Genomic DNA, 70,596 nt, shown 5'->3' with positions numbered 1-70,596 from the left:
ACACCAAACGGCACCGATTTAAGGTCTGGATTGCAAAAGGTAAAGTTTTTCACCAGATTGTAAAGATAATCGCATGAAAAGCTTTAATATGTTGAAATAATCCATTGGCATTTACAGATAGTTATTATAACAAAAAAATAAAGCATTATAACGCTCCGATTTATTTATTTAAGCGTATAAATCTAATATTTCAAGGGGAATACTATTTAAATTATATAAATGCATTAATAACCAAGATAACCACTCCCAATTACATTACAAATAAATAAGATAATTTTGCTTTGAAAATCACTTTGGATATATTTGGAACTGAAAAAAACTGACAAACTTTGAAGCAGGCGGAACTCTTATTTTGATCCAAATGTGCCGGGATTTTGATTCTTTGAATGCTTTTTATTTTGGTTTTGTTATGTTGTGTAAATTTGTGTTTGTTTTTGAAAAGTGAAGATAAACTCTGGTGTCATCCGTGTACTCAAATTTAAAAGCGGGCTGCAATCTCTGCATGTGTCACGTCTCTTTTGATCGCTTCTAAACAACCACCCCTGTAGTTTTGAAATCAATTTTATATTTAGTCCCAGTTTAGTCCTCACTTTCCAGCATGTTGTCACAGGCGTAATTTCCTGACACTATTCCAGGTGCTGGGCTTTTACCGTTGCGCTGCTGACTAAACGAGAGCCTCTTCTCACAAGGTAATTTCCCTTGACATTTGCACAGAGTTGTAAATGGCTTGTGTGCAACATGCGGCGCAGGTCACACACTACTCACTAGAGAGCAGAGTCGTTCAGCTCAAACTCGTAACCTCTGGCTGCAGCAGACCGGACTCCATGGTCAGACCAAAGGGCATAGAAGGCATGGGCCACAAAGGGGAGCAGCTGCTGGTCCTCGCCCAAACACTGGCTGCACGACAGGATCGACCGAGCATGCGCCTGAGAGAGTGCAACGAGAACTCAAGTCAAGTACAACGGGATATTTTAGTATATGAGCAATAAGATTAATGGCTATGATAATATGAGCAAAGATGAAACACAATTTTAACTATTGCAATTATTTTGGATGGTGTGGCTTTATTTATACATTGTATTTTCTGGACTATAAGTCGCACCAGCGAAAAAAAGGAATAAGAGAGAAGAAAAAAACATATATAAGTTGCACTGGAGTATGAAATGCGGTTGCAAGTGTGAAAATAGTAAATGATATCAAATATAAGTCGCTCTGTATAAGTATAACCGGTCAAAACTATGAAAAAAGGTGTGACTTGTAGTCGGGAAAATACGGTAGATGTCCAACTCATAATCAGAAAGGTTTTATTGCCATTGAAAGTGAATAAAAGTCACAGACAAGGGACTTGCTCCGGCAGTAGGTGCAACAGAAAACAATGAATACTAATAATAGTTTGTAATTGTGCACATAGTAAGCCTATTTTTATTCTATTTGTTCATTGTTTTAAGTTGCACCGAATCACCAAAGCCAGTTCCTATGTTTGTTAATTCTGTTCATTGGCAATGGCAATAAAACTTTGTCTGATTCAGTTATGATGCATGCAAAAATATATGCAAGAATAAAACTGGCATTGGCGCGCGCGCGCATATATATATATATATATATATACATATATACACACACACACACGTACGTACGTATGTATATATATATACATACTAACCTATATAAAGAAATAGAGAAGAAAAAAAAACAAAACGTTCATATATCCACATAATTTATATCCACATATTACCTCAGCTCCATGTGTGTGTGTGTATGTATGTGTATACACACACACACACACACACACACACACACACACACACACACACACACACACACACACACACACACACACACACACACACACACACACACACACACACACACACACACACACACACACACACACACACACACACACACACACACACACACACACACACACACACACACACACACACACACACACACACACACACACACACACACACACACACACACACACACACACACACACACACACACACACACACACACACACACACACACACACACACACACACACACACACACACACACACACACACACAAATTATGTGGATATATGAACTTTTTTTTTCTTTTCTTCTCCATTTCTTTATATAGGTTAGTTTGTGTTATGCAAGTTTTGGTGCAGTGTTTAAAAAAAATAATATAGGGGGAAAGAATAAAATTGTCTTAAATACAAAATATATATAGTGAGATCAGAAATATAGTGAAAACTAAGTACAAAGAGTGATAATAATGGTCCGGCAACAAACAAAAATCTGTAGTTTTAACTGGGTAAATTAAATGAACTTTTTACTTCTGATAAACGACATTCCATGTGTCACCACGCTGCAAACAGTGCGTATACTGCCATCTAGTGTGTCAATAAGGAATAGCAACATGACTGAATCTACTACAGAATATTCAGTTTCACCTCGTGTCTTTTATGGGCTAGATTAATCCTCAGCATCCCCATGCCCCGCAGGACACACTTCATTGAGGTGAGGAGGTTGTCAAATACTGCAGGCTGTAAAGGAAGAAGAAGAAAGTGTTTGTGATTCATTTTGGTGCTCAATGTGTTGTAAATATTCACAAATTCAAAAAAGTGTAATTTTTTTTTATATTTGCTCAATGTGCTGTAAATATTCACAAATGCATTTACCTTAAAGCTGAGGAGTTCCTGTTCAGAAAAACCATGACTATGTATAAGCTTTATTTGTTTGATCAACGTGCTCTTGCCACTCTCAGCCGTTCCTAAGAGATCAACAGCCATAGGTCAAACTCGGAAATCATTAGACATAATAACATTTCCGTAGTACCAAGAAGAAGAATTTTCACGACATTTGCTTCGATTTTCGCTTGTTTGGAGAGTTCGAGCTCTATTTGTGAGCTTTTCAATTTCGCCTTTTTCCTCTCATCAGTGACGTGCTGTTTGAGGCACATTCCCATGCACATCTACACAACAGTAAGTGACACATGATTATATATACTTCCAATAAAAACCGTCATATTCGTCCACACTGCAAAGAATCGGGTTGGTGTCATTTGAAAGCATGTACCTGCAGTGCGGCTGGAAGTAAATTAAAACAACAATGCATGGTCAGTTTTGAGGCTGAGCACGCTGTTGACCACGTCGTTCCTGGAGATGAGGAGAAGGGGCGTGGTCATCGTTAATTAGAGGCATTTGCAGCTGCTGAGCGACAGTGACGTCATGATGCTCCAAATGTATTTTATGAATCATATGTATCCAGTTTTACTTTGGGCTATTCTAAGATCGTCCAAAACAAGAAAAGAACATACCGTATTTTCCGGACTATAAGTTGCACCTTTTTTCATAGTTTTAGGGTGCGACTTATACTTATAATCCGGAGCGACTTTTAATTATTTGTTTTTTTCACACTTGCAACTGCATTTCATACTCCAATACAACTTATGTATGTTTTTTTTTCTTCTCTATTATGCATTCTTTGGCTAGTGCGATTTATACTCCAATGCGACTTATAGTCCGGAAAATACGGTAATGAAAATGGTTGCTTTTACTTTTCTTGAGATCATTGTAAATTAAAAATCAATCAAATTATTCCTGATACTGTAATGTTTAATATGTTATGCATTTCTTTCTTTGGTATTATTTATGGATGGCATTCTCCTGTAACACACATTACATGACACTTACGAGTATGGTCTGTGGAGTGGCAAGCCTAATGACAGTTTGGATCCATGTTTCAAAATGTTGCAATAAAAATACCCACAATAAAATAAATCATTTTATTTCTGTTTAGTTTTTGGCAGAAATCTTATGCTGTGGGGCTTTAATTAATCTTTAAAACATACTTTCCATTCCTCCAAAGAAAATGTGAGAAAAATATAATCTACAAAAAATATACTTCGAATCCAGTTTCATATGATACATATTCATGTGAAGGAAATTTGTACAGTTCAAAATATTTGGATAATAATATGATATAATATAATATAAGGTATGCAATACAAATTAAAAGCTAACCACATAATAATAATAATAATGATCTGTGCTGCTCGTGATAAATCTATTATATAGGATTAGAATACACTCCAATAATATGAGTGAATAGTGTGTTTTTGTTGAACCTCCTCTGATTGGACAGATAAACCAGAACAATAGTCTGAGTTAGTGCTTGGACTGTCAGTAGCAAATATATACACACAAGGTTTCATAAATGTTTATAAATTAGATTCTCACTTTCTTTTGCATATCCAACACACAGAGTTGTAGCCTATGTCCAACCTTGCAAAACCCCAGTGGTTCAAGCATTCCCATTCATTTTAGTTGTTTTATATTACATAAATACATATAAGTACAGTATACACAGTAAAATGACAGTGTTGAAAAGGCAACAAAAGTCCTGTATAAATTGTAATGCCTCCAGCTCCAGCTTACCACCTGCGTCTTAACAGTAAGTGAACTTAAACAGAGCGGAAAAAATAACTTACATAAGTATATATATATATATATATATATATATATATATATATATATATATATATATATATATATATATAATATAGCTGTAATCCAATAGCATTTGTGGCCTGTCTGATTTATTCAAGTGCATGTGTGCATCTGTAATACTGCTACAGGAGAGACATGGCCTTGCATATATATATATAGTAAAAGACTCACTTCACTTCCACTTCCAGCAGAGATGTTGTGTATCTGCCGGTGCGATAATAGACTGCACAGCACTGGTATAAAAGGTAAAGACTGCTATCAGTAGTGTCTCATAACACACATTTGATCGGTGTGAGTTCAAATAGAAGCGTTTGTAAGAGATGGGCTGACACTTATTTTGACTTGACAGTCTGGGCTCTGCTTTTACTCTTTTCCTCTTGTCGTTTCATGGCCTGAATGACTGCAATCTCTTTGGCTTCTTTCTTCTGGTTTCTAGCCTCAAACAGCAACCTGAAGAATACAAATACATTTATAAATTCCTTCCTTTTCCACATCACAAACAGGGTAATTGTCAAGTGGATAAGATACACCTCTTAATATGAATTTATTTGACCTATTTTTGATTATTCTCTGTACAATTGCATCTGTAGTGAGGTTGTTCCCACTGTCGACTGTTCGTAGGATTCCTATTCTTCTAGGCTCCTGGATAATACAATGGACACAATACAAACCATTACTCACAATTTATTATTATTATTTCTTTTTTTTTGCAAAATGAATGGACAACATGAGTCTTACAGCATAAGGATCAGAGCCATCCTTGGCAGGATATATTTGCGTTTTTCCGTGACAAACTAGATCAACCTGTAAAAGTAATACATGATTCAGTGTTCTCCTTTAAAGTAAAATTGTTCATATGAAAATACGAATGTAAGCTATTTACCTTAAAATGTTCAAGTAAGTCCTTTGTGACAGCAAATGGGGCACCAATCACAACTTCTGATACATACTGTAAGATGTACAATTGTGTATATAGTCAAAGTTGTCAATTGTATTATTTTGTTTCAGAAAATCACTTACTCGACATGCCAGGACGCTCAGCGTTCTCTCGTGGATATTCATGATGGGATAATTTTTGCCTTTGTACCGATTAACCTCCTAAAAATTACAGCGACAAGTCAAAATGCTGCTACAGTGTCACAGTATTTGTATATGAACAAATAGAAGATGGACTCTTACTTGATCAAAGTGCAATCCCACTATAATGTATGGCTTGTCTGAGAGCTTATGCACTGCTTCCAGAAAGTCAACATGCCCGATGTCTGGTATAATACGAGATAAGGATATATATATATATATATATATATACTGTATACATATTTTCAAATACTGGTACTGTACTGTGTCCTTTCTCTTCATTTGGTATTTTCATGTCAATACAGTACAATAGCACCTGTGCCCTGCTAAGACAAACTTTTGTTTTTTAAAGTAAGAGGTCACAAAGGTTAGTACTGCTTAGTGATAAAAGGATACGGAAAAGGTCAAAGGCTCCAGCTACATAGATTATAGTGTCTCCAGGCTGTGGCTCTTGTCCTGATGCAAACTGGATGATCTTCTGAGAGGTTTGGAGGAACTGTGACACCCCCGTCCAAGGACTGTGGCCCTTATGGGCATGGGAACCCTGAATAAAAGGGTTAGATATTAAATACTAAATAATTAAATGATGTGTTGACTTAAAAGAAGGCAAACACAAAACATTGTAAAACGTTGAATGAGAAGAACCTTGAGTAAAAAGTGTTTAGCCAATTTGGAACAATATATACAGTATGGATTTATCATTTGTTTTTTACTCTATAGAGTGAGCAGTTACTTTCTAACAGAGGAACAGTGGCCTTCAGTTTGAAGAGGAGGCAATGCAGCATGATTATCAAGTGGCCCACAGTAAAGCTCTTTGTTTTTCATTGGTTGACATCTGGCCAACATGGCTTTGACTACTTCAGTGACTCCTCTGACACATTGTTGGTTGGACTGGGAATCACAAAGCTATAAAACGATCCATGTGGTGCATATTATATTGAATCATGAATTCAACATAATATTTGCCAAATGGATCATTTTATAGCTTTATGATTACTCATTCCACAATCTTCTACACATTATTCTACTATCACTGTTTCTAAAGAAACTAATATATGTTTATGAAACCACCACCTCCACAAACAAAACACTTATTATGATGAACACACAAGTTTTTGGTAACCATCTATCATATTCTATTATTTATTATTATTATTTTACTAAGTGAAAATAAATACATCTAAATAAGTTCCTTTTCTCTAAGTAAGAACAGTATTGTAGTGCTGCCACTACGTAGTTTTGTGAAATATAGGCTTCCCCGCAAAATATTCAGGTACATAAATACAGCGTCCCACAATATCAATACAGAGTCCCCAAAAACAGAATTACAAATTACAATATTTTGATATTTTGGTAGACCCCTAATTTTTGTTGCATAAATCAATGTATAGAAACTAAAATATATACTTACTTTCCCAAAATTGTCTGTGTGCTGTTGATAATTTGAGCTATCCAAGACAAGAAAAAACAAAATAAGGCATTTGAGAGAATCTAAGTGGACAAGCGATAACCAGAGGTGCACCCACTATGTTGCTGTGATGTGCTTTGGTCATAAGCAGCATTCTGCCCACCAAATCTGTGGTGGAAACTCCCTGTGTTCGCTTACATTCCCTGTAAACAAACAAACAAACAAACAAACAAAACAATAACTGACCCCAACTTTCTTTTCTTTAATAATGATATGGGCATGAGAAAATAGGCCTCACCTGTACCGGCCAGACTTCTTCACCTCTTCATACGTGTCTTTTCCATCTACAGTTAGTGTAATATCATCTAAAATATATAACTTTTTACAGTAAACATTGATATTTTGCGCATTCAGTGAAGTTAAAAAGTAAAGTGTGAGATACCTCCATGTACACAGAAGTCGCAGGTGAATTTGTCAAGCGTCTCCAACGTTGTGACATAAGGCGCGCCCTCGACCACCTCGTCCACCCATTTTATCGCCCGCACCATCTTGTAGCGTTCTTCCTGAGTGAACACCGGTGGGCCTTTGTGCTTTGCAATCTCACCTACAGGACAATAAAAGGTGTTGTGTACAGTTTCCCGCAGAATCATCTCATAAAAGAGTGCTACAGTGATACTCACAAGACAACTACCGGTATAGATATTTGTATTAATATAGTAGCATAAATGAAGAAAATGAAACATCGTACTGTCAGTGTGCACTCCAACAATGAGGTAATCTCCCATAGCTTTGGCTTGTCGCAGCTGGTTGGAGTGGCCATAGTGGACCATATCGTAGCTGAAAAAAAAATGATTACATTAAATTGTTATGGACCTTAAAAGGTTTTTTCTGCTTCTGCCACAACAAAGATTTCTATAGACCCAAATACGATGAACACCAAGTTAGTTTGTAACTTGAATAAATGTGTCAGACAATACAAATAAAATGCTTGAAATCTAAACGTAAGAGCAATAGTATAAAGTAAATAAAACAGCTCAACTAAAGATATAGTCAAAATACCAAATAATAACCGGAATACCCGGTGCCACAGTGGAGCGGAAGTCGTTTTGTCACTAGGGCTGGCGATGGATTAGATTTGAGACTTTCATTCAAAGTTCACATTTTAAATGCGACAAAAGACTGAAACAGACATGGCAAAAATGGCAAAAATAAATAATAATAATAATAATCACTTCTTTCCTTCATGTTGATTGATCTTGATTTTCGATTCAATTCCATTTTTTCCTTTACAAAAACAAAATAATATGGCTTTCAGTATTGATTTCACTGACATAAACAAGACAAACTTTCAATCAGTTGCCATTTAAGTCTGAACTCACAAAACTCACTGAAAACACAACTATATCAGTGACAATTTGACATGATTGAATCTCAATTGTCCTAAATAGACCTATAAACTGAAAAATGTATACATGTATTTTAGAACATGTTTGTACAGATCTAAACTACAGGGTGAGTGATTTTTATGCGGAAAAAGACAAAATAGTTTGGAGGGAATTGTAGTTGGCAACTATTAAAAAAATTGCCGCCTCTGCAAATTGCATCTATTCAAACTTTGCCTAGTATGATCGAGTAACTTGATTTTCCTTTTGAATATTGTTTATGAAAATGCTATCTGAGAGTGTCAAAACATCATATTTTAGAATCTGAAACTGAATCATTATCACTATCAATGTAGTAGGTGTTTGCTTCTAAAGACATACTTGATTTCTTGGTGACCCTCTAGTGACTGTTTTCCTCTTGTATTTTTTAGAGAGGGTGGATAATGACAGTGTCACGCTGCAGGAATTAAATATTAATAGGTAGAAACTGTTAGCGGACACCCAAAGTGCACCTAAGCATTCAAGGGACAAAGCTTGAGGACAATTTAGTTTACTGAATGTGCATGGCAAGTTGAAAAAACGTCTTGGAGTTTGTGTCTTGGTGTTTTATAGATTCACATAGTCAGCAGATAGATAGTGGAAGTGAACTTTGACACCTTGGATCTTAGAACTCAAGTGAAGCTAACCAAAAAGTCTGAATAAGTATATTGTGCTAATTAGTGTCCGATGTTCTCTAATATGGCATTGGCTTCACAGCAGGTGTGGGCAGCAGGGGTTGTGTCATGAGCTTTGTTGACATAGGCGCTCTTTGCATGCTCATCCCACCGGTTAATATAGTGGCATCCCAAATATTCTGTAACATTCCACCAAACCATAGACTGGACACCACACCTAAAGGCCAGGAATTTTACTAAAGAAAGGCACAATAATCCTGGTCATACACAAACATTCAAACTCTTTCTAAAGCCCTGCATGGCAGAGTCATCCACATGGAGCAGACAGCACATTATGCAACAAATTACTACAAATGTAATACACACATCTGATTGTAGTTTGCCATTATTATTATTGTTGGTGTTGTTGGTGTTGTTGTTGTTGTTGTTGGTGTTGTTGTTGTTGTTAACAACAACAACAACAGTTGCATGATAATCATCAATAAGTTAGACCAGTCCACTCGTCCAATTTAGCCAAATGAGTTCCCTCAGGGGTTTGGCTATTTTGCAAAGATTGCTTGGATACAACTGTGTATTATAGTCAGAAAAATGTGCTGGTACTAAAACAGTGTTAATGGACTGAAATAGAAAAGTTGCAGTCATTGCAGAAAAAAAGTTAATTATGAGAATGCACTGATACCCAATAGCCTTAAACGTGATGGTCCACAGGCCTGTCCCACGGACAGAAGGAGCTTTCCATTCACTATCCTACAATGAGCCTCGCAGTGATGTAGCATCATCTGATTACCATGTCAGATCAGTTGTAGGCGACTCACCAGCCATCACACCACACTCGGATCTTTCGTCTCCTCTTCTCGGGGCTGCATGCTGCTGCTGCGGGGGTCGTGCCTGCGTCTTTCCCCGTGGCCGCGCTGGTTGGATGCTGGTGATGGCCGTTTTTAATCATATTGACGGAACTAGCTTGTTTTCTTCAACTCAGAGGCACAGAGAGAATCTGACAGATATGTTCTAAATATTACAGGATAGTCGGTTGCTTGTGTGTCAGAATCGTAGCGACTTAACACCCATCAGGACGCGCAGATGCGCCAACGCCTCCTCGACGCATTACGCACGACGCTCTGCGTCAAGCCTGCCGATGGTACACAGTGGTTATTATGTGTGATCTCCTCTAGTCCAGTAACATGAATCACACAACACGCCTTATGCTGCTGAGATGTTCAAGGAACCAGTTCTGCGTTCACACTTGATTCTTCTGTTGAGTCCATTTAGTCATGATGTCATGATGTATAGGCCTGCTTTGGTCCTGGTCCCAGTTTAGTCCCAATTATGACGCGGTGGTGTCTGTGTGGAAGTGTGTCACAATATCAGCCTTTAATAAGTTAATTGTCACATGACACACTGCAGCCTGTCCAAAGTTTCTGTAGTAATTTGAGATTTGTGCGCTAATGAAAAGGGAGATATCATGCAGTATTATTATTATATCCTCAGATGGTGGTCTAAATGTTATGAAATAAAAATCGGAAATTGCTTTGTAAAATAATAATAATAATAATAATAATAATAATAATAATAATAATAATAATAATAATAATAATATAATAATAATAATAATGATAAGTTAATACCCTACTCAGCGTCATCAAAATGAAATGGTCACGGTCAGCGGGTAAATGTTTTCATTTGGCGTGTGGATATCCTAAGGAAAACTGCAAAGTCTAACCTACAGAAAAAAACTAGTACTAGGCCTATCATGATTTCACCCACATAACAAAGATTGGAGCGTAGGATTTATCATGTATTTGAGGAAAATGTCAACTGGCAAATTGAGACATTGCCCAATTGCAAATAGGCCTTTGTTGCAGCAGGGGGAGCTATAGAGCTAAATATCTCAAAGACATTCATTGAACTGTCTGATACGTTTGTCCTACACTTTTAACATAACTTTAATTGAAAACATCAATAAGACATTCAGATCACAGTATTCACATCAGGACAGCCTCATTGTATTAATTTCGTATGAATGCAGGAAGTTATAGACAGGCTAACAGGTGAGGATGGTCACATACTGTAACAGCCTTCTCATTGGGCCATCTGTTAACACTATGTATTTATTTGCCATGGTGTGGTTTCTTCCAGGTTTTTGTCAATGCTCGCAGTGCATTAACACTTGCTGATGAGGAGGATGGAAACATTAATTGTGCTGAAGCTGTTGTCTCAGAATTGGGGCAGGCACCTGCTGCAGAAGTGGGTGAAGATGAAGAATGTTGTCCTAGATTGCCCACCAGCTCACCTTAACCCAGCCCACCAAATTAATCATGTCTTCAGAGGCCGTCCGCTTGTCTGGAGCAGACACTTGAGGAGAGCTCTGTGAGGCACAGGTCACCCAGGCCTGTAGGAGTGGCCCATTAGAAATAGGTGCTTCTGGAACGGGCGGTGGGGTTTGGACCTGCCCTGCAGGATGGAGTGTAAGTTGTGCGTCTCCAGCCATCTGTCTCTTTGTCTGTGGCTGTTCTCTAGAGATGTATTTTGAATGTGTGGAGCTGAGGCGCTGCTGAGGAAGCTGATGTTTGATGAGGTGTGCTGAGACAGAGGGGGTTTCAGAGGCCCGCAGGGAGCAAAGATGACTAACTCACTACTCCTTATAATCTAGGACAAGCACACCTAGACATCCTTCATGACTCTAATGTTTTACTCGTGTCGGGCCAAAAATATGTCCATTGAGGTTAGCCAAAGTGGGTCGCCCACAGCTTTTTTTGGATCACAGAAAAAGAAATTGTGCCATCTAAATGATCGCTGTCTTCAAACCCACCCTGAACGGCAAAAGCCTTCCCCGCCAGAATATTTTTACAAGTATCGAAATGGGTCAATGACACCACAAAAAGACAAACCCCAATTTGAACAATGTTAAGAAGTGTTCAGACACAACAATGAAGCCTTTTTCAAAACATTTTATTAATCTTATAGAAAATAATGTAAGCTGTATCAACAAACATACAATATGTACATCAATAACTTAGACACCTCAGAGAATCACATTTAAATCCACAGTTTTGACTGTATAGGAATACAGGGTACTTATCTACATTGCAAAAGTACAATAATTTAATTTATAAATAGTTACAATTAACTATTGTTTTTTTCATACAAAGTACTGCAATATTTATTACAACCCATACAGAAAAATAACAAACCGAACTTTGTATTACTTACTTTCATCAGATTTTTATAGCTTCAGAACACAGACCCACTCCATGAATACAAACAGCACAGTCAACTGTTACAAAGCATTATTTCATGGACAAAGCCAATGTCAAGAGCTAAATGCTTTTATCTATCCTTCTGAACATGTAACAGCAAAAACAATAAGAGATAGGCATGAACTAGTTTGAACTAAATCTGATAAAATGACATACAGTGCTAGGATCTAAATGCGGTGTCAATGATGCTACAGCAAACGACAAGCATAAGCAGAAAAAACTAACTCATAAACTAATGTGCCACTTGTACAAAATAAAAAAAATATTGCAAATGGCCCTTGTGACAACACAACTGTAGAATCATTGACTTTAGTCAGTGCACAATCTCCAGCACAACTACTCGATCCACGCCTGATGTATGGATAAGTAAATCAGCTATTTTAAGATTAAAATGTGTGAGTAAGGCTTGAGTGCAACCACCAGAACTGCTCTCACATACACAATGTGACACAACATTATGAGGAAGGGCCAACTGCTCTTGAATTGGAGCATACAATGGAAGAAATAGAATACAATAAAACTAGAAACGAGTACAAAACTTTTAAATAACAGACCATAAGCACTATGACAATATTGATTACTCTTACGACTATCTTTCACACCGTTTCCACTGAGTTGCATATTAAGGGTCACTTTTTTCACAATGGTCAGTAATACCTACTTGTAGCTACATACTATACACCTGTGTGAGAGACAGTCATCTTTAGCGCAGACTGAGAGATTGGTCGAACGGTGCCACTTTGGAACACCTTAAAAAGACACTTGACACAGAAAAAAGATTCACTCCACGAGACAGCCACAGCAATACGGACGTCAACACCAATACTGGGCTATGTAGAGATTTCAGATACACATTTCCCCAACAGTTACCAGTCAATGTGAGTTTGCTAAGCATGTTGTGAGGAGAGGGTATGGCCACTAACCAATGGAGCATAGAGCCGCGAGAAGTGGTACTTATTAGCTCAACATGCTAATAGACGTTTGACCAGCAGGTAAGTGAGAACTGGATGAAGAGCATTCTGTCATTACCCAACAACTACTTTCACCTTGAGTTGTAAAGCATCTTCACGGGTAAATTCCTTTTTAGAGGACTGTACTTGGCACAGAAGGAAGGGGAGAAGTACCAGTGGCAGCTGCTGTTGATTGTAATTTTAAATGGTCGTGCCGTGTGTCTCTTTCCGAGTCTTGATTGAAAAAGCCCTTTATGAAATGCGTATTTAAAAACAATAGATAGAGGGAGATAAACAGAAAAAAGAGCTGCCATTCCTGCTTTTTGTCTAAAAAGCCTTTTCATTTTTAGAGTGACCTGTTTTGTCCTGAGCAAAACAAGCAGGAGCTTAGTGCATAAGAGACCCTCAATCGACGTCTACCACTTGTACAGTATACAAAAGTTCAGTGGGTAAACCTTTTATTTGCAATGCTGCGCTGTTTAAGTTAATTGATATATTTCTGTGATTTTATCGTGACAAAAAATAGTGAGTTAATCTTTAGTGAAGGCATTAAAGACAAAGCCATCGGAAAATGAAAATCCTATTTTTTTCAAAGGGACAAAAAATCGTGAATTTGAACTTTTTTCCAAATACCCAGATTTCTGCCTTACCTGGCTCAAAATGGTGAACTTGAGTAATGAGTTTATGTTTGTAACAAACACCAAGGAAGCAAAGGGAAATCACAGATGCCATTATGCACAAGACATTTGACCTTGTTTACACCACCAAGTTTAGCTCTACAGATTTGTTTTATAATAGCACAGCTTTTTGACATCTATACAGTGAACGACACTGCCAACTTGTCACTTACACATCACATCACGCGCTACCCCACAGTACGCGCCTAGTCACTAGAAAAGCTATCAGACTTCAATAGTAAGCCACTTTCGGTACAATTGCAAAAAGAGATTTCACAGGATTTTTTTTTTCTTTTTTGTGTATTTATATAAACAATGGAAGTAATCTATGTTGTAATAAAAACATGAACTAAACATTAGACAAAGTTTCCTTAACACCTTAACAGTTCAAACAGTAAAGCTTGAGTAAAGTTTTCTTTTGGAAATGTTTGATGGTAATTACAAAAAAAGCAATACATATCTTGAAATGATATATATGAACATATACGTTCAGTATGAGCAAAAATGGGTTTGTGGGTGACAATGTACCCACAGATATGAAGGTATTGTAATGTAATAACATTCAGGTTTTGCAGATATTGTTGAGGAAGCTTGTCACACTGGAATGGAACTCCGCTCTGCAACGATATCCTTTAGAACCACTGATCGTTTTTGCCATAAATATAATAGACCTCTTTGTACTTTCAGTGCATACATAATATATTATTGCATCTACCAGTCATATTGACAATGACAAGTTCATTAACGTCTGTCACAAAGGCGTAAACAGAAGCAAATACTGAATTCGGATGCATCGCTTCACGCTTATGCTCGGACAGATCAAACCAACAATTTGACAATTTGAGTAGATTTGGGTTTTGTCAAGCTGATTTAAAGACACGTAATGTTTATACCGACAATTTGCTTGAATTTATCACTCCGAGTCAGTGGATATGTAACAGGCCAAAGAGTTTGCTAAAGCCTATGCTTTCTTCCGTATTTATGTAAAAAGATTATTATTTTACACCAATTTATTAAACTATTTTTTATGTTCAGAATAATGTCCCAATATGAATTATTAAAAAAAAAACTATAGTATTGGGAGTATACAAGTTCTCCTTTTGTAGGCATCAACCAAAAATCTTATTTTTTGATTAATACTGTATAAACCATAGCTAACCCAATGCCATGTTACAAATCACACACGACTCTCCATCCAACCCATTCTGCTACTACGATCTAGCTTCAGTTTTAGACTTGACAATGGTGATGACGCTGGTGGCACCCACTTTACCAGGGATGAGCGGCCCAATGACGGAGGCCATTGGAGCCCTGGTGGTGACGGGGTTACGAGCCACAGTCCTGGCAAAGCTCTGGAGGGCCTCATACTTTGAGCGCAGCGCGTCCAACTCCACCTTCATACTGGCGTTTTCTGAAGCCAGTTTGTCCACCTCCTGCTGCAGCAGAGCCTTCTGCTTTTCCAGTTCTTCTTTTTGGGTGACACGCTTCACTCGGCAGCTGGCAGCATACCCCCGGTTCTTTAAAGTACGTCTCCGCTGCTTTAACTGGAGAATTTCCTCTTTGGTAAGGCCACGGAGATGCTGGTTCAACTCCCGTACTGACATGGTCACCAGCTCGTCGTCTGTCAAGCTGGTGCCATTCTCTCCCGGCTCCCGCTTCACCTGGGACAGTTATGAACGTTAGACCCACAGTTTTTCATACCGTCAACATCAGCAAAATCAAAGTGGAGCAATGTTGGGTAAGCAACAGAACAACAAGAAAAACAAGACCTAATAATCAAGGCAAAAAGTCAACGTGAACTGTATGTAAATGTCACTTATGTCATTCACATACTTCAATGCTATAACAATATTAATACAAAGTGTGTTTCGTGTTTACCTTCAAGGCCTTGTTTCCTTTGTTTGTGGTAGTCATGCCACGAGAGCCGGATCCACCTGCACAACGGACTATTCTGCAGAGATAAAAGAAAAGGAAGAGAAAAAAGAAGATGGTTAAAAGGTAAATTAAATAATGAATTTTACTGCAAGGAAATAAGTGCATGTCTAGCCCGGCAAATATAACCCCTGCAAACTGGGTCAAGGACAAACAAGTTCCATATAAAGGGCGGCCAAGTCCATTCCATGAATCGCACCTTGACTATTAGTGCCCTGTCACAGAAAACAAATAGCTTGAAATATCAATTTTCTTTTCTGTACAAGCACGGATACAGCTGGGTTTCAGAGTGCTGAAACATTAGCACAGTTGCCATAGCAATTTGCGATTCAAAACAAAAAAAATATGATATCTTCCATCACTCTCTACTATAAACAGGAAACTGAAACCCATAAATATTGTAATATTGTATTACAAAAAAATGAGGTGTGACAAAATAAAATCATTCCATTACATCACAATGCTTTAGTTGGTGATTTCAGCACAATTATCACACACTGCTGACAAATAATACACTTTTCTTTCATAGGATAATTGTTTAAGGCCATTTCTAAGAAGTTTCTTGATCATTAGAATAAAGATACATCAGACATTAAGTAAACATAATATGCTTATAATCAGAGGAGGCTTAACATTTGTCTGGACAGCTGCACATGCTACATCTGTTGAGTGTCTCTAATCCCCTGAATCAATACAAAGATATGGGTTCTGCAGCAACTCCGCTACCATCCAGGACATTGCAGTGCAGTACATCCAGCCATGTCCACTGGGTTGAGGGAGAATGAGGGCAGATGTGAAACCTATCCCGCTGGTGTTGGGACAGTCAGAAAGTGGGGAGTGTGCACCCAAGTGAGCTGTGATAAGAACGTGATCTCATACACACACAGGATGGCTTTGTGGCCCTGGGTGCTTACACGACACAAATGCTGCGTCAGCGAAACAGGCACCCATCACGGAGAGCCCAGCCAGCACAATGCTTCAGTAAGCTCCTTTACACAGCCCAGCAGCATGTTTGGATTGAGCATATAAACAAATACATGTGGAAGCACACTAGGGTTTACCATGAAAAAAGAATGCACAGTGGCTTCTGGTGATTAGCAGGAAAAGGTAAGGCAGCAATGGGGTCATTTATAAGCACCGGGTTATTCTAATGTATAGTGTACAGGGTGGATAGACACTGTTGAATCAATATTGAGATTTTATAATTAGGAAATGTGTTTTTTCTTTCAGACTAAATAATGAAAGCTCCCAACTGCAACTATAAAATTAGGGAGAACACACACATGCGTTTGTATTTTGGAATTAAATTGGATTTGCATGTGTTTTGTTTCTGTGATTTGTTTTGTCTCATATAATCAAACTGAAATAATTGTTGGATCACATAAAGATCAGAGAGACCGAGGGAAGGAGAATGCAAGAAAACTTTCCCCTTGTGTATGTGAAGTGCATTTTTATATTGAAGCCTAATATCATTCTCATCCCCTGCAGCGGCCCCAGGGCTGCACTTTAAACATGTTTGACTTATCTGAGAGAGAACTTGAACATCACAATATCTACATGGTAACAAAGCAATGCTACAGGTGAAATGGTCAAATGGGAGTCAAAAAGGAATCGAAAATGCTTCACAAAATATTACACCATAAGGTGAGATGGTGCAGTTGCTTTAAAGGGCCCTTCTCATAAATGTACAATGTTCATCTGTGCCATTGGCTTCCATAAAGACAGCTTTAGCAGAGGACATTTTAAACATGATACTTTCATCCCTGTTGGGCTGCTATGAATAGCCCACTGATAGTAACACCTTTAACCGGCCTTTGTGGTGACTCATTTCCAGTCAGCATTTGGACCACAGATGCAAAACATAATGGGATAATGGTCTGCCTGATGAGGCACAGATAATGGACAAATAGACAGGAAAGTACTCCACTAATAGCTGCAGGGATGAGAGGGAAGTGGTTGCTCCTCCGAAATTTCATAAAACCCAAATTCTCCCATAAGCACCATGGTCTCAAAACCAAGTACCAACCTGTACTAAAATATACAAAAAATATAGCATAGAGCCCAGGTTCTGGAGGTGGATCCTGTCATGCAGCTGTGTAGGATACACAGTAGGCATGGCTTGGCACATTGAAAGCTCACCATATGACAGTTTGCAGGAGAGCGCCCAGACTGCAGCCCTCCAGCTCAGGCTGCTGCCAACAGACGGCTCCCAATGACAGGGCATGGCAGCACAACACAGACAAGGTCCAATGCACAGCTGCTCCTTCCTCGAGCCGGCATGTCACACCTCAGAGACAAAGAGGCATGCCCACACATCCAGACAGGAAGGAAGAAATGTACCTCAAAGACCTTTCAATATGAAAAACGCAATAAAGAATATGGAAAACATAAATAATCAAACTAAGGCCTGCATGTGTTAATTTTGTTCTAGTTCTCTTTCTACTAATATGAATCAATTGGACAAAAATATTTTATTGAAGAAACGGACAAAAATGATTTAGAAATACATAGGAAGATGACTTAGTGATCAGGTTGTTGAGCATGTTGATTTCAGAAGACTGCTCAAATATAATGAAATTCAAGGTCAGTCATTGGGACAACACTTCTTTTATCATTGCCAGATAAGGTCAATGCCTTGCTGGAAGCTGTAATGCAATTGCTTAAACTTGGAAAAATCTTTGTGTGCCATGTGTCATGTAGTATTATATAATTTGCATATAATCTTTCTGTAGTCTAAAATAATTCTGCAGTAATTTAATAATAGAGTTTTCTCTTTCTTCTTAAACACTGTTTGCCAGTGTATTAATCTGGTCCATTTGCACTTTACAAGTATGTTAATTCCAGGACCAAAGATGACATCCTGAGTGCTAAACTTTTCAGCCTTTTGTGGTAGCCTATCAAAGCAGACAGGACGGCAGCTCGTAGAGCAGGGTGATCTGAAGGCAGAGTGCAAGCGCTGGGACGAGGGCGTCCTCCATATTTAAATGAATTTTTATGAATTGCCTGTAAGAACGCTGACAAATCAGAGCTGATTTGCTTGTGTAGGAGAGACATCACACCCAAAGGAAACAGAAAATGCTGAGTGTGGTCACCCGGTGAAAGGCAAGAGAGGGAGTGAGATAGACAGAAGGTGCAAGAAGGAGGGAAATTCATCAAATATGCTCACTCAACACATTTAGAGGAGCTTGAGAAGAACAGGTTGAAAAAAATGCACTGGTGTCAGCAAAGACCAAAACCAAGATGCCAATTAGGAACTTGTGAAGTTGAACTGACACAACGTAGGACACTTGGCCCACCTTCTCAACCTGTCCATGTTTATCAACATCTTAACAGGCAAAGGGGGTGGCGAGGTCGGCTTAGGTCGGACTCAAGGAGGGCCGTGGTAGTGGGATAAATGCTGATGTGACACAATAGTCCCGGCGTCAGGCTTTAATGATCCTATCCTCTCAGCAGGATCCCTCCGGGGGGCAGCCTAGGATGGACACCATTAACTAGGGGACTCTTTGTTGTTGGGGAACGAGAAGGCACTGGCATCCCGGCATTGAGTCCCCCTGATGAATATTTATCACTGTCATTCACAGCTGAAGGTGGGGGTGGGAGGCACAATAAAGATGCTCGGGAGGTGATTCTTCAAGGATACGACCAAGGCTCTTCCATCAACTGCTGTCTCAAAATGGCGGTAGAGTAGGATAGGATAGGTCGGTGATAGGGAGTGTGGTGGGGGTGGAGGAGGAAGCGCGGGGGCCGTCTGGTGCTGGAGGTGGCACGCTTGGTAGTTCAGGGCCGCGGGGAGAGCCAGATCCACTTGACAGCAGTGTAACAAGATTATCAGGGCCATGAGAGCAAACAAAAAGCCCCAGCAACCTGCCTCAGAATCCAGATTACGACAGCGGCCCGCTCCCTGAATACTAAACACGACTGCCTGGCGAGGACTAACAGGGCACCCAGGATTTAGTGAGACATGAAAGTGCGGGAAATCACATCATACAACTAATCACAGACATTTACACACACACCACACGAGCGCACATACATTTCACTTGTCATGATCAATTCCTGAAAAGATGTGTCTGGGCATTTGGCCCTGGCAGGCTGCTAATGAAGTGAATACAACAAGACGATGGCGGAGCATGCTGATGCAACACGGTTTGGAGGCAAAAGCATAGGCTGGATCCAGCAATCCCACTTCAGAAGAAATTCAGAGCGCAGCAGAATAATACATCTCACCCAAATACCAAGGACATAACAGTAATATGCTTTGTAGAGTAACAACACATACGGTAAATGTGCACAGACTCCTGGTGCTGGCTAAGAATACATTCAAGGCATCATAAAGACAGGCAAATATACTTATGTTTATATACAAGTTTTGGATGTCTGAGATTCGCATCCATATCGCAACAGTTGTCTGGTCTCTTTGCAGATTTCCCCTCCTAACATATCCATCTATGGTAATTTTAGAAGTGATTAGAACAGATTAATTTTTAACACATCGTCAAAGTAACAGTATTAGTCTTAATCATATATTCATTTAATTTCCCTTTATTAATTATTGATAGGGCGCTATTACCAAAAGGTCCCGGTTGGAACAAAGAACATAACCAGAATTTCTGACTGTAAAAAACAAAGACAACAAAACTTTGCTAATATCATTTGATTTATTGATTTAAAAAATGCCCTTTTCTACACTGTCCACTTGGGATTTTTGTAAATTCAACCAAAGTGGAAACCAATACTTTTCCCTATGCCAAAAATAATTATGTAATCAAGTAGTGCTTTTAGTGTCTCCCTTTTATTCCGAGTTAAAATGATTGCCTGGAAATTCAGATCTAATCATTCCTTCCTTCAGCTGAGTGAAGTCAATTATCAAGCAAGCTGCATGTGTCGGGCACCATTTAACTGCAAATTAAAAATCAGACTCTTGGATAGCTTTAAAGGACTTACGAGGAGAAGACTGAGGAAAGTTGAGCACGGGGACAACAGTGTGAGTGCTAAAAGGTAGGCTGGTACGAATGGAGAGAAGCTATTAGGTAGTAAGTATTCAGAGCGTGAAATAAGAGTGACAAAAGGAGGGAGAGAGAAAATCATTCAGCAGCTTTCACACAGAAATGTGATACGCTTGTAGTAGAGGGGAAATACTAAGCCACACGACTTGGGATCAGCACCGATTTGGAGCAAAGTGAAAACACCATCTAATAGTCATGTATCCCATCAACTTAATGCATAAAACAATTTAAGCAAACGAGGTCAGGCTTAAAATCTAAAATATTACATCTATTGCACTATTCTTGCGTTTAATAAAACCTATGCGTTACCTCATTCCCACAGACTGTTTCTAAGCCGATCAGCGCCGCCGCCGTTTTGAGGAAACAAATTAGAGTTCAAAATAAGTGCAAAATAAACTAACCGACGTCACGTTAGAGAGAGTTAAATACAAATATTTTCCATAAAACCAATCATTCACTGCTTGGTACGTTTTAGCCAGGGCTGTTTAAGTAATGAGGAGAAATAACATACTAATCATGCTGCAGATGCATGTGGCACACTTGTGGTAGAAATTTGCATTGAGTCCATGTTTTAAGAGAAAACATGAATCATCTGCCTCCAGGGAATCGGGTTTGTTCCGACGCCAGTGTTAATGTGAAGTTTATTTAAAGAGACTTGGGAGAGCACTGGTTTACACTGACTGAGCTCATAGCTGCTTTACTAGTGTAATTGAAGCTCTTCCGATGGAGCTACAGAGTGCTGGCCTTAACGCCGTGTGCCTGCAGGACTTCATTAAACAGGGAAACAGCTCTTGATGCTTCAGCCTTGTGCTCACGGGGAAGCTGAGGGTTGTAGGCAGCAGCCCACACACCCACAAAACATCTCTACCACACCAGTTGGACGTGTAGTGAATGCGTTCACCAATGACCTGACGAGGCTAAGTTATAACAGCTCATTTAGAAGCACAAAACTTTCCTTTGAAACACTGAATACATTTAGACCTAGGCAAACTTTACCGATTCACAGGAGAGATTACTTGGGCACAGTAGCACATTGAGATATAATAACAACGATAAATAAATTAAATAGTTATACAATTCTAAATAATTGAATGAGCAAGGACAGCACTTTTCTTGCAGGGAGTATTTGTTTTCATAAATTACATGGCTTTGGCTTTGGCCTTGGATCGTTTAACGGCAAGTGATGGATGATGTTTTACACTTCATTTTCCTGTTGTGTGCTTACCTAACCAGCTTTTTCTGTTTTTTTGCTCAACAGATGTAACAAAGTAATTGTTTAAGTAACTAGAACAATGCACTTATAAATAATACATCAACAAACTCTTTTAACTATGACAATTATCCACGCACACTTAAAGGAATTGGCTGTCCTTTTGTTGCTGTTATTATTCTTAATGGATTTATTGCTCCTCCATATTTCATGACCTTGAATGATGTGTACGAGTAAAACACTTCTTTTTTTCCCCCACCACTGATATGCCACACAAATAAATCAGTGTGCATAAAGTAGGTTACAAGAAAAACAACGGCCAACAGGCAGCTCCGCACATATGCCCCTGTTCAGTATCGGCTAATCTAAATTATGAAAACACAGAGGACACGCCAGATCTAACTCACGATCCAAACAAAAAAAGAATATCATCAAACAGTGCCCTGTCTGGATGGGAGTAATACTTTGAGAGGTGCAGCGGGCATATCGCAACGCTAAGCAACCATAATCCGTGCTACACTTGCAAGGGGTTTCATCACCAGCGTTCCCTCCCTGATGCAGAAAGGGGGGAAAAGTATATTGATCTTTTTCTCCCTTCCTTCCAGGCATTCCCATTTCCCTGTGCAGCTTAAGCAGCACTTTTGTGGACAAATCCCACATTTGTGTTCCTTTCTGCCGGCTATTAATTGTCCTGAATAGGCGTAACTACTCCCAAGGCACAGCTGTGTTCGCTATACAGAGGTGCTGGTGGCCGGCCCGTACACTACTTAACTCTTGCCTCATATTTCGTCAACCTCGCACACCCTCGACTCCCTCACCACACCGGGTGACCGTTCGACACGACGCCACTGGGTGTGAGTTGTGCGCTCACTTGGTTCACCTCAGTGGCGTCCGGTCTTATTTTATAACTGCTGCCTCGATGCGAGAAGCAATAAATCTCAGAGATGATCACCGCGCTCGGTCTCCGTCCACACAGCGCTACCAGCCGCATCGGGACGTCATAAGGGCCCTTCATCTGTTTTTGTTACCTGCAGAGAAAGGCAGGGCAGGGCATTACGCTGTATTGCAAAAGCTTCTGATGCGAGGCTGGCCTGTCTGCTAAATACACTTCAATGCCCCGCGCAAACGAACAGAGATGATGAAATAAGGTGAATATCTGAGCAAGAATAGGCAACTTCTATCTGTTGAGCGCTGCCTATACACCCAATCGTTTCCAAGGTGACTTTTCAAATCGCAAAGAGATTCTCCATGGATAATTCATTCCTTAGCCTCTACAAGCTTGCAGTCTAATAAGCAGCACATTTCGTCATGAACAACATAGGGAAACAAGAACAGATGCCAACACGGAATATAAGAATTGATGATGTGCACGCAGAAAAGACAAATCAATAAAAATGTGTAAAAAAATGTGTACTACAATCTACATACACGCAGGCCTACAAAAACAGTATTTCATTCATCATTAACTTATCATCGAATTAAGTATTTTCACAGGGAAGGGGAAATGTAAGTAAAGTTGTTAAAAGTGCATTCTGCTAAAAAACATTCAACAGTGCCTGCTGCCTGTTAAAACGCAGAAGAAATGGGCAATTAATAATTCATGATCAGTTCTAGAAATATATTTCCCACTGGTTAGTCATAGCACCTTTATTGCACATGGCCCACCATAAAACCTGTGTTTATTCAGCGGAATAATATAGTGCTTATCGTGCATTCCTATAAGTGATTTCACGCTACAGTTGACACAAGGCACTTGGTGTAAACGCACTCTCTCCGTTTGTTGATCTACATCATGACAGCGCTGCAATAAAACGCTCGTTCCCCGCTGAATGTCTAGATTAGACTATTGATAAATGCATGATGGTCATCACTTGATGCTCGTGCTCCTCAGACCGACTTCACGACAAATCATCACACTTTCCATCCATCGCCTCGTAACGGCGGCGGTGATAACCATCGACCCTTATCTATCGAGCAGACCTTTGTCCGGTGGTGCCATATTTCGGGGTGGATTCAGAGCGCGACTAAATACATCATAGTGATGATTCAGCATCACGAAAATACGGCGTCTTCTTTGCGGCTTGACAATGAAACATCACAGCTTCAAACGCCTTGTGGATGGAGTGAACGACGGAAGAAGCTTTGGCATTGCCATTGTTAATTCACCCAGTGGTTAAATGACCTGTCAATTCAGGTGAACCGATTCAACACACGCAAGACAAGAGTTGAAATGAAAATTCCAACAGATAAAACCATCACACACAGCCTCGATGAAACAATCACATTTAAACTGGGCAAAAAAATCTATGGGAAATAATATTTGCAAGCACCAACCTGACGTCGCTACACCGCTGCCTCCGCCTGCTCTTTCTCCTTCTCACAACGAGGTGATGAAGCAGCAGGTTTGGACAGCAAGAAGCGCATGAGTTGTCAAGCCCCCGAGAAGCGCAGAACGGCGCAAAGAATACTAAATGCAACTCGTGCAACTGTTTACCGCGATTTCCAAACCCGGGTAACGCGGATCTGACATTCCACGACTCCCGTCCTCCAGATTCACGCCGATGTCAAAAATTGGCAAACAACTCCCCCTCCTACAAAACAAGCACGCGAGGAAATCCCCGCGCGCGGCGCCGACGTCCCTCCACAAGCCGTATCAACATCGCGTCGCTGTAACCATAGAAATCTCCCTAAACGCGCGGAATTTCTGCAGTTGGCGGAAACATAAAAAAAAAAAACAACTATGGGGTTTTATCATCACTTCACGTGTAGTGTATATACAGACATTCGCCGCCGCCTCTGCATAGTAACAGTACTGTCAATGTATACAAAAGGCACTTCCGGAAAGCGCGGAACCTGTCAAAAGATGTTATCGCGAGGTGGCACGTTTTACGCACGATTATAACGACGGTATTGTTCTCACTTTGAGTCGGAGTAAACACCGCGCACAACCTGTAGCGACGTTGTAGTTGGTCGATCTTTCCCAAAACGGAGCATTTAATTTGAAGTGCGGGCGCGCAAATATCCCAGTTAGCTTGACGCATCCTGCTGTTAGCCCCGTGGAGCTAGCAGCAGCGGCAGCGGCAGCGGCGGCGGCGGCACGCAGGCTGTCAGCGGCGGGGCACGGCAAAGGCATGCACACTCAGCACAACAACACCGGCGCTGGTCGCTCCGCCGGTGCCGCGCACACGTACCCAAGTTTCGGGGGCTGCTCCTGTCTGAAGTTTATGTCTTTTTTTTGTTTTCCTCCCCCCCAAGATCGTCGTCCTTTGTGTCGTTGCACCGCGCGGAGAGTCATCGGCGGCGCATCGCGAGCTGAAGAGCGCGTTCCCAACAAACGCCAGCCGCGTTTCCCTTGTTGACTCCTTTTCTCTTGTAACGAAGCCAGACGTCACCGTGTTTAGTCACGTGTCTGCTCCATTCATGATGTATTTTTCTTTCCTCTCGAGAAGGGGCTGAATTTAACTGGACATGCATGAGCTGATGGGGCTGGTGCACGTAACTGTTGTCTGTGGTACTATAAGAGTGATTAAGATGGGCTATATTTGAACAAAACACATCATTAGACTGTTTAATGATATGGGATAACTGGATACATACACACGAGCCCTGACAGCTTTGGAAATACGTTTTATTATTTATTCATGGCAATGTAATGAGGTAGATAAATTCAACCTTTTAATACAAATCTTAAAGCACGTATTATCTTACACAGCTTATAAAATGAATCTGTATCATTAAAAATAGCATTTAATATATACTAGTGGTACCAATCCCACCAGTGACCCAATGACCCATTTAAAACCATTCACAAGTGGTCTGCATGACCAAAACAAAAGAATGAGTGAATCTTTGTCTTAACCCAGATTTTCACCTTCAGTTCTTCTTTGGCCGCAGATTACCAAACATATTGATCCCACGAGATTTCACCGCATCTGCACTCACACCTGGCTGCTGCAGTACTTTGTCAAGAGTTGTCTTCTTAATGGCAGCAGGGGAGATTTTCTCTTGGTCAGCCAAAAACTGGAGTTCCCTTTGAGGAAATAAAAGAACAGGACTTTGGCAAAAATGTTTTGAATAATAGTAAAAAATAATAAAAATAAAATAACACAGTGCGGTAGTTTTACACAATTAAAAACTAGATTCTGTGTGTGGCTACAATCAATATGTTCATTCATTAGAGTGTAATTACACAATGATAAAACGTTTGCCTAGAACACTGTATCCAAGCTATTTAATAAAAAGTGTAATCAGTGATTCTTACTTTGTCCTTTTACAGGAGACCTCTACAGCATTAATCAAAAGGCTTCGGAAACCTCCACTCTCCATGACATGCAGAGCATGAATGGTGGCTCCCCCTGGTGAACAAACGTTGTCCTTGAGCTGCCCAGGATGTTGCTCTGAATCTAACAGCATTTTAGCAGCTCCCTTTCAAAAACAAACAAGAAGTCTGTGATTTGGGGATTTGTAAATTATGTGCAGACCCTTAACAAATACCAAATTACCTATGTCTGTAATAAGACTTATTTGAGTCTATATTGTGGAGTAAGTACATATATATCTAGTTTATACATATATAGTTATATACTATATATATATATATATATATATATATATATATATATATATATATTTACATATATAGTTATATACTATATATATATATATATATATTTACATATATAGTTATATACTATATATATATATATATATATATATATATATTTACATATATAGTTATATACTATATATATATAGAAATATATTTATTTATATATATATATATAGAAATATATGTATATATATAGAAATATATGTATATATATATATATATATAGAAATATATATATATATATATATATATATATATATATATATATATATAAATATATGTATATATATATATATATATGTATATATATATATATATATATATATATATATAAATATATGTATATATATTTTATGCCATGCATAGGCCTACCAGTAAGGCTTGTGCACCGAGTCGTACGGCTAGTCTTCTGGGCAGTCCCATTTTCACCCCGCCATCAGCAAGAGCATCTACAGCTGTAAACGCCTGCAAAACAACATTCAACATCATTAGGGTGACATTTTAACAACTGTTATGCAAATGTGATCAGAATGACTCACATAGGCTGGGCCACTGCCACTCAAGCCTGTGACAGCGTCTATCAAATCCTCTTCAACCTCAGTGCAGTAGCCCACACTGGCCATTAGCTGCTCCAGGAGCTTTCCATCCTCCACCTCTGCGTAAGTTCCAGTGGCATAGACTGTGGCCCCTTCTCGCACCACGACAGGAGTGTTGGTCATACAACGCATGACCTTTGGAGACGATCGATGCAGTTGCAGCTTCTGAAATCAGCAGTCATTAAATAAAAATTTCAAAGGTGCCTTTTACTATGATTTATTTTGTCCCTTAGTAATAAATGCTTGGGTGTTTTTGTCAAGAGAGCCAATAATGTGAGTTTGGATGTTTTTGTGCCTAGTTTTATTAATATGCCAGTGGGGTAGCAGTATCTTCATTTTATATCATCTTTATGTGGACTAGTAGATCAGAGAAATACTAAATGGATGTAGACAGGGCAAATAATGGACTCTTCCTTGCCTTCTCTATTGAGCCGATAGTGACACCTGCTGCACAGGACACAATAAGATGACGCTCTTCAATATCTGGCCCAATCTCGTCCAACACAAAGGGAATAATGTGAGGCTTCACTGCCAGAAACAGTACATCACTCCTCTTCACAGTTTCTTTGTTGCTTGTGGTGATAGTCACACCCATTTTCTGTAAATATGAATCATTTAAACAAGATATATCAATTTTCAGTTAAGAAGCATTCAGCGCTGGTCATCTTTATTGTAACAAACATCTTGTTTTCAGACAGTAATTACTAAATTGTTGGTGCTACAGATATGTCTTGACTACTAGACCAACCTACCCTCAAACCAAGCACTGTAGGGAGGTCTGTGTCTGGGGAGCTGGCAGTGATTCTGTGGGCAGCAATCACACCTTGTGGATAAATGAACAGAAAAACAGCCTGATTGCAATCAACACACATCAGTGACACCAAATGTCCCCTGTAGGCTGGACATGACTCACCTGCAGCAGTGAAGCCCCTGACCAGTGCGTGGGCCACTTGACCTGCTCCTATGAAGCCCACACTCATGATGCCTGTAATTAAGGAGGAAGAGCCGTATCAGGGCTTTTAGTAAACATTAGGCCTACTCCTGTTTTCAGTGTGCTATAGACAGTAGCACAGGCTAATGTGCCATATAGAGAAGAACAAACCACTGCAATAACAGACAGACATCAAACAGCATGTGTAATAAGAAGCCTACTTCAAAACAACTTCTTATAACTTACTTTGTTTGGCTTACCGATGTGTCAATGCGGACTCCTTCTTTACTCAAAAAATACCTGGAAGTAGACTGATTGACAATTGCAACACCCAATAGAAAGAGCTGTGTTAAATGTTCAACCAATTGAAATCTTAGGTCTGAAAATGTAGGTCGGGCGGGTCTAAACCAGAAAAGTTGCATCAGGTTGCGCCTCCGGCTTCGGGCCAAGACTTGGTTGCGGTCCTTTGCCATCACCTGCTGGCGAAACGTCTTAAAAGCATGAGGAGCCTGGTATGGAGAAAGACAAAGTGATTCACCTAAACCCAGCACGTGTTTAAGAGCCGCATAGATGTGTTGTTGTCTCATTATTTGCATTATTTACACAAAGGAGCCCATAAGAGGTAAGAAACCACGACTTCTTCATTGTCTTCAATGTCAAGAGTTTATAAAGCCTATTTTTGCAATACCTCTACAATACAGTTGTATCTAGTTATATTATTGTTATATTTTCAGTCAGTGTGAAATTACTTTTATACATAAAATAATTACAGTCAAATATCCTTGTGATGAAGTTTATTATAATGAGTATTATAACTTTGTTATAAATGAACACATTCACAACACCAACAAACTTCAGTGCAAAATAATGTATAACATTGTTTATTGATGTAGGGCGACATTGCTTGTAAAAATTCTATATCAATTAAATAATACTGATTTCATGGTTTGCCACTTTGACTGTCACATAATTCTCCTCTGAAGAACAACATAATGGAAGTGCACTGCACACAACACATGGGTGATGGAGTCAGTGTGATTGGTAAAACCATCTGACTTCATCAGTTAGATCGCCAGTACAACATTCACACTGATGTAACACTGCATTCACCTACAGTCCTTTGTAAATATAGAGAGCGTTTTGAGTGTTTTTCTTCCTTTTGAACTGTTGTGAGTGACAAATAAATATTTCAGAGTTTTTCATGCAGCTGATCCTGAGACAAAGCGAATCCTTTGGGAATAAATTAGATCAACGAAGTACAGAATCATGTTGACAATTGTAAACACTGCCACCACAAGCTTACTGTCCCAGGGACAGTTTCCTCGTGGGCAGTCCTCTGGGCGACTGGTGGTACCATACTTCTTATCAAAGCTGAAGATTGGCCAAACAAGTGCTGTACTGAGGTACAGGATCACTGCAAAGAAGGTGTATACGACTACAAATCGGTCAAAGGGGAAGCGCAGAGAAGAGGTCCTGCCTGAAACAGTCAGTATGATCACCACGACAGTGACTGAGAAGCACAAGCTGTACACAACCACACAGTACTCAGTGGCAATGTGGAGTGTGTACTCACTGTCGTGAGCCAGGGCTCCAAAAATAATACAGGCCACAAAGGCTTGGACTACCTTTAGTAATCCTGAAACTGTGGCCATGTATCCCACCACGGCACCTGGCTTAGCTCGCGTCAGAAACACCTCAATAGCATAAGGAAAGCAGCAGATACAGGAGAAAACAGTCACTGCAATTCGGTAGTACAGGCTTTCGCAGCTCTCGTCTTCACACTCGTTTTCAATGAAGTAGACTGGATATACCACAGAGGCAGTGATGTACATTAGTGTGGCCAACATGGCAAAGGCAACTGTGAAGTTATCCCAGGAAATCGGCATACACGAGTGAAGTCTTGTAATGTCCAATATGAACACCACCATAGTCACTGCGAAGCAAAAGCACCACACAAACATGCAGAAGATCCCATAGGAGGCGCTGTAACCTGCACTGTGGGCCACCAGGGCTATAATGATGCAGCCCAGAAGCAGTTGGCTTATGCGAGCGAAGCCCAAAGGTGACAGTACAGCCTCTTTGTTGAGGTAGTGTCCTCCGTGAGCGTCCATGATGTCTCTGATTCAGCCTGATGAGACTCCTCAGTTGGGCCTCCTTTGGTGGTGTTCTCTGTGGCCTCCTTTTCTCACCGGCCTCACCCTTCCTGGGTTTCTTTTTATACTTAGCCCTTAATTACAAAGTTTTCCGTGAGCTTGCTTTGTAATTACAGCATAGCATTCACTTAACTGCATCAGCTTGGTACTTCTTCCACATATGTCTTTGTGAATACGCACATTTGTTTATAAATGCATTGACTTCAGTTACAGTATTTATGGACTGTGAAAATGTATCCTATCTATATTGGTATGTTGCCAATATAGTAGTAATGTTGTACCTCTACGCAGTTCCAGAAGTTGAGTCTCGATTTGTTTTCTTGTTTTCCTCAATCACGAATATGTCCAGTGAATGTCAAAGATCAGAAAGTAGGACATCTCCATATCCAACGTCAGCTTTTCCAATACAACAGGTGCTCCACTTTGTTGTCCTGTCAATCGAACGTCCTGTAGCTCCTTCCGAGGGTCTTCGGAACAGTTGGAAAATTGGTTTGCTGCGCTTTCTCTTTGTCTTGCTCGGACTGTATGCTTTTAGTCTCCTTCTCCTTTTGGCTCACAAAAACACTCCCTCTGTCTCATGTTTGCCCCTTGTGTGTAGATTGGTGGTGGCCGAGCCCAGGGTTACACAGGCCTCGCACTGCTATAAATAGGGGTCTATATTCCACAGTGGGGTGGGAGGCTGTGTGCTTGTGGCGAGCTGTCTCAGAGTCGTCTTTCTGGGAGCACCCTGAGTGGCTGACTCACAGTTGCTTCAAAAGAGAAACTGGCATTTATACCCAGTGTAATGACAGGGAGGCAGGCTAAGACTTCCATTACAGGAATAAATTGCACACAGGTCTGCAGCCATGATTATACATGAGATATGGCAGAATTCCATTGGAGAGTTGAAAACAATCAATACCTTAATCTGTTAGAATGCTTTCCCCTTTGTTTTTGGAATTATTAACTCAAAGATGGTTCAAGAATAAGATGGTACTGCTTTGCCTGGAATGTGCCACAATCAGAATTAAGTTACAGGTCAGATCTGCAAGAGGCGAGCACGCTCACAGTTAGAATGCATGTCTTTCAGGCACTTTGTTTAATGCCAGAAGGTTTTTTGTGCACTTTTCTACATTACCACACTGTTCTATTTTCTTGTGGAGAGTGTGTCAATGTCTCCTCTGTTTTATATTGCGGGATCCACCCACCACATGAAGCCAAGCCTCCTCCTTGTGAAGTGCATCAGCAGTTTGGATTGGTCTGGTAGTGGAGTGTCTGGCCCTCAATCAGCAGATCACAGGTTCAAACCTCTAATAAATGTTGAATTTTGGAAAATACAAACATGCTTTGTTTGCATAGGACTATAGTCTCATTGATGATTGTACTGGACAGATGCAGCAGCTGTGGGAGGGGCAGGTGTGTGAGAGCAGGCAGGGGTGAGGGCGGGGCTACTGTCATGAACTCTCAGACTGAGGCACAAATGAACCTCCTCACACAGATGCGTTTCTGGAGACTATCTGCCAAATATTTTCCTTATAAAAGGCCTTATTTCTTTATACCATTCTGTTACTTTCAGCGAATCAACAATAGTAAATGATTCAATTAAAAGCCAAAGAAGATCACTTTTCACACAGTCATGAAACATTAGGAGACTGGCCATCTGAAAGTGTTCATGGCTTTCTTTGGGGAAAGACCTTTTTACAGTAGTAGTAATTTCAGTACCCTGTGTTTTAACTGTTTCCTTGATGTTTGAACCTAGAATCTATTGATACTTTGGTATGGGTGGATCCCTCATTATAATACATGAAGGATGTAGGACATGTAGGACACGCCTACTCACTGGAGCACAAACATCCTGGTTTAGACCAAAGGGATTTCATAGGCCACTGAATATAACATGACCTGGATTTACAGGCTAGTTGTTCAGTATAGAATCCTATGTATGTGTGTATGTATTTATAAGCAGAATATATTCATGCATTGATTCATGCACTTATACTATGAATAAAAAATATATACCCGGTATATATATTTTATAATAATCCCTTCAACCACCACAATAATCTCTGTGCCCATCTTCCTGTTTCCAAAAAGCATTATTGTTGTATTAGTTGTTACCATTGGAGGAAAACATATTTGTATCAACGGCAAATAAACCCAGCTTTAAAGTTTTGGTTTCAATACTGACCCTGTGGGTTGATCAATAATCCAACAATTTTGTTGTTGAAATGTCTATAATTTGTGAAGGAATGAAGTAAGGAATAACCTTTGCCATTTTAATTGTTGAAGGAAAAGTACCTGTTTGGAATGAGAAATTGCATACAGTATGTAAGCTTATTAACTCTACTACATATGGACAGTTCCTCATCTGCCTCGAAGAACTGGTTCTCCTCCTGAGGAGGCCCAGCTCCACTGTCTATCTTGCGAGGGAGTCAGATCTCTCCTTCACTGTGGAACTCCTCCAGGTTTCTACTTTTTTCCCAAGGAGGTTTTGTAGTTTTTCCTGGCCGAGAAGGAGGGTCTAAGGACAGGGGACCCTGGGATATTGCCAAGTCCCTATGAACATTGTTTGAACCATTTTTCACTGTCGCCCTCCAAGGCAACGTCTGTTGTGATTTTCGGCGTTAAAATATAAAATAAATTGAATTGAATGTCCAACCCTTGATAGTCAGTTGATGTTTAGCTTGTACATTAAATTTATATGCTGGGTTAAACAAGTATGTTATGTTGAGACTAATTAAATACAATAATGTGATATATCATGACAGACTTCTTGGCAATACGTGTATCTACACAGAGATGTGTGATATTCATGATACTTTTAAACAACATTGCTGTGTTTTACTCTTGTGAACCAATAGACTGCTGCATCAAAGCTGAATCTCAGGAGCTGAAAATATGACTTCAACAGCTCTATTCTGATATTAAGGGACATTGTGAACATTATTCTACTTAATGAAAACATAATTTTAGTACTCTTTTATCACTTGTTTTAAGGGATATCCATGAATCAGGAGCCATGTCGAATCAAGTCCTGTGTATCAGGATTTGTATTGTATCGTGAGATACTAGGCAATACCCAGCCCTAATGTTGATGTTTTTTTATGTTATATATTAATGTAAACGCTAAACGTCTTCAATTTCTGGAGTCTGTTTATCATTGCACATTAAGACTTGGGACAGGTTGTGGTAGACTCCCCCATCACTGTGATCTGTTTGCCAGGGTTGAGTTGGCCTCAGTGTTCGGACGCTCACTTGTTGACTCTAATCTATAGGACAGTTTCTGGTTGTGCACGGATCTATCTGTGCACAACTTAACTATCTGTTAAGTCACATTTATTACTTGCCTGTCCCTTGAGTTCAGACTGATTGGGGGAAGTGAGCCTTTTGCTCTGCTGCTGCCCCCAATGCTTGGAACTCTCCAGTTTGAACTGAGGTGATATGAACTGGTTTCACTGAGGTCTTGAAAAACAAAGAGTGAAAATCCTATTAAAATGGTCTGTGCTTTTAAATGTAGTTACTTAAATGTCTCTTGTTTAAAAATGTAATTGTTTTTTTTTAATCATGCTGCAGTTTCCCACTTAGGCCCAGGTCACCCTTGAAAACGATCTCAATGGGTTTTTACCTCGTTAAATAAAGGTTAATGAATAAATAAGAAGATATTTGCAAATTTATACTCAGGCTCAATACTTTCAATACCAGTTGATCTATAGTATTGATATTGTTCTAAAAGAGTCTCTACTTATTTTAGAGAATCAATACTTATTTTAGAACACCATTAAAACCCATAACATTACCAATGTTAATTGGTATTGAACTGGCCTGGATGCTATTAACTATCACTCCACAGATTTTAGGCTTCTTGTTGTAATTTACAAACTTTTCACATTTAGATAGTGGGATAACATGGCCACAGACAGTACCGCCCATAAGCAGATAATTGTTTTCCCCTCTGGAATCTGGATAAATAACATTTCACTAGTCATTTATGCACAGTTATATTCTCCAATAGGGTTGATACATAGACATGCAGTCAACACAGTTAACAAGCAGCAATATATTTACAATTTACAGAACCAATTCTATGTGAAAATAGCAATTATAAATACGATTTACACAACAAAATAAATATGTAAATTATTACGAATGTAACTTTTTACTGTTATATGTTACAGAATAAAATTACAAATAGTCATACCTTTCCTTCGAGTTTGGATAGTAGAGGTCTTTAAAACGTTACATACAACATATCATTATATTATCTGTATTATGAAATATAAGGGGTTACTTTTGTATGCTTAGAGAAACCTATACAATATACACAAGATATGTCGCCCTTTAATTGTCCATTGCATTGACATGTGGAGCGTGTTTGCAGAAGCAGATGTTTATAGGAAGCAGGACTGTACTGGCACCATGGTCAAGAAGAAAAGAAGAAAACACAAGTGGACAGTCTTCACTCTAGTTCTGGTGCATTGTGTGTTTTTTTCTTTTTATAGTACTAGTATAGAATAATATAGCCTATAGCAGTGTTTCCCAAACTGTGGTTCGGATACGTAGAAAGAGCTTTTGATTTAATATATTTCAATTGTTTTATCTCCCAGTCCAATTTAGAGTGTTTTAAGTGTGAAGCACATTTCCAATTAAAATATATACAAATTATTAGATATTACATAATGTTTGTAGCATCCACATACCTATTTTATAAGTACTATGTCAAAGTAAAGGTACGCGCTGCGGTCACTGGACTGGTCTGAAGTCTTAAGGAGGTAATAAGCAAATATAAATCGTTTGGAAACCATTGGCCTTTAGTGTTTCTAAATTTAAATTTGGTATTTAGGTTATGTTTTGTTTGGATGGAACACTGTCTTGTCCTTCTGTAATCCAGTGCTTTTCTCTCCTCATCATATTAAGTCCCTGTGTCCTCCTGATTCTGAATCATATATATATATATATATATATATATATATATATATATATATATATATATATATATATATATATATATACCCTATGTTTATAACATAAATATCCTTAAAACTGGATTACATTCAAATGTTTCTGTTCTCTTTAACGAAGCATATAATTTAAATTGTGTGTAGCAGAAAGTTGTGCTTTGTCATCGTGATAGCTCATGGCTAGACTTGTTGCCAGCTGTGAGGAGCCACACATAAAAAAATAATAACAATAAAATATGATGTTAATGAGGTCAGTTAGAATTGGGCCAGTAAGAGAATAGTTTTGACAAAACGTTGAAGGTATCACTTATAAGACTGGCCACGATGACCAGCCAGTCCTCTGCGGACCTAGCTGCAATAAACTGTTTCTGTGTCAGTTTTAGCTGCCACTGCTGAGCATGCCCAGAAGTTTACTGGGATCCATGCCCTGCTGCTGAGCCATCTTCTGCACATCGAAACCCATATGCATAAGGAACTGGATGACATTCATCTCTTGCCCAGTGAACTGGTCTCTGATGGTGGGACAGGTGGGGTTACAATGTGGCCATGGGCAGCTGTCAATCAAATGCACAGGACATCCTTTGGGTGGAGCCTTATTATTCCTGTGGTCCTGGAGACTACGGTCCCAGCAGTGCAAGGCCCGGGGAAGGGAAGTTCCTTTCACTTGAATGTCTATCCAGTACCTGCAACACAACACAAGAGGGCGCTGTCAGGTCACGTGTAAAACCTGTGTAAAATCAGTGCAATGTTTTTGTTTTAGATAACATCAAATGTAATGGTCACATTATAATTTATAAAATAAAACATTATCTGGCACATAATTTCATTTAATTTGATAATCAATAATAAGTAATTTATGCAATTTGTGGAACAGAAACATTTCACCACTTACGTTCTTGTAATCACTTCATGTGATAGACATGCTGGAGCAAACATTGCCCTAAAATTTGAAAAAAATAAAAAGAACTTGTCAAGACTTTTGATTATTTATTTGAAAACATTCTAAATCATAAAAGTAACCGTACGGGACATTATTCAGTGTCTTCCTTAGTTCAATTCCCAGGTTTTGGATGTAACGCCACTGTCCTTCCTGCACAGGTTGGCCTGTCAGCTGAATGTTGTCCACTGTCAACTGGGCTTCATCAAATAACCACTGCACCACAAAGACGGGGCCTGAAAAGAAAGAAGTAATATTGCCTTAAATTTGTTAAATATGTATCACGCAGACAATATGGGCTCCATGTGTCAACAAGCAAGTTGACATTCTTATAAATGTGTGTTTTATATTGCGATCAAACATACTTTTTATTGATGAAAAGACTCGGTAACCAAAGAAACAGTTCCACTCCTCTCCTTCATAGCTCTTTTTGCATTTCTCTGGAACTACTGCTCCCCAAAATCTGAAGGAACCAACCGAGATGGTATGAATAAACAACATCATTAATTATATTCCCTGGTTTTTATTTTTAATTTCATATGAACCTACTTGATGCCTCGCTTGATTGTCTCGGTGGGAGAACAGCTGACCGTGTCCACGCAGTCGGTGAAGTGGTACTGCTTGTTGTCCAGGAACCATCCCGAATCGGCGAGACCACGTACTTGAATTGAAGTGTGCCCCAGTCCTTCCAAAAGCTCCGCCACGCGATCTACATTCAGCAGGACTCCAGTACCTCCAGCACTGTGTTTGTAAGTGCATGTGTAAGATGAGAGCACAGTAGGACATGTACATCGAAATTAAATGGCAAAAAGGTAGCAAAATTTACCTGCTTCCTGCAAGTAGAAGGACCTTTGCATTTTCAAGACCTTTGTTTAGAAGGTCCTTCACCACTTCTTGAATAATAAGAGATCCCATAAACGCATAGCCGCTTTGTTCTGTTTTGGCCGAGGCACCGCTCCACGCGTCACTTGAGCAATAGGGAATAAACCTGCACAAACAACACAAAAATACTAGGTTAAGAGTCTGTTAGAGAATTGTGCAGACTTCAATAAGCACACTGACTAAGACTTACACCATGTTTGCATTCCACCAATGAGGGTTTTCCTCTGGGAGTGGAGACAGAATTCCTGTACCTAGAGCCACAGATTGACATGTATTATTAGTATTGAGGCACTCCCAGACACATCCTCTTCCTCCTCATCATCATTACAACATGGATTACAGTTATTACGCTACAGGGCTGAGGGAAGTGTATCCTTTTCCACTGCAGCGGGCGCCAGGTAGCCATATACTGCTGCTGCATTATGATGGGGTATGGAAGATGAACATGTAAAGCCCCTTTAATTAACAGCACATTAAAGTCTCATTTGGAGTATTATTTCACCACAATAGTCATGACTTACTAACCCAATGAACGAATGAGTGTTCGCAGACTAGTCCAAGCTCACCTGTTTTCGTTTGGGGCCACTTGGATGAGCTCATCAGTCTCCTCATGGTCTCATATCGACTGTCACAGTTTTCTTTGTTGAAGCAGTACCATCCACCTGAACAAAAATAATTAACATTTATACATTGATGGAAAACATAATTGATCATTGTGATTCTTTTTTTTCTAACCTTCTAAAAATATCAGCCACCGTCTGCTTCCACGAGATTCCTTCAGGTAATATCTAAAAGAGACCAAAAGTTAAGATACAGCAGATGTAGGAGATATTCAAACAGAAAACACAAGAGGAAGATGCTGAATGAATCACAATATAGAGTTTTGTCATTTATAGTGTATGTGCAAAATGATATGTAATTAAGTACTTATTTGTTTTAATTTGTTATCAAACATCAGTATTGCCACAAAAATACATTCATTTGTAGAGGTATTGTGGGGAGAGTTCATGTGTTGAAAGCATTTCCACCCAACTTGAATAATGTGACTTATTCAAGTGGTTGCCAAATATGAGTGACCTTTAAGAAAGTAGATTTGTTATGTCTGAGCCTCACTGAATAACTTCTGTTATTGCAATGAATCAATTTATGATGTGAAGTCATAAAAATAAATGTATTTTTCCAAGACCAATTTTATTTGACTCTGGTGACTTCATCCATGGAGACCGTTACTGTCCCTCTGGATTAGCAGTGAATGCTATGAATGAAGTCGCCATCTGCCAGGAACTGGGTGCCTCAGAACATCCAAGAGCACTTTGGGATTTAAAAGGAATTAGTCCACTCACTAAATCCACAGAGACATGCATTTTAATGCATTTATGACCATTATCAAAGAATACAGTCAAAGCTTGACTGGCATTAAGGCTATAATGTTCCAGTAGGAATGTCTATAATAACGGACACACTTATGCATCAACACAGGAATTTTAAATATATTTAACTCTTTCAATAAATCATTTTTACATTTATTATAATATGATGGCCATCTCTAGATTTCTAATTACGATTACTTCAATGGAAGAGCACTGTTGTTCCTACGATGCTTTTTGACACAGTCTCATGCTATCGCAAAATAAGTTGCAGTTGTGAGAATCATGTTCAGAGAAGTCAAATGAAAAGATACAACGTGCGGATTTGTTTTTTTATTCGATGATTTAAGCTTCTTTCCCCTTTTTTTTTTAATAGAGAACGTTTATGCACAGCTTTCCACCCTCTTTGCGTTAGTACAGTAACCTGAGTTTGCATGTCAAACACATGACAGTGTTGTAGATGTTCTGCAGGTGTTGCAGGCTCCACTTACCCTGCAGGGCTTCCATCGTTGCAGGTGGTCGATGTATTTTCCAAAAAATGTAACTTCATGTCGTAGTCGAGCTTTTGCGCAGAACAAGGATAGAGAGACTGCGCCAGGTTCTTCACCTGCGTCATGAAGTTATCCATGTTCTCCTCAACTGCGGTGAAGTCCAGCGGGAAGCTCTCCGTGGCCTCCCCCGGGTCTGCGCGGTAAGTGGGAGGAGGCGAGGAGCGGCGCGGTTGCGGGTTGCGGCCACCACGGAACCTCCGCGCGCACAGAGCCCCGGGCTGCATCAGCACCAGCATCAGCACAGAAGACGAAAGCACTTTGAAAGCTGTCATCGCGTCGGCTTTTGGCATGTTCTTCCCAGCTGCTTCACAAATGTGCGAAAAAGGTTTTAATATCGCAGGGCTTTTGGACACTTCTCCGCTTTCCAGAAATGCACCAGTTGATTTAAATCCTCCGTGGATGTGTCTCTGCGCTGTTGCTGTTACGTGCCAAGTCATGCGCTGCGAGACGGAGCCAACACGAACGACAACACTCGTGCCATGCGCTTGTATTTTTTGTATTTTATTCAAACTTTCCCCCCTCGTTTTCCCTCCCAACCAATGGCTGAAGTGGGGCAGGACTCGGGGAATGATCAAGCGTGGCAGACGTCCCCTCTCCATCTACCCCCTCTGAATTTATAGTGGGAAAAAAGTCCGTGCGCTCGGTCCTTTTGATCCACGTTGTTTCATTTGATGTGGTGGCTTTTATTGGCATTCAAATGGCCATTTCCCACTCCGCCATAAATTTATGAAGTGAGAATGCGCATCTTATTACACACTTGCTTCGACGTCAACATGCGTCACACGCAGTTACAGACCATATTGGCTTTTCTGTTTACAGGGAAATGAGCTTCCAAATGATATTTTGACCCAATATAATATAATCCAACAGTTTGTGACTCCCTGAGTTGTTTGTGTATGTTTAAGAAAGAACGTTTCTCTTTTTTTATTCATGGAGGGCCTCCTGAGATCAAAGCAACCATCACTCTTTCCCTCTTGTCTCTTCTCCCTCCCACTGCTGCCTTGTACAAAGTCGTTTGCTCTACAGTATATTTTAAGCCAAACAGAGCATCCTATTGCGAAGCCTGCTTTTTAGTCTGAAAATGAACTGAATTTGCAGACACAATAGCTTTATAAGAAGTAAAAAACGGACTGGCCTTTTTAAAGACAGATAGACACCTGTCCAAATGAGGCATGGCCCCTTGGTTAATAAGCTTGCCTGAAGGATGTTGAAGTGCCATGAATGTGAGCCAGGTAAGATGGATATGAAGTAACCAGCAGGACCGATGGTATTCATTGGAAACTTCAAACGGATGCTTGTATAGATTAAAACATGTGGCCCACAAGCAGAGGCTCTGCATATAGAGCATTGAACCTGTAGTCACTTTGACCTGTACATACCTCCCTGTTTTATCACAAGTCATTCCCAAAAATGTAAGCCTTAAATCACTCTCAGATGGATGCCGGCTTCTGGCACTGTCACTGCAGTGAGGAAATGCTCCCACTCTGTGTCAGAATGTCCCATGAAGCAAGAGCAGTAAGGTAAAATGAGACGGAGGATTTAAGTGCACAAGTGATCGCTCATGGCTTAACACTTCACACTTGATAGATTTCCCTGTGATGCCATCTTCCTGCATCCAACAGAACAAAGAGCTGCTTTGGTGGTTACATAATTGCTAATGTTGTGGAAAAAGAAATCTGTGCAGATTATTGGCAATTGCTGATACAACATTTCAAAAGTGTGTCAATTGACAATGAGTTTTGCAATATTTGATGAGTCTTGAAATTTAAATTCAAATGTAATTGAAACCTTGGAGTTTCCTTGTTATTCCATTAAATCTGTATTCATCTCCATCAAAACAGCTTTAGCCTTGTTGGTCTCAATGGATTAATTCTAGATTTAGGTCATTTCAAAATGACCCAGCTGTTCTGATAGCGTCCCCCTAAAAGTGCCCCTTTTGCCCCCTCCAGCCCCCACTACCACTCCAGGCCTCCTGTGAAAGTCAAAGCCTGTCTTTCATCTCCGATCAGTTGCATGTGCCCTCTCAGATCCACAGGTTTTACTGCTTAAGTCCAGGCTGGCAGCATTGATCATGTGACCGTTTGCCTGCCTGATACATCAGAGCTGTGTCAGTTCTGCTCACACATTCCCCTCTTCCCATCTCTCTCCTTGTGCCTGTTAGTTTTGATTCGCACATGCCTTTGTCCAGGGTCCATCCGTGATCATCAAATCCTGCAAGTTGGAACTGTTAGGTCAGGTTACATCAAAGAGATCAGGAGGGATCAGCCTCTTGAAAGGGACAGGCTCTGGCTCACATCATCAGAAACAGGTGGAGGTCCTCATTGGAAGAACAAAGCAGGGATCACCATCCATAAAACTTTTATATATCATCAAAAACTTTCTTTTAAATTCTTGAAAATTGCCACCTTAAGAGGAGCGTGAACAGTAGACAGTCAAAGCCTAAAACATATGAGATCAGGTTAGGGATTGGGATGGCTGAAAAGCAGCTGTAAATCCCATAAAGGTCACAATAGCAAAGCCTCAGACTTAGTGGTATTATACCACAAAGTGTTTAAGTGTGGAAATCTGCTAAAAGCCTGGACAAAAGGGATCTCGAAGTCTTCATAATCCATTCCAGGTGAAATGAGTCCGACTGAATTGTTGTTTGGGTTTTCTTATCTTATAAAGTAACTAAAAATTGTCTATAAATATAAATATATATATATAGATATAGATATAGATATATGATTATAGATGGATATGTAGTATATGTGTGTAACCGTTATAGCACCATTGCCCACTATAAAATGTCCATCCAAAAACGTCTATGTTATTTGCTTGGTTCCTATGTTCACGTTTGAGTATTCCTTTATATTGTCATTGCTAATAATAGAGCACTTCGTTCCTTTGAAAATTCCCAGCTTCTGTTTCCTGTCATGTTAGCAGAAAGCAGGTCTTTCTTTTTTCCCATACTTATTGTTTCAAACCCCAAACAAGAAGTTCCACCAAGGTCTTTTTGGGTGTTAACATACCAGCGAAGTGCCCCTTTTTTATGTGCCTGTTCCATTTGAAATTTTCCAGGGGATCCGTAAACAGCCTTGATCCTGACTTAAGTCAAGAGGTGCCACCGAAGCCCATGGATGTAAAAGATCGGAGCTTGAGCGCAAGGAGCGCCATGGAGACATCTGTCCAGCAGGCTCTCATTTCGTAAGGCTGTCTATTGGTTGCAGATGATGCCTTGTTTGATAAAAATGAACTCTTTCAAGATAGGACATATCTTTTGCATTTGGGGTCTCTCTGGCACCACTGGGGAACCAAATATTCCTGCTATTTCACGTCAGCTGTTTACCCTTTCATCTTCAGTGATTGCTGAAAAGTAGAAATGAACTGTTGTTTATGAAGAGTTTAATAGAATGTCAGAGAATGTAAGAGGAGTGCCCGACCTTTAGTAAGTACGTTTTTGTTTGTCTTTAGGAGTTTTCCATTCGTGCCGTGTCTGAATCATCATTCTCGTATGCTAGGTAGCAACGGAGTTAAGGAGCAGAGCCAATTACCACACTAGACCTGCTATTATTACCATCAGAAAGGCGACAGTCATCTTTCCCTTGCATCTCAGAGGAGTCGGGAGGAGGATGAAACCTTGGATGATTATGTCTCAAATTTGCGAAAGGACATGGAAAAGCCCTTATTACATGACGGTATAGCGCTACAATACATTATTCATTCTGTCCTGTTTTCCTGCTTGAATTCCACATCCTGCTGTAAAACATAGACATTACTCTTTCCCCCCCCCCCCCCCCCCCTTTATTACAACGTATAGTAAAGTAAAAATAGGACGGATTAGGGCTGGTTAAAGGATATTCCGTGCTAAATTTAATCTGGAAAATCAGCCGTAATGTTAACCCCCCCCCCCACCCACCCACCCTACGACTACGAAAGCCTCTGCCATGTCGTGAAGTTTACTTGATTAATAATGACACACTCTTAGCACCAATAAGCCATCTTCACTCTTCCTCTGAATGGGAAAAAGGGGCTCCTGTAATTGAAGAAGACAATCGTGAGTGCCAGTCGGTTGGTCTGGCCTCCACTACCTGCTTTGATGTCATATTTTGGTCTGTAGTGGGCTGTGGGCAAAGAGACACCCATCGTCGCCAACTGTCTGACACGGCCGCCTTTCATCATAATGACATCACTCGCGCTGCTTAATTATTTTCCATGGCTTCTTCCAGGCCTGGGAATTTTCATGCAGGAATCTGAAATCATCGTGTCCACATTTACACCCATAGTTAAAAACGGTGGTGTGCCGTTTATTTTCAAATTTGCATACACTAAATGTCACTTCAAAGGACTGAGAATATTCATGTTTCCTTTTATGCTGGATAGCACTTAAATATAGTGGATTATGGCCCATTTCTCAGTAATTATCTATTTGTTGCCCCTGTCATCTCAAACATCTTTTTAGATTGTGTTTATAGCTTAATATGGGATCAATAGACTCTTTAATTAACTGTCTCGCATCTAATTCAAAATGTACAGTGTACAAAGCTTTTCCTTATACTTTATTATATATTTTTTCAAATGTATCCAGCTTCCTATATGGTATGGAAATTAGAAAAGGGTGCAATTGGCAAAAAAGAGGTCTTGAGTTTGATCTAAAGCTATGCATGAGTAGATTTATCAATAAACATATGAGTGAAGGGTTGACAGTGTTGGTACGGCAACTAAAGGATTGGTGAGCTGACAATTACATACAAAATGTAATCACGACTGGCGATTGTCCAAGGTGTGTCTACTCGGATTTACTACCAATGACCATTCAAAGCAAAAAAAATATACATCATCTTTTTATCTTGCAGCTTCACAGGATTGCCCGCTGTCCTCACCTGTTGGTCAGATGAAAACATAGTCTGCTGCCCACATCACACAGTCTAGTCTGGGATCAGGAGGTGTCTGCGGGCTCCTGACCATCCCCTGACTGGAAACTGACGATGAGGACTATCAAAGGATCGCTGCCTGTGTTTGCTTATATTCATGCAGAGGATGTCCAGAACGACTGCATATCATTGGAGTATGAAGTGAGAGTGACCCTAAAGCGCCTAACACACACAGAAAGACCATCGAATGTTGTATATGGTGGAACTGAGGATAAGACACTGTTCAAATATCCTGAAATGGGGTTGTCCAAAAAATCTTTGTTTTTGAGGTCACTTTGTGGTTTGCTTGTGGAAGCATTTATTCAAAACAAGGTAATATATCCATTTGGGAATATAGTGGGCCTCACCCTCTTTCCTTTCTCCTGTGGCCGGAAGATCGCGGTCATTTATGGGAAGACAAACGTGTTAGTCAGGTTTTACTCACAAGTACTAGAGCTATCAGAAGGGCAACACATTTCATTGTTGTTGATGACTAAGGAGCAGATTACTTCTCTGGCTTTGATCGCTTAATGTCCTTGGTATCCGCCTTACATGCTTTTGGTCGGTCAATGAGCTGTTTTTGTGATGAGGCAACCATTGTAGTAAATAATCTTGTAATTGCTTAGTAGTAATGGTGTGGAGAATAATTAGTTGTGCGTAAAAGCAATAGAAGAAATTCCTTCAGCGTGAATGCCCACACATCTGGATGACAGGTGCAGCCCCTAATTCTAGTGTGCAACAACTTTCTCTCTAATGAACTTATTGAAGTGAGAGTGTAGCTAAAAGAGTTAAGAACCCATAAGAAAAAGGCCTGTTTATCCTTGTAAAAAAAAAAAAAGAAACACAGTCACACCAGGCATGTACAAGTAATAGTGAACAACTGTAGTATACAACTGTGAAGCGTAACTTGTTCTCTTTGAAAACCAGATGAACGTCGGCCGGGACCCTCTCGAGTCAATACACCTTCAAAGGTAATTAACACATGGCTTTTGTTTGGATCCTATGAGCTCCAGATTATGAAGGTACAGATGGTCAGGCGAATGGATGACAGATACGGAGAGCAAGGTGTGCTGGGATGTGCTTTCATGTCAGCAGGAAGTGCTTGACCTCTGACCCCTGGGTGACCTCAAATCGCGGCTGTCAACACCGCTTCCTTGAGCAGCCTGTAAAGATTAACATGTGGTCAGAGGGAGGCCTCCAGAGCTCCGTGTGATGAGCAAAGTGTGTCAGCTGGCAGGTCCCAAAACAGAGACTAGGTTGGCATGGAACCTACAATGTTGTTTTGGTCGTGCGGCGCGTGCAGGTAAACAGAACAACCCCAGTCTGGTTGTAATGCGGCGCTGGTGAAATGAGAGGGTGTTGCTCTTGTGACTGGTCCCGAGCAGAATCTGGTCAGCAGATTTGTTGCACGAAACGAGATATAGATTTAAAAATCCCTGAGATATATTTGTGCAGATCGTTTGCGTGGTGGATCAGCTTGTCTGGACTGGCTGTTGAGTAACCATGAAGAAACATGAAGAAACAGATCTCATCTCAGAATACACATGCAAAATAACCTGTTAGCTTCTGTTAGTGGTTAACATCAGTCATTCACCGTATGGGACTAAATTCTTGCAAACATCGACGGGTATGTTAAAGAAGCCTGGAGTAAATGGAATAGAATAGAACGTTCTCAGGTATTCTTTTTCCCTGTATAGGCTCCATAAAATGGGTATTAGCGGAAATGATCTGTGTTAGAAAGGCTAAAATTAGACATTACAAACGTAGAAAGATGTTGGACTTCATACAGGGCTGGTTACCATGTGACCTACCTGTTCGGGGGAGATAAAGGAGGTTGCATGGTGGAGATGAGGCTGCGGTTGAGCAGGGGCACACAGTTAGTTTTAAGTTTTTGCGTTTTCTGGTTTCAATTGTTTTTATTTTGTTGTTAATCTTATCTTTGTTTTGTAAAAAAAAAAGTTTTAAAAAAGGATTCATATTTGAATTATAAATACATTCACATTTATCTGGCCCAATGGTAATTTATTAACTATTTAGTAGTATAATATGCCAAAAAATTTAAAAAAATTGTGAGAAAATATATTTGGAAACCATCACATTTATGTTATTTATGGACTGAAGTATTAACAATTTTAACGGCGTAACAAACATCACCCCAAAACCCGGTTAAATATGAGCGATGTGGAGCAGACACTTGGACGTGTGGGTCAGGAGTCTGTCTCAGGAGAGTGTTTGATGATGGCGTTTTATTGTTCCAGAAGGTCAAGATCTTCAAAGCTCACCCTCTGTTCTCCGCGGGACGTTCGAGCAGCAGCTGTCCGAGTACACTCTGCTTTGTGTTTTTATATGAGAAGAGAGCTTGGTGAGGCGGACTCCCACAAGAAATGTTTTTACTGGGGGGTAGGCACTCAGCAGACGCCGTAATATTGTTGTTCTGCCCTTTTGTGCAGATGAGTGCTGCTGAGTGTGTGAATCCTTCTGAATGGGACACAGCCTTCTTGTACGTCTGACCCGAGTACTGTTGTCACCATTGTTAACATTAACATTTCACATTTTTAAAAACTCTTTTGAAGACCATATATTAGGACTGCAACTTATCATTATTTTAGTGGTTTAGTGGCAATATATCAAACATTTATTTTCTTCTAAATGTATTTTATAACCAAACTGACAGTGACTTAAGGCTTTTAGAGTGAGAATATTTACACATCACACATCATTTTTTGACGGTTGAATTGAATAATGTTGGCATGGGGTTTTATCTATCGTCCAGAAAACAATAACAATGATCAAAATACAATTAAGACTATTGTATAGTCGACAAGCCGTAATTATGACCTTATACATTGACACACTTGTACTATACAGTGAGCGCCCCGTCTTCTTTACTGTCTCCATCATTTTATCACAATTCTATACATTTTCAAACCACAAATGATTTTTTTTATTTTTGTCTCCCATATTATATCCAGTTATTTTAGTTTTAGTTTGTTAGTTTAGTTAGTTTGTATTTAAGATCCCTATTATTCTTCCCATGGTCCACAGGGTCATTTTAGTATTGATAAAAAATTGGGCATACATTTTTATTACAACCAGAGACCAGGTACAAGGTAATAAATCTCTCTGTTGCGTGAATGTATTGTCTCTTCTATCTGACCAATTCAGACACTGTGTAAACCCTGTGCCGACTCCAAACTTCTACAAATAAAGACAGAAACACCTTTGGCTTGAGTAAAAATCGATGCGTTTGTGTGGTACGCAGAGATTTCGTTGGCTTTTGCAACAAGGGAGATAAAGTACTTTGCACTGGCATTTTGACAGTACATCAAGTTCACTTTGGGATAATCCAGCAACTTTCCATGACAATAACTTTATTATCGATTCAACTTGGAAGTTTAGAAACCCGAGAACTTCAAAGGGCATGTGCAAATATGGATGAATTTGGCAGGACGCAATGCCATCCCTCATTCTGTTTACGCTATAAAAGGACTTAGTGTCATATTGTGAGTACAAAACTTTAAACTATGGAGGTGACGCACAGAAACTGCTGAATTAACACTTGAGGACTGCCGCTTGTATCTACTTAACATTCAAAAGGGAGATTTGTGATTTGTTGCAATGCCTCCATAACAAAATTGTCCAGACGCGGTTGGGTAGACCTTGGTACTCCCGCTGTGGAAAAGTTCACACAGTGTTTCTTTGACCTCCTGGACCCTTTCAGCTGACCACCCTGAAATGCTGACTTTTCCCGGGCTCGCTGTGATGCTGCTCCACCCCGCGGCCTTCACTCATGACAGGATGTCCTTCTCCTTTGCCCCCACCTGTTTTCACACCAGTCTGCTCACCGTGCTTTTCCAGAAGTGCATTTCATCTTCCTTCTCTTTGGTTCTTGTTTATTTTGTTGTATGTGTTGATGTTGTATTGTAGAAAACATTAAGGGGCAGCAGTGGCGCAAGTTTGCACTTTAATCCAAAGGTCTACAGTTTGACTCCATGGGCAAAAAACAAAATGGCAAGATGGCACAACTAGAGAAAAAACGTTTCTTTCCTTTAATCCTTAGCCTCTTGGAAGTCACAATGATGATGTCAAATTGATTAAGAAGAAAAGCCAAGCTTTGGTTTGCCTTGTTCTTTGTCTTGTTTAATCGTTTTTTCGGGGGTCCATTGTCTAAAAAGATCGCTTGCATGCCATGCCTTCTTTTCTTGTTCTAAAACAAATAAAGATGTTAGACATCAAAGCTGTTCTTTGGTTAATAAAGGAAGACCTCAAATATCTTCCATTTGGTTTGACATGCTCTTGGGTTTCACCAAAGCAAAGAAAGCAAGGGCAGAATAAAATGATGTTATTTTGTTGTTGTTTTTGCTGCTACTTTGAGATAAAGAGGTTAGACAGTGCAACTTGAGTATTATCTTTGATAATGTGTGTTCTGATTATTCAAAGATTGTTGTGCCTGAACCCATCTCCAGAGCACTCATCTGCCCTCACTGTCTCCTCTCCTCTGACCTGATTATGACATCCAGAGTCCTTTGGCAAAAAAAAAAACAGTTTGTCAAAAGCACCCGTTTGACTCTTTGAAGTCCATGTCCGTCAGTTGTGTTTCGGTCTTGAGCTGAGCGCTGGCCCTTGACCCCTGGTGATTACTTCCGTGGTGCAGCCAAGCAGAGATAACTGTAAAAGTGAGCCTTTGATATTCACTTAAGAGAGGGGACTGGAGCCTTTAGGGAAGTACATCAGCTCAGCTACACCAAACACACACACACCGCACACACACACGCACACACGCACACACACACATGCACGCACACACATGCACGCACACACACGCGCACACACACACACGCACACACACACACACACGCACACGCACACACATGCACGCACACACACACACACACACACACACACACCTATACATATACACATACACATGGCAGTGGCCTGGACCCCCTGATCTGTGGTGTTTGTTACATGCTGGATTTGACACCTTAAACCTGTGACTGCTGCTGTTGTAATGAGTTTGGTACACAACTATGGCTAGTGTAACATTTATTTCTTACAATAAACACACGTTTGCTCTCACTGGACTAAAATGTGCCTCAACCTGCAGATAGAGTTTTTCTCCTCGTCAGTACATGGACAGCCCATGCCTCGTGTGAAAGTTCAGAACTTCCAGAATCCCTTCACTGAGCAGCAGAGGCTGCACTAGCACTGGGCTTTAGGTAGTGACCATTCAGATTAGAGAGAGGACACGTAGATTTAAACCTACTGGAGTCTTTGACACCTGCAACCCCAATGAGAGACTATGTGAGGCTTATTCTGCTCTCTGTTCATATTGAGATAAATAACACCAATGTTTTTGTGACTAAGAATAAATCAACATTACATTTTTACTAGCACATTTTATTTGAACATTTATCTTGTCGCCATGTGTGTGAAAGTAGATTTACAAATTCGAAATACCCTCCCTTTAAGTGTGTAACAACAGTAATTCAATTCTCATATTTTCTAAACTTGACCTGTTTTTGAGAATGGGTTCATATAATTGTTGTGTCGGCTTGTCTCCCATTACAAAGTGTGTTGACATGTTCCCCAGAGCCACACACAGAAGTGAGCGACAAATGAAGATGAGTAGATGAGTTTGTGAAGGCCACTGACTCTCTTTTTATCCCCAGTTTAAATTATGGCCCTTCTTATTTCACTCTATACTTGCAGTAGGCTGTGGTATTTTCCCCAAAGAAAAGAACATGTCTAAAGAGTGGTGTGCTGCACTGGATGTCCATTTCTAGCTCAGAATAGTAAACACAAAGCCTTGTAATTAGCACTGTTCTTTTGTCATCATTACCTCTCATTTCTTTTTCAGCGCAACGTGAAAAGCCTGAATCAAAGGAAGCTTAGGAATGTGTCGGGGTAAAAATGAACATGAAATGAATGACGACAGCTTAGAAGACTCCAACGGCTCCAACTGTGTGTGTCAGAGCCCTTTTTAGACCCAAACAACAAGTTGTCAGGCTAAAGGCTAAAGTGAGAATACCATAGTGTCACATGTGAGTATAGATCAGACCTTCATCATCGCAGCCCCTTTTCACACATGCTGAAATATTCCTTTATTCTAGATTGTGGCTCTGACCTAAGTGTTTTATTTGCACATGTTGTATTATTGTGATCATATTTGCTACTATCTATAACCTAATAGTATTTTTTTTAAAAGATGTTGTTGCCTTTAGGCTTTATTAGACAGGAAAGCACAGGGTGAAATAGGGAATGAGAGAGAGAGAGAGAGAGAGGGGAGGACATGCAGTAAATGGTCGGGATGCGAACTCACGACACTGCGGCCGAGCTGTGACTTAACCACTGGACAACTGAGCAGCACTGGATAAACCTTTCATGTACAATTTGACAAACTGTTGTTTCAGACCATGACCTCAAGGTGGAGCTGCTACTGCCCAGCGTTACACTGCAGTAAGTCACTCTCTGTAAGTCCCACCTGTATGAAAAAGATCAATATTTTACATTTTCTATCTGGTTTATGGTTAATGTCTTTGTAATTACTGGCTCTCTGAACTTAAATGGTCATGAAGTTCAGTGTTTTCTCAGCAAAATGAACTAAGGTGTGTTTTTTTCCACTCTAGTGTCATTCCAGCCCACAGGTTTGACTGGTGTCTGTTGTAAGAACTTTAGGCCACAAGATTAATATGGTAAATCTGTAGACCATAAAAAATGCTATATAACTCTATTTAAATATTTCTTTCAAATTACTCAATCGACCGGAGAGTTATATAAAGTAGACTTAAATTATTACATCAAACTTAGATGAAGACAGTGAACACAACCTTTTTGATTTGCACTGTCTGCCCGTCTTTTCAGCTTAAGAATAATAATCACATTGACGTGTTCTTTGATCCGATGGAAATCCTAAGAGAATAATGTCTTGTAATGGATGAGTCACTGAAGTGACTACTTGTCTTGTGCCGTTGAACCAAAAATAATTTGAGCGCTACCATGGTAACACCTCTCATGTAAACAGTCTCAGCACCAGCGGCCTGCCACTGATCGCTGCTTTGTTTAAGGTTAGTGTCAGGGCAGAGGGGACTACTTGAGGAGACGTTACTCTGGAAATGCCTTTTATGTTATGGAAAAGCGATGGCCTTCTGTAGTAGTTTATTGCTGGTGTGATCTTTAAAAGCGTCTGTCCAACTCTTTGAAGTGAGAAGTGGTCTGTTTTTCCTCTGCACTGGTGTCACCGCTCCTCTGGTTCATTTCTGCGACTGAGCCGTTTTACTTAGTGTTGAAAAAAGATGAACTGAGCTAAGCTGAAAGTCGTGGGGATGGGTGAAGAGCAGGTGGTGACATACAGAGACAAAAACTACCTGAAACTACACTGCAAACAGTCAATGTATGTATCATATTGTTCTATTGACAGATACTTTGCTTTCATCGTGTGTTATACTACTAAAATAACGATAGAAAATGTAGAGTATTAGAACATCTTCTCAATTACACTGAAAAGGGACCTAAAGAAATACTAGCTGCTGGAGAAACTGTGGTTGCCAAGTGGTCCACCGTTATCATGTGTTATCATGTGTTTTTTGATTGCGAGCCACTTGACTTCAGAACTATGTGTCTGGGCCTCAAAACGCCTGCCATGGACACAATAGATGGATACCTTTGGAGCATACTTCTGGGGCAGGAAAGACGGGCATCACAAAAAACAGATGATACAAACAAACAAACAAACAAGGACTGGACCGACATAATTGATATTCGTAAAAATAAAAATCACTTCCGGACAGACATTGGACCCAATGGGACGTTTACGTAGGACCATTTTTGGACGTCTTTTGTTGCGTTTTTTTGGTTCTCTCTCTAGTTGTGTTCAATGTTTTTCTGTTCTGTTTTTTTTTTTTTTTTTTTTTAGAAAATTGACCTAAAAATGTTGATACATTCCTCTCATTTTGACAGCATTAACTGAAGTTTTGTCAGATAGATATAGTAGAAATCAAGTGATTGTTACTCAACTCTACTACAATTAAAACGTGTTAAAGTAAAATATGTTGAGTATTCCTCACTATTCTGCTTTCTACTTCTTTTTTGATTTATGTATCTTTTTATTCCCACTTAATTTTAAATTGGAAAAAGTCACACAAGGGGTGTTCCCAAGCATTTACTTAGGGCACCTTCCACTTTTACAGCTTCTGTGTAATTTTAGGATCAGGACTAAAAGGCTTTTAAAGGGACATGTAATTGTTGAATCCATTCCAATAAATTTGAGAAAATATAAATAGTTGTGGGCAGACAGCCGGGTATTGTCTTCCCAGTCGTGTTCATTGTGGTAAATATCTCCAAAACATGACACTCTTTGAGCTGTTGATTTGAATGTAGTGGTGTTTACACAGAGGATCACCCTCATTTCAAGAGTTCATTATGTCAAGTGGCCCAATAAAGTTCAGTGTCACTAATAAAAGTGGCTTCTTTGGGAATACCATCCCTCGTAATGCTTTGTTTTTGTCCTTGCTGTTTTTTTCTTTACGTTACTCTTGCCGTCATGATTTTGTATATTATGTTATTATTACATATTATATTATGTTGAAGTCTACATTTAAACCTATTCTTAGTCAGAAGTCCTTATAGATCTTATAGCGTCCAAGTCAGCAGTGGCCAGACGAGCTTGACCTTTTTATATATTTCTATAGGAGCTGTGGTCATCAAAAAAACAACATCAAAAGCTGATTTACAGAAAAGGACTGAAAACATGATATATTCCACAGTGTTTAAAATGTTAACTATAGAAAGCAAGCGTCCTAATGGTTTTGTATTTATGTATTTTCTTTGTAGGCTTTGAAGTCCAGGCTCTTGTTGCATGCCAGCCCCAGGCGACCTCAGAAAATAATCCTAAATAACTGTGAATGCAAAGAAAACCCACAAAATCTCTGATTTTGACAACCAATTCCAAGAACTAAAGAGGTCAAGTGAATGCAAACTTTCCATATATCCTTAAAGTCTTTGTTTCACATCTATTGCACTTTATGAATGATTGAATGTGTTTTGCACTTTGCAGTAAAAAAGTAATTTGCTTTACTTGCAGGGTAAAGACAATGCTGTGTACATACATGATCTTTATAAAAATATACACACTCTGCACGCCCCCCACACATCAGATATCTCCAGTGATTGTGCCGAGGCCACACAAGGATTATGTTCACCTCAGAAAACCATTTGGAAAAATTCTGAGATTTAAGCATTTAGTACTGTTATTACCGTAATCAAATCTGTATTGTAATGCCACTACTCTTGCCTGTGCCACTTTATCATGGACATCACATACCCAGCTCCAACATCAGTCGCTTTGAGTAACTTTGAAGACTGGGCAAACAAAACCCTTATGATGTGCATGTCCAGAGCCCAGCGGAGCCCCATCAAAGAGACTGCGATACGGTCATTTAGTGATGAGGACTCAGAGCGTCTCTTTTGTGCGTGTTTGTTTGCTTTCCCTGTGTAGATGGTGGTGTGGGTTCGGTGGGGGGGGGTATTATTACTGCCTCTGGTCGGTTGTGGCGTGGAGCTGTCTGTTCATGTGGGACATCTGTGGCTTGCGTGTTCAGTGGAACGGTGTTCTGTTAGTGGAGCTAAACAGGCACAGTCACGAGCAGCAGCAGCAGACGCCAAGGGCACGAGTGGCTTTGTCTCTTAGGCGGACTATGCACGCACGTGACTATGGCATATATACGCTACACATGTTCACTTATGGCTTTATACGTGCTGTCGGTCTTCACGGGATCAAAATAGAGTTGCAATATTTAAAAAATGAAAAGCGACTGTGACAGGACAACTTTGTAGTCTGTATTAGCTGAGTATTAGCTAATAGTGTGAATTACAGTGAGATAGCGTTTGTGATGGCAATTTAAAGGTGAAATATGTAACTTGAGGTGGGCAAAAGGTCATAAATCAGATTATTGTGACTGTTGTTTGGAAGATATGCAAAATTGGAATATTGAGTATATAGTTTATAGTAATACAATGCTACAAACAGATACGTCACTTTCAAATAAGGTGATATGTCTGCTCTTTTGTTTGAATTTTACAGGCATTTCACATTTCCAATAATTAAAACTCAACTAATTCGTTTGATGACAGGTTCGAATCCTGTTGGATCTACATCATCGTTGTTGAGATTCTGTCAATATATTATTTTTTGTCAATATCGTCCACCCCTAAATCTAACCTTTCAAGACAACATGCCGTGTGCTTGTCTCCACGGAGATATTACTGCTTTTCCATAGTATGGCATTAAACAAATCCATATTGCATCGCATAGAGGGCTTGCTTTCTGTTTCTATTGACGTCACCTGCTCGTCTCCATGGAGAAAGACAAGTTTAATGCCGTTTGTTGGAACATTCCAGCAAAGCAATAACGTCTGCTTGAAGTAGTGTCGGACCCATGTACAAGGAGAAAAGCTGTCTTTAAAGCTACACCTAGTCTGTGTTTTTATAATAAACATAAATGTAAAAGGTTTAGGCAAACACAGGCATGCACAGATTGGTGTGGTAAACGTTCTATAGATAGGCAAACATAGATAAGTGAGTGTGATTGCCAATTCAAAGGCAAATTGTATTGATGTCTATGAATGGCAAAGACATATAACAAGACCACACTAGCGCCCTCTAATTATCAATCACTCGTTGCTTGCTCTTGCCAAACCCCCATTTTTTTCCTGTGGTGGAGCTTTCCAACACATTAATTGCTGTCCTTTTATGGCTATTTTATTTTATTTGTGAAGGCAGCATGTTTCTTTTATCCTCCTTTAAACCATTTATCAAACTGAGGTGCAAATGTTCCTGGAGGTTGAAAACAGAACACCTAACTCTTTCAAACTGATGAAACGATGATAGTGTCTGTACAGTGTTGTATATGAACAAATGTCTTTTTTTTTTGCCGCAGCGATGCAGAAGAAAGCCTGAGTAGATCAAACAGTCTTAGGCTTTGATGTTTGGAATTTGTTTCACATATTTTATAGTTCTTCCACCAAATGTTTTATCTTCTTCTGCCATCTACAAAGTACTTTTCATATCCACATTTTAGTTTTCATTGGAACATATCAAACCTGTTTCTTCAGGGAGAAAGATGTTGAGGATGAGGATGTGCTCTTAACAAACCAAGTGTGAGGAGCTCTTTTTTTTTTTTAAACGGAGAGAATATTACCTAAAACCTTGATCTTTTCCCCAAACAAGCTCTCAGTCCAAACAAATCTGGATTGTAAAAGTAACCAACAAACATGAAACAGTGAAGCAGAATGGAAGTGTGGACCTGCTCCCTCTGCGCTCAGGTCTATCAGCCTTTTTATGACACAATGATATGATATGATATGATATGACATGATATTACATCCTGGAAATAAAAACAAGCTTTGAATAGGCAACTTTTTACTACAGAAGATTCAATTGAGCTGAACATCCCCTTGTCCATATGAAAAAGGAAATTACCGTTTAAGATAAGCTTTTTGTCAAGCTCTTTATTGTTGTTGTATTATTCAATGATGTGATGATGTTGTTGTTCTCTCAGATCAGGAGCAGGAGGCAGTTTCTCCTTATTAATTATATTGATTGTTTGTATGGATCATTACAGGCTGACAGAATGTTGAGATGGTTGCTTATGTACACCATTAGTGCTCTTGCACATAATTAAATGACCTAAATAATAAATGATAATGATTCATGCTGTTTAAAACCGACAAGTCTTCTTTAGGTTAAAGGATTTGGACATCTTTTGAAGTAACAATTCACATAGACTGCACCATGGCTTGAATACAATACAACCACAAGACAGTGAATATGTAACAGAGGTAAGCATATTAAAAATGTATTTGTTACTTGAATAAAATTTGAGTGGAATGTTTCTCTTGTCGGGTACTAAATACCTACAGCGTAGACGGCTGGTTGGAACCACGAGGCTCACAAACATGTTTGTCCCCCTCTAAGTGTCCGAAGGCCCTTGATGTCTGACAAAGACCAAGACAGTGGAAACCACAGAAGTCAATGGCATGCAAAACATTGAACAAAAGAAGAATAGGGTGCAGGATGCTTTTTCTTCAAAGGTCTTACTGTAAGTGTAATTTCAAAAAGGGCTGGGTTCCCCCGTTCTGTAATTAGCTTCTTCTCATTGGGTTTGTCCGGAATTAAAAGGACCATTGCCACTTTTCAACATGCATGTTTTATATGTCTATGTTTGTCTGTGGCGAGGATGAAAGGAGATGCTTTTGTCTGTCTCAGTGTCTCCTGAAAAGTCTGGTGGAAATTTGATGTGGACAGACTCTTATTTGAACTGGTCCTTAGCAAAAACATCAGAGGTGGGTTCATTTTATGGAAGACTTGACACTATACAAATATGCTATTCACAAACATCTTTACTTGTCCTCAGATGATACCAGACATGTGTTTACTACAGCGCTCTTTACCCAGTGTGACCTCCACCAACATAGTATCTGAAACGCACATTCCAGATTTTCATTAGAATCACATTAATGTGTAACAACAGGCTGTTCCAAATAGTAAGTGCTTTATTGGACAATGAACCGTCTACAAAAATGCTCAATAGGAACACAACATCCTTTAGAAAAAAGTAACATTACAATGTAATATATGGACTCCTTAAACTTGAATAGTGAGTCCTGAAATTGAAAAAAAGGTATTGAAATCTGAAAAAAATCATAAAATAATCATAAATTACAAGACAATAATTATGTGAAAGAAATAATGTGTTTGCCTTATGCATGCTATGAATATTTACAAAATACATCAGTGTAAGAATATTTGCGGTTGAAACTAGTGGACTGTAAAACATTATCTGTGGTTCCGCGGTTTCTTCCTCAAAGTACAGCTCCGGGGCAGAGCTCTGAGTTCACTGACGACCCCTGCTCCCAAAACTGAAATGACATAATGATACTCAGTGCAAAAATGTTACTTTTATGTGACATGTACATACTGACTTTCAGAAACTTTCCTTATGGTGAATTTCAACTCTTTCTTCCGTACTAAAGGCATATTTTCTAGATCAGAAGTTGTCCTCTGTGTAATAAATAGCAGAAAATTAGGGTGGATGTTAACTAAGATTGTGATATATTGGGATAACTAAATTGTGTGGCTCCTGACACACACCATGCCGCTACATGCCACCCATAACAAGCACCTATACTGTTTTGATGAAATACATCAACACAATATGAATTTTGTCTGTAAGTTTAACTACCGGTAGATTTTCCTCTGCCCTTCAGTTTAAAAGGGCAGGGGGAATCTCACAGTTAGTTTAAATTAGTAGTTAAAATTAAATTAAATTAATAGTTAAAATTGTTTAGAACTTACAGGCATAAACTGGCACTACAAACTAATCTATAATGTGTACATTTTGAGCCAGATGCCCACCCTGATGCAACTATTGTAACTTTGGTTCATAATATTAAAAAAATATTTAAATGAAAATACTCAATACTCTAGTCATCCAAATCATTTAATTGAAATGCAGTTTACTTTACTTGTGGTCTCATATCATTGGCATTAATAAAAATAATGATATAGAATGGTGAAAAAATATATTTGTAATGAAGTCAGTAAGATGCACAAAGATAATAAGTTACTATAAATAACTACCGGTACTTCAAATGATAATGTCGTATGATGAATGCTATGATAAGTGAGACAGCAGTCCTAACCTCAGTGCTCTGCTGGCATTATAGCCCCTTGAGACTGACAGAAATGAATTCACCTTATGACGGCCTTTAAAGTGGAGGTGCAGGAAACGGCATGTAATCAACGTGCCTCTCAAACCAGCAGATGCCCGGTGCTGCGTTCACTGACTGATGGAGATGTGAGGAGCGGTGGAGCGGCCTAACCTCAGGCCCCTACAGCTGGACTCGCCGAGCCTGGAAACGGCTCTGTTTATTTGGGTAACAATGTAATCAGGGCCTGCCATTTCCAGACCAAGCCCTTGCACCTTTCGCCCATCTTTCTCTGTCTTATTAGTTTCACGGTCGTGTGCTTTGAACACCGTCATTATCCTAATCCTGACCTGCAAACTTTTCTTGTGTTTTATGTAGTTCTGGAAAGTGGTAAAATGAAACATAAAGTTTGATGACAAAGCGTTGAGTAATAAAGACAGCTTCAAAAGTTCTTCAAAAGTTCTGAGTCAGTTTTGAATGGGCCTGAACCTCCTGTGAGCACACACTTTCTCCGTTCTCCATCAAAGGAAGTGTGAGGAATGTGGTAACATGCTAATAATTTAGTCTGTTACACTGTGGTTGAAATTATGAGATACTTTTAGTTAAAAGCCCCAGTGTTACCCAACAAGCGTACGCATGTGGCCACAATATTGCTGCACTTCTGTCCAGATAGACTTTCTGTGGGAAATGTGTTTCTCAGCTGGTATTTAAATGCCTCAATAACGTTCAAAGAAGAAAGCTTGGCACATTGGTTAAATTAATGTATTCAATTAATGAATTCAAATATTACCTAAAATGGTTTGAATATAAACTATATGAAGCGTGTAAAATGCACCGTATGGGAAGGACAAACTGGCTGTTCTCCTCTACTTTGGGCATGAGACAGGCTACACAGTCATTCTGCTCATTCTTCTGTTTTCAGTCACTACAATTGACACAGTAATCAGTATCTAACCAATTTAATCAAATACAGGGCATTCTCTGTATCCACCGTGTAATGTCATCAAACATTTGACAGAACTACTCTCCCTCCTCACCTTCTCTGAGGCACTTTAAGAATGCTCGATGTCTGATTCGCCAGTTTGTTGCAGCAGACAGAGAGGCGGCTCCTTCTGCAAAACAGAATCCCAGAGTCTGTGCTTTTTGGCCCAGAAGAAGAGGCATCTTGGTGGGTTTCTTAGGCCACAATGTTTGATGTGGGCAGCCCTTAATCACACAACATATTCTCTCAACATGAACTGCATCCATCTCCTTCTGCAGAGTTACTCCTTGGTCTCCTCTGCACTCGCTGTTGCTTTTGTCAAGTTGTTGCACAAGAGCATGTTGTGAGACGAGGGACAAGACTTCGTCCTTGATCTCTATGAAGTGATTTTGATCTGGCCAATCCGGCAATTAGGCTACTGAGGGAAGACTCTGAACCTCTAATCCTGAATGGGAGACATGTGTGTCTTTGTAGTCGTAATGTCTTGCTTCCTCCTCTGTCCTCGCAGCACTATCTGATGGGACACAGCGAGTATTAAAGCCGATGCTTTAGATGGAAGCCTAGCATTAAGATAGAGATGTTGTGCGCTTTGAGGCTGACAACTTTTAATTACAAGCTGGAGTCTGATGTAGTTGTGTTTTCCTCCACTGTGATGAATACAGGCTTTTGGTCGACCTGGTGCCAGCCCTTTGGAGTCGCCGTGACACTCGTGGGTACTTTGTGGGCACGGGACACGCCACGCTGCTGAGAACGGCACTACAGGAGTCCCATATGGGAGCAGAGATGAAAGGATTTTATCTCCTCCACTTCACTCTTTTGCTGCTTTGAGTGACTGGCAGGGCAGTAGGTGGAGGACAGAGCGCAGAATAAACCACGCTGGTTGTTAACATATCAGGCCCTTCTTCAAGCATCGGGAGGGGGGCATTCACTGAGATCAAAGCAAAGCATTCAGTCCAGAAGCATGACATTGTCTCGCGCAACAATCCATCGATGCTTCAATTCAGCTGTCAGCCACTGAGGAAGTGGTCATTACTGGAACAGTAATGCAGCTCTTTGACTGTCCTCTTAATGGGATTTGGGGACACAGGGACAAAGAGGATGCCGTAATGGTTTTATACAAGAAAGTCTTTGGTTTCTTTAGTCGTTGGTTAATGTCAGAGAATTTAAATGACCAGCAGTATTGTGATAATAAAGTAACACCGGAAACACCAGAGTTTTTTGCAGTTTTCTTTCCACCAATGACATGTTATTTGCAATTTTCTCATACCCTTTATTATTTACTCTCAACATGCTTTGTATTTCATAAGGTGTCATATTGTACCAGAAAAACATCTCTGTCTGACACTATATTCAAGCAAACAAACAACAGATTTTCCGCTGTATCACCCACTGTATGTTCTCATTTTATGTGTGAGTTTTGATTCACTCTTCATTTACACCCAGAGGCCTTTGTTGTTGTTGCGTAGGTGCTGCTGGGCAAAGTGGCCCCCATCAGCTGGATTTAAGGTTTGGGGGCGTGTGGTGAGGGTTAATGGAAAAAGAGGATGAATAAAGAATCGGAGTAACAGGAATAGGCCTGAAGTGAAGGAGTGCAAGAGGAATGTGAAAATTCTTAATTAATGCAGCTATCTTTGATGAATTATATTATATTTAGCATTGTGCCAACTTTAGACCATTACTACTACTGTCCATGTCCCTGAAGGCCAATCTGGATGGTCACTTTTGACATAAATAGTTGCATATTTTTTAGGAGTTTATCCCGATAATCAGATCATGTTTCTGAAATCAGAAAAGGGCCTGTACATGGTTGCGTGAGAAGATAAAGAAGGACTTTCAAATGAAACATAGAAGTGCAGAAATAGATTTTTCCTGTTATATATCTACTCCATATTTCTTAGTTTAGCATATCTTCAAAACAACCATTCTGAAAGCACAGTTTGGACTATGTATCGGTAAGCTTGATCCTTACAAGACGTTATGTCTCACTGCAGCTGCGCTCTTGTCCACACTGATCAGTCATGCACAGCCAGTGTTACTGATGCCACTGTAAAGAGCCACAGCAGGGGAGGGCCCGTAAAATCACCGCAGGACCACACTGCTCCACGGGACATGGATTCAAGAAGCACCTATGGGGGTCCGACACAGCGGAGCAACGGTGGGTTTCGTTAAACATGAAAACATCCATTCAGACTTGTCTTCATTGTTCTGGCAGTCAAAAGCACCAACGAAACACATGTAGAGTCCGGGTTATTATCAAGAACAGTGGAGTTAATGAAGAAAAAAAAACAATTACACGATCAGCTGTCATGTATGATAAATATAGATTGACTTTGGATGGATGGCTGGATTAAAGCATTTTAGAATGACAGCTATTTATGTGCCAAATGATTGAACTTGACCCAAGCAAAAGCTGCGACACCCGCTTTACATCCCTCTGACATTCTTCTCATTGTTTGTCAAGAGAAATACTCATGTCACCGTGATCAAAGTTGCCAGGTTTGTTTTCCAGCTTAATTAGCACATGAAAGCCTGTGTCACTTGTTTAACTGACTATATATACAGTCATCAGCGTGTTTAGATCGCGTACCCAGCAGGCCTGATGCTCTATGAATTACCCGTGGACATACATCTTCACTTTTTATTTATTTGCTTGTGTTGAGTCACGAAACAAGCGGAGGCTAAATAGAGCATGGGCCGCACATGCCGGTGGAGCTCTGGTGGGCAAATGGATCCAATTGGGAACAGTCATAACACAGATGAATGAAAAGTGTATAAACGGTCTGCTAACCATCAATATGTCCTTTCGATGAGGTGCAGCGATGCGACTGGAACATCTGCTGCAGAGTGGGGAACAGAACCTCGGCTTTTCTGATCGGACAAGCTCTCATCGAATTTGAGAATGATATTAAGCGTTTTTAGTAGGCTACTGAGCACAATAGAGTCCAACACAAAGTTAAAACAAGAACAAGTGTTGCCCTGTTAGTGGTGTAGGATACTTATGCCAGATTCTGTGCTGGCCAGTTTGCAATTTGCCAAATGAAATGACTATTAGCACTCTTCATGACCATTTCTCACATAAATCTTCCACTAAAGCATATGGGCCATTATACAGTAAAACTATAGTATAACAAACAAGGGATAAACCAGCACTAAATCAAATTCAAACATGGACTAAACTTTGCTTTGTTTGTCCCCATGAAGAGACCTGGCGTCGTTAATAAAGGCATTTTACATTTTTGTATTTTTGTATAAACAGTCCCTTCACGGAAGAGCTGCTTTTTACATTTGTCTCATGAATGCCTGAGGTCCACGAAGCGTTCTTCTTTACCCTTTACCAAAAGGATAAAGCCTGGAACTATAACCACCTTTGGATCAAACCAGAATTGATCATTTGTCTGTACAGTAACTAATACTTCCAAACAGCTTGTACAACGGACCAAAAGTACCATCACTGATAAGAATGCCCAACTCTGGTCTCACCTTGGGAATTCTCCGTCAGACAAGAGCGAATAGAAATTGAAGGCATAGAATTTCTCACAATCAAAGCGTGGCTTTGTTTCATTGACACATTTTGAGTTTTTTCCCCATTAGAAAAATCTCTGTGGTTTGAGATGGACTTAAGTAGTTTGTTCAGCTGCAGATGAACAAGCTCAGCTTCCCGTCATCACATCAGAAATACAGCAGCATAGCACAGACTGTTGATGACTCTGTATTTTACAATGTTTTGCACTGTTTCCGAGCATCAGACTTCTGATAACATTTGTATAAGAAGGTCAAATTAAGTTGATAGTCACTCATAAATGTTTGACAGTTTTATTTTCAAGAGCAATGACCATTTGGATTAATCTGGGTGATAATGGCTGGGTGATTATGTATGGGAAATGTATAGCCAGTAAAAGATCTTTGGTAACATTTTTTTAGGTCCTCAAACCAGATCCTTTTGACTAAACCTGGTTCTGAAATCATAACAAACCCAATACTATTACTATTTTACTAATGAATAAATAAAGGAAAGGGATCTGATTGCAGGGAACACATTTTATACTGTTAATTTGGATGAATTGTATCATACACTTTATCATTTTTCCTTTTACAGCGTTACTAAAATCTGATTATTTCACGCTAAGCTAACAATTTCTACAGCTGAGGGCCCCTGGTTCCTGTGGCAGGTCGCTGGCCCCATGCGGCCGCGGCGGAGGGTTACGGACAGCGAGCCTTTTCACTGTGGACAATGAGACACATCACAGCCCTATCCAGACTTAAAGAGGGTACAGGATATTGGCTGGAAGCTCATTGTGCTGCTTCCAAATGGAATATTTAATTTGCTAGCTGAATTTAAATAAATACAAATAATTAGACTAAAGCCTCAAAAGATAAAAGGAGACAACAGACATATAGGCTAATTTAATCGCATTCCTTTCTTAATTCAGTCAGTTTTATCACAATTTATAAAACATTTTAACAAATCTAGAATACATTTTACAACTTATTTAATGTTTTTGATGACTGAAGGTATGGGGTACAATTAAAAATGTTAAAATCTCTAAATTTAGGAGAAAAACACTATAAAAAGCCTTTATTTCATGAGCAAGATACAATAAAAACACACTTAATCATTGTTTGCAAGACACTGATTTAAATGCACATCAAGTTATATAAAAATCATAATGTCTGGTGTCTGGATAGCCCAGAATAATGTTTACCCTGTAACTTAAAAGCAGTTGCATATATTGTACGTCTTTCTAGTTCCATCGCTGTGTATCTGCTGTGACACGAGGCTGAGCGATGCAGAGCCGTTCATGCTGGAGCTTTGTTTGATGCACAAAAAGTTGAACCTCCGACGGTTCCTTTGATGGACTCGGGGATTTACTGTTGTTTTTACTGCAGATGCGTTCTGACATTACCGCTCATTGTGGCTGGATGTGCTCCTGTTGATTTTGGAGAAAACTTTGTTGTCTAGGCCTGTAGTATTGAATGAAAAGCCTGATAAATCTTACTTACACAATCTCTGCCCCCAAATCAACTGGTGATAAATGTGGTTATTGATGATTTGTGGAGACTCGGCCCTGCTTTAGTGGGGCGTATTCTAGTAGGTCTGTTGTTGTTTTTGTTTAGTTTCTTTCAAGTCAATTCCTCATAGCTAGCTTTAAATGGGGGCACGGACAGAAGTGATATTTTAGGTTACTTTGACCTTTTTTGTACCAGCATGACTTGAAGACTAAGCCATTACATACACATTTTAAATAGATTTGTCATAAACAAGCACAGGTAAGCCTACATTGAAGCGGTTGAATCCAAATAAAAAAGGGGCATCCAGCTCCAGTTCTGACGTGAGGCACAAGTGTGACACGTCAGTGCTCCAGAGAACAAGGCCGCCTCCCGGCTTTGATCCAGTGATGAAATGGATCAGTGCTCTGGTTTGCAAAACAGGACAGGCAGGAAACTGTTAACAACAAGGACAGTGACCTTTGACCCTACATCCTGACCTCTCCTGCAATCAGACATGTAGGCTCTCCCATTGCTTCTCTGGGCACATTTAGAGTTCCGGTGCTGCTGTGGACAGATGTATTTCAAAGCCTTGGTGTTATCAGTTTTGGGTCGTAAACATTTGTGTGGCTCCCCTAATGCATGAAACACCTGCCACAGTCCAAACCGGATGAATATCTGTTTCCAAGTGGTCAAATTATTTTTCACAGTTATAACTAACCATAATGGAACCAGATGTTCTACGGCTTATACTATCATATTTACATACTTTATTAATACACTATGAATTAAATAAAAACAAAAGTGTGACAGGTTGAACCACTGCACTGACCGGTCCAAATCACAAAGGCCACAAACTGGGCCATTAAGGCAACTTGTGGTGTATGAGGGATAAACCTGTTTTAATCGGCTGATTATCGTCAGCATGAAAACAATTATTTATTTAGTAGTACGAGTGTAATAAATATTCACCTGTCGCTGAGCGACTTATCTGTCAGATAACGAACACAGGGCGGCTGCACCGCCTGCTCCACTCTAAAGAGATTTTAGTTATTACTTTATAACATCAACAGATATGAGCCCTTTCATCTGCTGAGTCTGTGACCTGAAAGCTCAGTTCCACTGAGGGTCAAACTGCAGTATTTTTATAGTGCAATTATAACAGGAGCCAAAAATAGAAATGCTCTGCTGACCTAGACTTGTTAGCCAAATTCATAATTATACCCCCGACCATCACATTCTTTGATTTTGACAGCGCCTTGGCTGAATTTATGTTTTTAAGTGTTCCCTCCCAAAGCTAATTAAATTGCTGACTTTTGATTGTTATGTAATGGGATTAATCTGCTATTTTTCACCTACGCCCATAGGCCACCACACAGACGGGCCAAACAAGTTGTGCTGGAGGACTCCCCAGATAACCCAACTTCAGGCTTAATAGTGCATCTCCCTTACACCCTTTGTGCCTCTTCAGCGGCATGCCAAGGTCTCTGACCTTATCATACACCTCAGTGGGTCCGGAAGAATCCTTTCCCCCTCCTGTGGCGACAAGAGCTCCAGTCAATACACAGAACCCAGCAGCAGCCCATCTCCAGCCTCAGACGAACTGCCAAGCGCCACAACCACTTAAGAAGATCCTAGCAAAGCACCAAGTGGCTCAACTGCCAGGTATGTTCTAATTATCACAGGCGTGGCTCCTCAATGAGGCTTAGGCCTTGGACCATCAACAGGGCCACAGCCTCATGGAACTAAACTGAAACTATCGATGATACTTCAAAGCACAATGAGAGACAACTTTATACTTTAGTCATTTGTTGAACTCAAAGTAGGCCTCATTGCAGGACAGTGATTACAGTGACCGGTGTCATGGAAATGTTCAAACTTTGCAAGTTCAAATATTTGTTACAAAGATGAGATTGACGACTGCCAAGTACAAGCAGACAAATAGTAGGAGATTATAATGGTCAGAGGTGAGACCAGAGTTGGACCAAAGAAGAAAGACCTCTGACGTGAGAGTTGGAGAGGTGTGAGCAGCTGTGGTCCGACCAGAGATCCATCCGACCAGTGTGAGCTGGGCCAGGGCATTAAGTAGTGAGCGCCGATATAATTCAAATATAAATAAGACAAACTGGGACTGCAGACGCCAACATCGCTCCTACACAAGCTGAAAATGTATAGTCACTTTGACCAGCCGTGGAGGAATTGAATATGCATTTTAAAACTGAGAAATACATTTGATTCATGAACACTTGCAATGAGTAGCTGAGGCCGAATAAATAAAAGCCGTTCAGCTGGAGTTGGATTAATGTCTGTCTCTTGGGAAAGCTTCCACACTGCAGAGCGTCTCCAAAACGTCTGAACGGCTGTCGACACTCTCTGCCTTTAAAGTTTGATCAGGAAAAACTCCTAATTTATAACTCTCTCCATTGCACCTCATAGTTTTTTGTTTTCAATGCTTTCATGTGTTTAGTATTGCTGCCTTCAGCACTAATTTGTTCCACTCAGATGCCAAAGAGAAGAAAATCCCTTTCAGTTCAAAACCTCAACAAATTAATGTGGCAGCTTTGTTTTGACAGCATGTTTAGATGCAAATATGATTTTAAAATGTGATGTCAATTGCCTTGTTATTGACTATTTGTTTTGTTTAGCCATAAGACACATTTACATTTTATTATGTTAAAGAAATCAACTTCATCTGCTTCCGATGGCAAAATAAAGGAATTTCAGTTCCACATTTCCAAGAATTCCTGGATCAATTCCTGGATCAAGGCACCGCCACAGACAATGATTTATTCTTTGCTTCCCCTTCCCAGTTTTCTTCAAATGTTCATACCACTGGTAAACGCACTATGATAGAAATGTTTCACACCTGCCCAAATTCATTACTGCAACTGGCATTAACACTTATTTGAGTTGAAGGTGTGCAAAAATAAAAGTTCCCAGTGAAATACCAGTGGTCGGTGGATATAAAAGCATCACTTGTCAGCACAGCGAGTCCCCGACAGCCACACAAATAGGTAGGGTTCCTATGCTGACTTTTTTCCAAAATGACCCCCCCTTTCGGAAAACCATCAGAAAAATACTGGGGTTAGAAATGACAACATTACCCGCTCCCTTGCAGTCTCAATTTCCCCCATGTGCGGTGATGAAAGCGGCGAGAGCACCTCCACCGCGCGCCTCTTTTGTTTATTTACCTTTGGAATTACACCCTGCTCCTCTTGGACTATGTTCCAATGTGTTTTGTTTTGTTTCCTTTCAAACAGAATATCCATGCGTGTGGTCCTTGGACATGTTTGGCAAGCACATGGACACACACTCACTTCAACTTTCACTGTGCAGCAGCAGCAGCAGCAGCAGCATCAGCAGCAGCAGCAGCAGCAGCAGCAGCAGCAGCAGCAGCAGCAGCAGCAGCACAGCAGAGGTCCCCTTTGCCCTTCCCCCACCTCTAACTAAACATCGGAGGACAGCAAAAGGGAACTTCAAAGTGGCCAGAGGGGGTACTCCTTTTTTTCCTGGCACTTGTCATCATCTAAGGGACTGGCTGCTGCCCTTATTACTCTAATTGCTTCCAACTGCTCCAGGATGCTTTGATGAGAGGCGCCACGGAGCACGCTGGAAGCACCTGTTGTTGCACAGAGAAAGCACAGGTGGGACAAGACGCGAGCCGAGAGAGCGCGAGATTGGTCAATAACTCTCCGAGCCACGCTGACATCACAGAAACATTTAATAACGACGCCTCGAGTTAGTATGTACACAGAGCAATGATCAATTTAGCAAAAAAAATGTGTTAGAGCAGGAAAGAACAATAGGCTTTGCAGCATTGTGGCTCCATCTTGTGGCGCATTTCGGCTAGAAGTCCAACAGCTAAACAGAGGAAAAAAAGCTGAAAAAAGTTGCTGTTTTGTTGTAAAATGTTAATTGCACAATGACAGAAAATACTCCATAAAATGTAACAACTGTGGTGGCTAATGATTTAGGATTTGCCGGGACATATTGTGCATAATCTACTTTAATAAGCTTTTAACCTAGTGTTTCATCATCATCATCATCATCATCATCATCATCATCATCATCATCATCATCATCATCATCATCATCAAGATTTTTACAGTGAAATGACACCAGGAAGAGGCGGAGCTTATCAGTGTTGCAGTTTTTAGCAGGAAGTCACTCCACCCGGTTATATTATCAAGCCGTTTTAGATGAATATTGTGGTTTACACTGAACAAAATGATGATCTACTTATGTTGTGGTCAAATATCAAAAACCTGAAAAAGCACAATATGTCTCTTTTAAGTTGTTACATTATAATAGGTTAATACGATCAGCCCTACACATTTTCTTACCAACTGTGGCAGGATTTTTTCAAAGTGCTCGATGTCAACTTGTTCGCAGTCCTCCGCTTCGGCTTGTTTTTGTGATCGGACGGCGGCCTCTGTGGATTAGAGCCAAACAGATGATGCATTTGCAGAGACGGGACGCCAATTCCCACAACTTACCTTGGACAAATATTTTCAACATCTCTGCCATGAGCACCACCGCATCACTGCTCACTGTAACACAATTTCATAATCGTAGACAATATTATGAACATTTTTGCTGTTGTGCGTGTTGTGCAAGCTTACATCTCGTCTTGTCCTCTTTGAAGAAACTTGTCAGGAGTTTGTTTACGGTCTCCTGAAACAAGTTAGGCACAAGTTAGGTTTTGCTTTTTTGTCAATTTCACACTTTTGTTATCTTTTCATTGTCATAGCAATTGTTGCTACTAGTATAATACAGTATAAGCCATTCATTATCTAGAATTGCCATCATAACATGTATTCAGTCAATATTCCACACTTAGGCCTGACACTGTACTAATTTTATTTATTTTTATATATATATATATATATATATATATATATATATATATATATATATATATATATATATATATATATATATATATATATATATATATGACTTATCGCCGTACATAACTGTAGTCGACTTCACTGTACATAACTACTATAGTCGACTTCACTGTACATAAATACTATAGTCGACTTCACTGTACATAACTGTAGTTGATTTCTAAACGTCACTGTACATACTGTGCATAATTGTGTCTTATATTTATATTCCCCTTACAGAGTCTTCCTCTCTATTCTCCTGTTATACTTGAACAGTGGGTTGCACTATGACTGCAGGACTGAAAATAATGAATATTGTGGAAAAAATATATGGCTATCTTATCTGACCTTAAAACTTTTAGGCAAGGCAAGTTTATTTGTAGAGCACATTTCATACACAAGTCAATTCAAAGTGCTTCACACAACAGGAAAAACTGCATTCAAATCACAAAGAAATGACAGAAATCACAAAACAGTTCAAGACATGGAGGAGAAGAGTGCAAAATAGCCAATAAGCCCTCGCCATATACTTTCGCGATAGAGTAAGAGCACACGTATGTAAAAGAACAAAGTAGATTACCTTCTTGAATGTAACTTCTGCTTCGGTGCCCGCCATGTTTTCAGGCTACAGCGCATGCGCTTTGTAAACAATTTCCTCGACTCTGACGTCATCTTAACCCAAACCAATCAGCGCTTTGCTTCTCGAAAGGGCGCTCTCTTGTGGTCGATTTGTGTAGTGTAGTTTTGACCGGAATAAGTAAATGTTCAAATAATTCTAATAATTATGATTCGCATGAGGCTCCCTGGTGATATTTCAGCCAATCACGTGGGGCTGTTGCTGAGGTGCTGTTGAGACTGTGCAATTTCACATCCCGCCATCCTCACCTCCTCCATCACAACCAGGGACAAACAAGTAAACATTATGTGCAACTCGCTATGGTGAAAAGGCAAAATGATAACATAATGGTGTGCACTTTTCTGGTTTTGCTGTCAGGGCTCTCACAGACCCAACACCAGAGCCTCTGTCACTGGGGATTGTCTTAAGATAAGATAAGATAATCCTTTATTGTCCACACATGGGGAAATTTCATTGTTGCAACGCAGGTAGATACAGATGAAAAGAACAGATAACTTATAGGAAGTTTGAAAAACACTCTCAATAGAAGATCTCTTATAAACAAAAACTCCTATAGACAAAACCTCCCATTTCCCAACAAGAGATGGAGGGGAAAAATAATAAAGACAAAATAAATAAATATTTATCTTTGTCTTGGTCCAAAGTTTAAAACATCTTTTGTACAATCCAGTCTCTCTTTTAAAGTAACGTGTCGATCATATTTATTGTCAAATCACAAACAAAACAAACAATTATAAATATCGCATTGATTGCAATTACTGTAGAAGAGCCTTTAAACATTATACATATGCCAGACCCCATTTACACAGGGAGTTATTCCTCTAACCATTGGGCATCTTCAAGTATGTATCCCAGGCCCATGGAGCGCCTGGGCCGAGGTTTAGCCACCTGTGCAGACATCTGTGACATCATATCTCCTTCCACCTAAAAGAAGAGGAAGATGTTGAAGACGAGAACAGTAACTTCCAATTTCTAACTAACTAACTAACCAAAGGCCTGTGGACAGTACTGTAAAAAAGAAAAATATTGGCATTAGAAAATTGATCAAAATCCAAATCAAAAATGTGTTTCGGCAAAGGTCAAATAAATAGTATTTCATGGAATTAATGAACATTATTATTCTGTTTTGTGGTTCTAGATTGTGATTATAGCACACATAGGTACCATCTAAACTAAGCTATTTATATTGTTTAATAAGAATATATAAAATAATAAAAGTACCAATATGGTTTTTGACTAAGACAAAATATATCGACTCACCTTAGGACTAACTACTCTTTTCACGGCCACTTCAGTTCCTCCAATAAAGTGAGGGCCATTCCAGTCAGCCAAGTCTGCTTCTGTCTCACTTTCAAACCTCACATACGCCACAGACTTTTTCTCTCCCTCTGAGGAGACTTTGGTTATCTGGGATTTAAAAAAATTATCATTGGTGGTTATAATGTTCGAACAAATGAGGAACCG

The 70,596-nt window shown here is 39.8% G+C and overlaps 8 protein-coding genes across 9 annotated transcripts in view; all 8 read right to left on the bottom strand.

Moving 5' to 3' along the window:
• The window catches only part of LOC140357685 (guanine nucleotide-binding protein G(o) subunit alpha-like), a 6,219-nt gene extending 3,059 nt beyond the window's left edge, over window positions 1–3,160 (bottom strand). Inside the window, exons 1-5 of the mRNA XM_072442199.1 lie at window positions 3,072–3,160; window positions 2,832–2,967; window positions 2,675–2,766; window positions 2,447–2,539; window positions 766–926 (exon numbers count right to left, since the gene is read on the bottom strand). Coding sequence (XP_072298300.1) covers window positions 766–926; window positions 2,447–2,539; window positions 2,675–2,766; window positions 2,832–2,967; window positions 3,072–3,110 — 521 coding nt within the window. The 5' untranslated portion in view covers window positions 3,111–3,160. The remainder of the gene's footprint in view (window positions 1–765; window positions 927–2,446; window positions 2,540–2,674; window positions 2,767–2,831; window positions 2,968–3,071) is intronic.
• Window positions 3,161–4,797: 1,637 nt separating this feature from the next.
• On the bottom strand, window positions 4,798–10,159 carry LOC140358442 (ethanolamine-phosphate cytidylyltransferase-like). The gene is made up of 13 exons (XM_072443282.1): window positions 9,861–10,159; window positions 7,738–7,826; window positions 7,432–7,593; window positions 7,288–7,354; window positions 7,108–7,192; window positions 6,993–7,034; window positions 5,978–6,125; window positions 5,684–5,766; window positions 5,525–5,602; window positions 5,388–5,453; window positions 5,243–5,308; window positions 5,058–5,146; window positions 4,798–4,954 (listed from the first exon to the last, which is right to left on the bottom strand). Exons 1-13 carry the CDS (start codon window positions 9,989–9,991, stop codon window positions 4,837–4,839), a joined length of 1,224 nt encoding a protein of 407 aa, XP_072299383.1. The 5' UTR covers window positions 9,992–10,159; the 3' UTR covers window positions 4,798–4,836.
• Window positions 10,160–14,970: 4,811 nt separating this feature from the next.
• On the bottom strand, window positions 14,971–24,698 carry LOC140358443 (transcription factor MafG-like). Of its 2 annotated transcripts, none has more exons than XM_072443284.1 (3): window positions 24,412–24,698; window positions 15,808–15,880; window positions 14,971–15,590 (listed from the first exon to the last, which is right to left on the bottom strand). In XM_072443284.1, exons 2-3 carry the CDS (start codon window positions 15,841–15,843, stop codon window positions 15,141–15,143), a joined length of 486 nt encoding a protein of 161 aa, XP_072299385.1. In that variant the 5' UTR covers window positions 15,844–15,880; window positions 24,412–24,698; the 3' UTR covers window positions 14,971–15,140. The 2 variants fall into 2 exon arrangements, with proteins under 2 accessions (XP_072299385.1, XP_072299386.1); XM_072443285.1 differs by lacking the exon at window positions 24,412–24,698 and adding an exon at window positions 18,001–18,202.
• Window positions 24,699–25,891: 1,193 nt separating this feature from the next.
• Window positions 25,892–28,417, bottom strand: pycr1a (pyrroline-5-carboxylate reductase 1a). The gene is made up of 7 exons (XM_072442198.1): window positions 28,196–28,417; window positions 28,035–28,105; window positions 27,701–27,880; window positions 27,226–27,447; window positions 27,059–27,151; window positions 26,339–26,502; window positions 25,892–26,107 (listed from the first exon to the last, which is right to left on the bottom strand). The coding sequence occupies exons 1-7, from the start codon at window positions 28,260–28,262 to the stop codon at window positions 25,951–25,953; spliced, it is 954 nt and encodes a 317-aa protein (XP_072298299.1). The 5' UTR covers window positions 28,263–28,417; the 3' UTR covers window positions 25,892–25,950.
• A 653-nt stretch (window positions 28,418–29,070) lies between these two features.
• Window positions 29,071–31,085, bottom strand: LOC140358441 (myeloid-associated differentiation marker-like protein 2). Its single transcript, XM_072443281.1, has one exon. It carries the CDS (start codon window positions 30,322–30,324, stop codon window positions 29,413–29,415), a length of 912 nt encoding a protein of 303 aa, XP_072299382.1. The 5' UTR covers window positions 30,325–31,085; the 3' UTR covers window positions 29,071–29,412.
• A 4,442-nt stretch (window positions 31,086–35,527) lies between these two features.
• notum1a (notum, palmitoleoyl-protein carboxylesterase a) lies at window positions 35,528–40,134 on the bottom strand. The gene is made up of 10 exons (XM_072443280.1): window positions 38,981–40,134; window positions 37,858–37,910; window positions 37,689–37,784; window positions 37,313–37,373; window positions 37,067–37,228; window positions 36,790–36,981; window positions 36,606–36,703; window positions 36,329–36,476; window positions 36,196–36,243; window positions 35,528–35,986 (listed from the first exon to the last, which is right to left on the bottom strand). The coding sequence occupies exons 1-10, from the start codon at window positions 39,637–39,639 to the stop codon at window positions 35,683–35,685; spliced, it is 1,821 nt and encodes a 606-aa protein (XP_072299381.1). The 5' UTR covers window positions 39,640–40,134; the 3' UTR covers window positions 35,528–35,682.
• A 27,175-nt stretch (window positions 40,135–67,309) lies between these two features.
• cenpx (centromere protein X) lies at window positions 67,310–69,145 on the bottom strand. The gene is made up of 5 exons (XM_072442197.1): window positions 69,076–69,145; window positions 68,229–68,280; window positions 68,103–68,156; window positions 67,950–68,038; window positions 67,310–67,467 (listed from the first exon to the last, which is right to left on the bottom strand). Exons 1-5 carry the CDS (start codon window positions 69,109–69,111, stop codon window positions 67,453–67,455), a joined length of 246 nt encoding a protein of 81 aa, XP_072298298.1. The 5' UTR covers window positions 69,112–69,145; the 3' UTR covers window positions 67,310–67,452.
• A 718-nt stretch (window positions 69,146–69,863) lies between these two features.
• LOC140357682 (ribonucleoprotein RB97D) overlaps window positions 69,864–70,596 on the bottom strand; it is a 1,087-nt gene continuing 354 nt past the window's right edge. Inside the window, exons 3-4 of the mRNA XM_072442195.1 lie at window positions 70,393–70,539; window positions 69,864–70,056 (exon numbers count right to left, since the gene is read on the bottom strand). Of these exons, the coding sequence (XP_072298296.1) occupies window positions 69,946–70,056; window positions 70,393–70,539 (258 nt within the window). The 3' untranslated portion in view covers window positions 69,864–69,945. The remainder of the gene's footprint in view (window positions 70,057–70,392; window positions 70,540–70,596) is intronic.

The sequence above is a fragment of the Eucyclogobius newberryi genome, unplaced genomic scaffold (assembly GCF_026437365.1).
Source record: "Eucyclogobius newberryi isolate DKJ021-1_F unplaced genomic scaffold, fEucNew1.0.hap1 SCAF_13, whole genome shotgun sequence".
NCBI lineage: Eukaryota > Metazoa > Chordata > Actinopteri > Gobiiformes > Gobiidae > Eucyclogobius > Eucyclogobius newberryi.
This window is presented reverse-complemented; position numbering and strand designations above follow the sequence as displayed.

What these genes read in the sequence shown, in the direction of transcription:
- LOC140358442 (XM_072443282.1), bottom strand. Translation starts at nt 9,991, where the DNA reads ATGATTAAAAACGGCCATCACCAGCATCCAACCAGCGCGGCCACGGGG. An exon ending in TGGAGCCTTTGACCTTTTCC is followed by an intron (nt 5,767 to 5,977) that starts GTATCCTTTTAT and finishes GTATTATACCAG; the next exon opens with ACATCGGGCATGTTGACTTT. An exon ending in ATGGCTCTGATCCTTATGCT is followed by an intron (nt 5,147 to 5,242) that starts GTAAGACTCATG and finishes TGTATTATCCAG; the next exon opens with GAGCCTAGAAGAATAGGAAT.
- LOC140358443 (XM_072443284.1), bottom strand. Translation starts at nt 15,843, where the DNA reads ATGACTACCACAAACAAAGGAAACAAGGCCTTGAAG. An exon ending in AAGGAAACAAGGCCTTGAAG is followed by an intron (nt 15,591 to 15,807) that starts GTAAACACGAAA and finishes TAACTGTCCCAG; the next exon opens with GTGAAGCGGGAGCCGGGAGA.
- pycr1a (XM_072442198.1), bottom strand. Translation starts at nt 28,262, where the DNA reads ATGAGTGTGGGCTTCATAGGAGCAGGTCAAGTGGCCCACGCACTGGTC. An exon ending in CTACAGTGCTTGGTTTGAGG is followed by an intron (nt 27,881 to 28,034) that starts GTAGGTTGGTCT and finishes TCATATTTACAG; the next exon opens with AAAATGGGTGTGACTATCAC. An exon ending in CTATCGGCTCAATAGAGAAG is followed by an intron (nt 27,448 to 27,700) that starts GCAAGGAAGAGT and finishes TGCTGATTTCAG; the next exon opens with AAGCTGCAACTGCATCGATC.
- LOC140358441 (XM_072443281.1), bottom strand. Translation starts at nt 30,324, where the DNA reads ATGGACGCTCACGGAGGACACTACCTCAACAAAGAGGCTGTACTGTCA.
- notum1a (XM_072443280.1), bottom strand. Translation starts at nt 39,639, where the DNA reads ATGGAGAGGGGACGTCTGCCACGCTTGATCATTCCCCGAGTCCTGCCC. An exon ending in AACGATGGAAGCCCTGCAGG is followed by an intron (nt 37,911 to 38,980) that starts GTAAGTGGAGCC and finishes GGTCTCTTTTAG; the next exon opens with ATATTACCTGAAGGAATCTC. An exon ending in GTGGCTGATATTTTTAGAAG is followed by an intron (nt 37,785 to 37,857) that starts GTTAGAAAAAAA and finishes ATTTTTGTTCAG; the next exon opens with GTGGATGGTACTGCTTCAAC.
- cenpx (XM_072442197.1), bottom strand. Translation starts at nt 69,111, where the DNA reads ATGGCGGGCACCGAAGCAGAAGTTACATTCAAGAAG. An exon ending in CAGAAGTTACATTCAAGAAG is followed by an intron (nt 68,281 to 69,075) that starts GTAATCTACTTT and finishes AACTTGTTTCAG; the next exon opens with GAGACCGTAAACAAACTCCT. An exon ending in GTTGAAAATATTTGTCCAAG is followed by an intron (nt 68,039 to 68,102) that starts GTAAGTTGTGGG and finishes TCTAATCCACAG; the next exon opens with AGGCCGCCGTCCGATCACAA.